Source organism: Nansenia antarctica, assembly GCF_963989245.1.
Source record: "Nansenia antarctica genome assembly, chromosome: 5".
Taxonomy (NCBI): Eukaryota; Metazoa; Chordata; class Actinopteri; order Argentiniformes; family Microstomatidae; genus Nansenia; species Nansenia antarctica.
Genome location: NC_137690.1, coordinates 59915877 through 59987965, shown reverse-complemented (window position 1 = coordinate 59987965; position 72089 = coordinate 59915877). Strand labels below are relative to the sequence as shown.

Genomic DNA, 72089 nt, shown 5'->3' with positions numbered 1-72089 from the left:
TTATTTTTATTTTTATTATTTTTATAAAATTAACACCAATATATTACATATTTACATCAACATGTCTGTATGTCATTCCATATGTACACCATTTCATTTAAACCAAAAAACATAACAATAAACAACTAAAGACTTAAATTGCACTGTTTCAGTAATGCTATATAAAGTTCGTTTTGGCTTGTTTAGGTGTTGGGGTTGTAATTTGTACAACAATTGTAAAATTGTGAAAAAGGTGAGAGGCAAACTTTGCAGACTGTTCAGACGCAAAATGGTAACAATGTCTCAGAAAGACAGAAAGACTTACGACCCATGTTTGAACCAAGCACTGATCACACACTCCCTGATAGCGTGATCTTAAATATGATACGTCTGATGGGTTCATGCACATCGTACCATGCGCAGGACGGGCGCGAGGAAAGGAATAGCTTAGGGTATTGTCCCTTTGTGGGGCTCTTGCCATCTTGCATATTCTTGTATGGCGCCATTTCTCTGTTTCTGTCTCTGATGAAAGAATATAAACGATAAAGAGTTTACTTTACAACTTTTTACTTTGGAATTATTTCTCTTGGCTGTTTACGTGGCATCAGTTCAGACCAAAACAGCACTCTTCACTGAATGTTCTTCATGACCTCATTCCTTGATTGGTGCCGTTTCATCATGGTGATTTAACTCATTTAAGGGTCAAATCTAAATACTGGAGGAGGAGGGGACAGACAGACAGAAAGAGACATCAGACAGGGAGAGAGACAGACAGACAGCTAGAGAGCCAGACAGAAAGACTGACAGAGACATCAGTCAGGCAGACAGACAGACTGGAGGGATAGATGGGTGACAAAGACAGTACATTTAGGGTGGTTTACACACAGAGATAAAATAGTGTTTGTTATCTATGGGTGTACATACATACAGTACATAATAATAATGAATATATTGAACAGTATTTGATATTATATGTTCACATTCCATGTTCATGATATAGGGTCTTCTAGACTTAGAATTAGATGGTAAAAATTTCAGAACAACCATGAAAGAAATCTATGTTTGTCTCAATTCACACCAAAACACTGAAAACCTCCTGTATCCAAATAAACGCGATATATCAACTGTGACATTTCATCTGTTGCCGAGAAACTCAGTCACCTGTCCAGACTCGCGGATGTTGACTAATGTGACATAAAATTAACAATTAAAAATATCACACCCGCCCCAAGCCTTTGCGAAGCATTGTGTTCACAACTCAGTAGACACCCTAATTGCTTTATAGAACAATTGGGTTTAGGTTTTTGTTTTGTGTTGTGTTTTGGAGGTAGGGAGCGCATCGATGCACACTGGAAATTGAGTTATAAATTACTGCCCTGAAACAGACTCACCATGAATACTCAATATTGTTACAGTAGACACACTCACACACATGCACCCACACACACATTACGTACCCTCTCTTTCCAGACCTTGGAGCAGCATTTCATTTAGTCAGAAATTGACTGGTAGACCCTGGAGGAAGAGAGAGTGTGTGTGTGTGTGTGTGTGTGTGTGTGTGTGTGTGTGTGTGTTTGTGTGTGTGTCACTGATGTGTCTATTATAGCCTTAATGGAACAGTGCAGATGGTGTGTGATCTAATGTTCTAGACTAGGTATGGGGGAGGGTGGAGTGTGTATGTGTATGTGTGTGTGTGTGTGTGTGTGTGTGTGTGTTACTCTGCACGCTGTCAGGGGTGTACATTGATAAGGTCAAGCGAAACAACAAAACAAACCACACTCTCTTTCAATAGTGAAACAGAAAGCTTCCACAAAGGAAAGGAGAGAAAGTTGAAAAATGAAAGAAAATAACATATTCATTATATTCTCTTAAAGTGTGTATGTGTGCATGTGTGTGTGTGTGTGTGTGTGTGTGTGTCTGTGTGTGTATGTATGCAGTGAGATATGAGAGCATTATGAATACCACTCTGCCGCTACAGTGAAGCCTGGGACAGCTTCATTACTGGCTGGGTGCAACCAGGAGGTGGGACAGAGATCCAGGACAGGGGGTTGGCAAGGTTTTTGGTTAAAGTGGGCAATGTCATTTGGACAGGGGGGGGGTGACAGCTGCTGTCTTATTTAATGAGCCTTCATCCGTCCCTCCACTTTCAATTTAAAGGGCTGTCCAGCACCCCAGCTCGACTAGAACTCTCCTCTCTCTCTCTCTCTTTCTCTCCTTCTCTCTTTCTCTCTTTTGTTTGCATAGTACACACTTTCACGAACACACACACACACACACACACACACACACACACGCACACACAGAGACAGACAGACAACCAAACAGACAGACACGCACACAGCTGTATTAATTTCCCTTTAATTAATACAGCTCATCTGACAGATGTGTGACAGGGTACTAGTGGTGCTCAGCACTGAATCAGCACACAACACAATATGCACGGCATGCATACAACACATTAGAGGAACATACCTGTATATTTGTAGTTTATTGGTGTGTGTGTGTGTGTGTGTACCTAATTAATAGACATTATCAGTTTGCAATATTAGAAAGTTCTGCAAAATGTACAGACATTCAGTATATTTAAACTGTCAGGATGTCATACTAGATCCACCTTTCCATATGACTTCAGTGCATGCTGCTAATCACAAAATACATTCAGTTATTTTAATAGTGCATACTGTTTAGTAAAAGTATCTACTACATATTAACCATACTACATATTATTAAGAGCCTACTATTTAGTCAAATATATGCAGTAACTGACAACTTTCAACATACTATACCTCTCATACTGAGAAAACATCTGTAGCACAATAACTTGTTTATGGCAATTGGTTAAATTTTGCTACCAATCCTATGGAAAGGTGAATCTAGTATGTCATCCTCGCATTGTAAACTCCAAATGACTACTAAATGTGGTGCCAGTATAAACATTCAGTCACTGCCACTTGTAAGAGAGGAAGTGACCAGCAGCTGTAAGACACATCCTGTCAGCACTTCTGAATCACAACCCAGAACTCTGCCAAACATCCCTTATCCTCACACACGCAGGCTCTGTCCCAATGTTCACTACTACCGAATGTTTACTTGCTACTGTCTACTAAGTATATACTGCACAACAACCATATTACATACTATTTTAGACCATAATTACATACAAAATACATTTTTATTGAAAATGTATGTTTCAGGCAAATCTAGTATGACAAAGGCAAATCTAGTAGGCAATGACATCCTGGCATTTTATACATACCACACTTTTTCTAAATGTTGCATACTGCAAAACGTTGTAACCTTGGATACTGAAAATGCATACTAAATAAGTTGCAGTATGAGCATTCGGACATGGCCACATTACTAACCACCTAAAAACTGAAACACACACAGTCCATCCTTCTCACTGTGGTGAACAAGTCATTAGACTGGGTTGTCAAATATATCAAATAGCAAGTGCTAAGCTTTTCCAGACATGCTGTACTGTATCAAGTCAAGGGGAGTTTGTCCTTCATTAAATTATTTGGGATCTTGTTTTAGACATTTTAAATGTTTAAAACAAACAGTTGCTCTTCATATACGTAGGTGTAGGTACGGTTTTAATTCAAATTATTTTACAATACAGATTTTTACAGTCAAATCTCAACTGCAATACTGTGGAAATTGACTAGATCTATTCCTCGATAAAATGTTGATAGCTTTCACTTCTCTTTAATCCCTTTCTCAGTCTTAAAACTCCCTCTACTGGACTAAAGTGACAGTGCATCCAACAAAATGTAGGTGTTGTGGCATTTATAACGTAGCTTAAACTCATCTAGCGTCTTGCATAACTATTTGGACAGGAAAGCATTTACTTCTTACTACAAAGGTTTGGATTTGAATTAACAATCAATGACGTTAATTACAGATTGTAAGCTTTTCTGAGGGTATTTGTACAAGTCAGCAGTTATATACACTAGCCATATTCAGGACTATAGATCAATCTCAGCACTACAGCATAATCCTTGACAGTCAAACATTGTTATTGACACCTACCCATTTCTAAAGCTAGAGAATTTGAAACTGAACCAGCCAGAGGGCATTGAATATGGGATGCATTTGAAAAGAGTTACAGGACTTGTCCAACTATGGGTGCAAAAAAAAGCAATATGTTGCAAATGGCACAGACCATACCCACAAACCAACCCAAATACAGATGTACACCATAACTTGAGCTTTCTTCCAAAAAATATTTATTCATTCTTAGAATACATCTTTAAATCACATTAAAAGTATTCTTCTGATATTTGTTAAAACTTCGGTCTATAACAATCTCTATGCATCCCTTTCGAACCTTGGTACACAGTTTTATAGTGCAGATAAAAAATAAACATACATAATATTGTTTAAGAATCGTTCCCAGTATTATTGCATTGCAGGTTTACTTACATATACACATTATTTAAAAGAAAAGGAAAACAATGTATGTTCTACATACAGTAGGCACTGGTTAAAGGGCTTAAGACTGAGGTTGTTTAGACAAAATCAATCTCCATAGTAACACTAGTTATTCCCATAATAATGATAACATAAGATTAACACATCATTAACTAAAATGGCTTAATTATTTAAAAAAAGAAAAATATACATTTTTTTTTATACACACAGATAGGGAACACAGATTGTTAACAGGCAGAATAACTGCATAAAAAAGGCTCTTGCATTTCAGCCATTGGCTTATCGTAGTCAGTGTTTAGACAAGCCCCGAGGACTCATCTGTGCGTCATGGCTGGATGTGTTCCTGGTCATGGGGGAACTCTGTCCGGCAGCTGAACTGCTCTCGGTCTCTGGCAGTGGAGTCACACTCAGGGAGGGGGCTACTACTCTGGGACGTCCCGTCATCACGGGATCTCTCGGTCTACGCTGTGACCTAGGCCTGATGACGTTGTGCTGAGGTCGAGGGGTTGGAATGAGACAATGAGCAGAGGGTCATTTGGATTGCACCATTTTGCATCTGCCTCCAATAAACATGAACCTCTTACTCACAATTCAGAGAAACACTTGCACACCATCGACCAAAGAACATGCATTGAGCACATTCTTACACAGGCAAACAGTTCCATTCCCAACTTGGCTAGTCTCACACACACACAGAGCCTTGACCTGCTCACCTCTCGCAGTCAAAGTCACAAGGCTTGCCCATGTCCTCTATGGATAACTCTGGACTTTGAAAGTTGCTGCAGTGCTGGACAGCCTGGGCCACAGAGTAGCCCGTCTGACCCAGAGCACACGCCTCCATCTTGGCCATGCTCAGCTGTGACTGAAGGAAAAGGTGCAAACAGCTGTCCGACAGCAACAGGGGCACCTGGAGAATACTAGGGAGAGAATGCAGAACAGAACATTCAAATAAGGGGGTACCCTTATAAACCTATCAAAAGTAGGCTATAGGAGAACTTACTCAAACTTTGCATTCACTTGTCCAATCAGTACTTCAAGCTAAGAAGGAGGAATGAGTGCCTTAATGAGTATTCAAACAAGGCCCAGGTTAAAGGAGGGTTTGGAGGTAGGAGAGCTGAACATTATCCAAAACAGCCACTAGATGGCATTTGTTTCTATGAAGCCATGAGCACCATTTGACTCTTTTCCAAACAAGGTAGAGAAAGGATGGGGGAGAAGTGTGTGTGTGTGTGTGTGTGTGTGGGGAACAAAGATGAAGTTGAGGACAAAGACACTCACGCTTCGAGAAACACATGCAGGGCCTGCATCCTCTGGGCGATATGGTAAGGGTTGTTCAGACTGAAGAACGGGTTCCAGGGAGGGAGTTTGGGCAACTCCCTGGTGGGGGGTAGAACAAATGTGACAGTCTGATCATTTGGTCTGCATGTCAGCAACCAATCAAAATGTTCTGACTTTTCTTTTGAACCACGGAACTACGTTTCAACGTTGTTGAATATCACAACACAAGTTCGCTAGTCAAGCCAAAATACTGCAACGCATTGGATTCGGTGAGTAATCCCCACTGCTACCTAGTTAACTAGAACAGTACTTTCCATTGTTTGCAGGCTCACAAAACAAGCTGTGTTAGTTGACTAGCGATGTGTCAATGATTTTCAACAACGCAGAAATGTATTCACATTTTTCGAAAGGTCAGATCATGACATCGGATCCCGACATGAGGACCAAAGCTTTAGAACGTGTCACAAATCGTATTTTGAGTACTTAATTGGGATCTAACATTTCCTTTTTGTCCACACACACACACACACACACACACACACACACACACACACACACACACACACACACACACACACAATACTGTTACAAAAGCAGTCACAAATCCAAGTGATCCAAAATAAAAAAAATTAAAAAAAGGGAACACAAACTTGTGCTGTAATGTTAAGGTTGTGGTACGTACATGAGTATAGCGTTTTCCTGCAGACGATGGCGGAGCCAAACAAACTCACTGTACCGCCTTCTCACAGTGGACGTCTTCTTCCTAAAACACATGCTATTGGTCTGGAACCAGGAAGCCAGTAGAAGACAAAAAGGAAGGGTAATAATCATATAACCAGAGGGGCTTTTTGGCTCATGACCACAACATTATGTACCATACACATTACCTCCACGAAATGTATTTAATCGAAAGATGACACAATAATACTGAGCAAACTGATCATCATGTGCTGGCTTAGTAAATAGTCAGTTAGACTGGTGATCAGAAGGTCATGAGTTCAAATCCCACCTAGAAACACCATCACTAGTATCCTTAAGTAAGGTACTCTAGAGAGAATATCCCTGTAATCTCTAATTGTAAGTCACTTTGGATATAAGCATCTGCCAAATGGTTGAAATGTAATGTTGTACTCACATGTAAACAAATCTCATAGTCGACATGTGTATGCCAGAAATCCTCTTTTTTCTGCACCCTGGGATCCCGGACCCAGACACTGACAAATTCCTACGATAGACCAAAAAACAGAGTTCAGCTTTTAACATGGACGGGGAGAAGTAGTGTGTGTGTGTGTGTGTGCATATATTTTCTGCTTGAGAACCAGATGATGTATGCAGGACATTATTCAGCAGAAATTACTTTCCACCTGACCATAATAGCCATTCTGCATGTCTGAGACACAGCACAACATGTCCTAACACTCACCGTTTTCATTAAGCTGTCAATCAAACCATCCATCTTAAGACTGGAATATGAGGGCGAGCGCAGAGATGGAGAAGGGGCAGGAGAGATCATTTTAGGCACCAACATCCTTAATTTACATTTCATGAACAATGGAGAGGAACCAAAGTGGATAACAGTCCTTCCATGACCATAACATATCAGTAAACTTACGTCACCTTACTTGCACAACAGCAACGCCAGAGACCCTCACAGGCACCCACTGCAGAATAAAGCGCACAGGGTGTAGATTTAGTGAGGCACAACATCTGCAATAAACACCACACTGTAAACCGTTTTTTAAACCCTGAGCAACCCTCCTGTGTCACGTTATGGCTGAAAGCCCAACGGGTTTTACAGTACAAGTACAGCACAGGGCAACAGCCTAACCCAATTCAGCATAGTAATGTGTGTGTATAAGAAATTAAAGTTGGATGGTCCGTCTCATTTCTACCGAATGGAATGGATTAGGACCAACACAAACACTTCTGGTTATTGTACTTTGGAGGCACAAGTGAGGAATTGTTTATTGCGGACAGCAAAGCAACAACAGAAGATTTTCCACTCATCTAATTACAGAGAAGCTACCAATTAAGAATTAGGGAGGGGCACCTTTTTGCTAGATATTTGTATTAAGATACACTCAAACTCAGAGTCCTGAAAAGTGTTGATAGTTCAGTGGCTTTGGTTTTGTATTTGAAAACACAATGAGTTTCATTAGCATTAAAAACAAGTTTTAAATCACACAAGGCAAGTTGTACAGTATTAAAAGCCAGATGTAACTCACAAAGAGCCTTTTGACATTTCAGAGAAAGGCATGTGCTCCTCTGCCATTTCCAGTATCTGGGCACAGGATCTAAATCAACACAAGAGCCTGTGTGCTTGAGTCTACCTCGAACCACTGATTGAGAAGGCCCTCAACTCCTGACGCCAACCTTATTGTAGCCATTATGATATTGTTGCCCTTAGTGGCCTGATAACGCCACTACAGGTCAAAAGGCCATCAGTAATGAGCATAACTGATCACCCTCACTTTTGAGTTACCCAATTTTGGAATTGTTATTACCATCATTACCTGTTACATGACAATTACATTTGTACAAACCCGTCCTTTACAGTTTATAGTATAGATTTACTTAGCGCTGGAGTTTCAATATGACCCTAACTAAAAGTGACATCTGCTAATTTAGGACTAAACGTAAAAAGTAAATCGGCAGTGCAGAATTTAGCAGAGATACAACAAAATGCAAGAACTACAGTACTTCAGCGATGTGGTTGTAAGTCATGGTTTACCAGTAGGCTATTTGGATTTGCCTTCAATGGAACAGTATCTGCAATCTGGGTCTGATTTAAATATACCGCCAGAATGAGACACCGCTGCATATAGCATCATGTCAAGTAGTTCCTTATCCTTCCCTATGTATTTTACTTCAAACGAATCTTCTGATCACAATTGATAAACCTCTAATCCGCTGTTTTACACGAAAACCTACCCCACCTGTTCGCTGATCCCACCACTATCGCTTGAGAGAACTAAGAACTAACTATTTACACACCTGTCTAATTAGTGTTTCATTAGCGAACTTGTGGCGCAATGAATTGTTGTCTGCCTCAACGTGTGAACGGGCGGTGCGTCAGCAAACATGGTCGGGTAGGTAGGTAGTCTACAGCGAGTTATAGTTTTATAAATTGCGATTAAAACATTATTTAAAATGAGTATGGAGATAGAGGACCTCGGGTTCACAATGAGGCTTTGCAATCGAGCATCGAGTAACGTTAAGACCAACCGTAGGAGTCGATCCCCTCGGCGGCCAGAGCCTCGACCCTACGTACACATGTGAAAAGCGCTCGGGCTCGGTAGAAAGGTAGAAACGCTCCAACGACAGGGCTTGGTGGGGATACATGTCAGATATACAAACGCCTGTAGAGTCGACTTCGGGAAACCATAGACGCGTCTTTTATAGATTTAACACACCGAATATCAATATATACGTCTGCATTACGTCTAGTCTGAGGCTATGAGAGAGGAAGCTCTAGTCTAGTCCATTAGCTAGTAGGAAATGATTACAAGCCTCAATATAAATTAAAGTGATAAGGGACAGACACGAAGATTAAAAAAAATCAAGATCTGCAGAAATAACGTGAAGTCGTTTAGGTTATACTCGGTTTGTTTTACTGCAGATGTAATGAGTAAACGTTTAAGTCTAAAGTGATAACAAACGCATACCACTTTAAAATGTGCATAATGTACCTGTTATGTCCGTAGATCTGTAGGTTCCCCCAGTTGGCAATTTGTTCGGGTTTAATCCAGGTGCCGCTCGTTCTGCTCGCGCTTCTGCTGTTGTTAACTCCGAATGACGTGCACTTTCTGTTCGCTGAGCTCGTGCACGCGTGCTCTAGAATGGTCTCTTAAAAGTAGTGCACACCCACACATTAAAACAAACAGAGCCTATATAATATACATTACATCACCTATACAATACATGGATTTCTAGGTCGGAAATACGTGATATGTACACTTCCTTCCTCACTGATCACATGGCACTATCACTACTGCTTTAAGCCAAAAAGTGATGGATTGAATAGGTGATGAAATATATGGGGGCTAAGCAAAAGATGTCGCACTTAATTGATTGGATTGTAATTCCCATCAGCTGCTCGAGAAGGGTGGCTGACATTGTTCTGCTTGAATATTCACACTTGTATGAGAACTGTGATCAGTAAGGTTGGAGAAGCTGGAAGAGACAGTATGCAGCTTAGACTGAAATGCAGTGCTGACTATAATATAATGAATTCAATCGTTCCAATTTGCTGATGTGATTAGTCTGAATACTACTACCTAGAAATATGGAATTGTCTGGCCAAAACCCCCAAATCGTAACACTGCATTTATACAGACAAGCTTCCGTTTTTAGATTAAGTCAGTCTGGCTTTATTTAGACGTTAGCATCAATATAATTGTGTATTTCAAGCTTTGGATTAGTTTTAGCTAGATAGGTCATTTGTATTACTGCAGCAGCAGCATCTAATAATAATATTAATAATAACTTTTTTATTTGTATAGCACTTTTCCTGCAAACGTTGCAGCTCAAAGTGCTCCAATCATTATATAGGCTAATCATAATTTAATGATTTAGTCATTTAAAGGCAATATTAAAAAGATGGGTTTTTAGTCTTGACTTGAACATATTTGCTTAGGTTGCATCCCTAATGTAAACTGGCAGTGCATTCCACAATTTGGGTGCATAAAAAGAGAATGTCACCAAATCTCTTCTTTCGTACATGTGGTACACAGAGAAAACCAGCATCAGAAGACCTGAGTGGTGCTGTGCCAGTGAGAGCTTTATAAACAAGCATATCTATCCTTAACACTTACACAGTGGTCTCAAATCAATTACTGTCTAGAATCTAGATAATCTGTCTCTCTACAGCTACTGACTAGATCTGCCTGATTGAACATAGACCCTTAACATGCTTGGAAGATAGATTCGATTTAATGTTATTGTCAGAGGAGGAGTAAATGGAATTCATAAAGAGACCAACAGACTCCTCACCAAGGCGTGACCCAGAATTCCTTTGTTATTCTACAAGAAAGTGTCATCATTCTAGTCCAGGAGAAATACACAGGGCTGAAGCTGTTGGTTACTTATTGACATTAAACAAACAAATGTGCCCACAGGGTCTATAGTGTAAAATTCACTCAAATGCTTCTTACAAATATATAATATATCCATAGTATTCCATGTGGCTTAGTGCACTGCTATCAGACTCTATTCAATGTCAGAGGTTTAAATGTCTGGTCAGATAGAAGCTGTTGCGGTTTGTTGAATTCAGTGAAATAAAGTATGCTCATGCTTGTTTCTGTGTCAATTAATTCAATGCGCATGCCTGTGTGTGGTATGTTGGTCCTTACCAGTGTTGCTGTCTAGCGGACACAATGGCTCTCCTGAAAATGGACGAGTTTCCCAGGCTGGCTCATTTGACACTGTTCAAGAGAACAACGACATCTTATAACATATCACAGATACATATCATATGCACTAGACTGAGTTCACGAGGTACCAGGACACCAGGGGTAAGGTCTGACTAATTAGCAAATTAGCATACAGTACCCAGGAGTAAACACATCTAAGGTCACAAGACTAGACATCTAAGGTCACTATTTACATTTCAAGCCTGCAAACTGCGACACTTTAAATAAATGTGCAATAACACTATTGTGCAATATGACAACCCTAGTCGTCTATCTGTACAGTATAGTATAGTGGATAGTGTACATAGCCTTTATTTATGTAAACCAGCTCCTTCCCTTCTTGTGTTTTTTTTTAAAAGTTTTTTTTCTTCTTCTTTCCTAACACCAGGGGAGCCACCCCTCCTAAATTTCGTTGTTTGGTACCTGTACTGTAGCAATGACCATAAAGACCATTCATTCATTCATTCATTCATTCACTATGCCTCTTCTCCAATCCATTTCCAAAAACCTACTTCCTTTCATTACAACCATAATCAACTTCTCTCTGTCCACATGATCTGTCCCTGCTGCCTTTAAGACAGCCTGAGTCAAGCCTCTTCTCAAGAAACCAACTCTTGACCCGAACTACAGACCGGTAACCCTTCTCTCCTTCTTATCTAAAGCCCTGGAACGTGCCGTATCTAACCAACTGTCTCACTATCTCCTTCAGAACAACCTCCCTGACCAGGGGTGGGCAATTCATTTTCACAATGGGCCACATGAGAAACCGGGACTATTGTGGGGGGCCGGACTAGTAGGCTGAACTTAATTCTGCTCAATATTACTTTTATCGCTTTATAAAAAGCAGTAAATGATATGGTTTTGACTAGCTGCTACTGGTAAGAATACATGTTACGATAAGGCTATGAAAATGTGGAGTAGGTCAAATATAGAAGAGCAAGAGGACTCATTTAAACACAGGGAAGTAAATGCAGCTATAGTTTTGACCTTTTGCAACATCAGTTTGTGCCTATTATTTATTAACATTACATACATCCAACATTACGAGTCACAGTGAAGTATTTCTACCTTCTGAAATGATGGCTAGGACTGGTGATATCAAGCGAAAGGTTCTTTATATACAAATCTGCTGACATACACTTGTGATCACTTTCTTTTTCAATAAAACAAGCTATTAGATATTCACTTTCAATTCAATGTACAATTCACATTTCTCAAAAACAACAAACTGTCAACTTATATGACGTCACATTCTGGAACCTGCAGTTCTTCTTCTTCTTAGCTAATACAGCAGAAATGTACTTCTGTCAATCAATCATATAACATATTTATCAATCTCTTAACTGTGAATCAATCATGTAACATATTAATCAATCTATTTTAACTGTGAATCAATCATGTAACACATTAATCAATCTATTTTAACTGTGAATCAATCATGTAACATATTAATCAATCTATTTTAACTGTCTAACTAACTATAAAGTTACAACACACAGAGCTAAGCATCTGAGTAGAAAAAGCAACAAGTGCTTTTGATATTTTTCAGTTATTTTTTGTGTTCCGTGAGAAAAGCCTGGGCTTGAACAAGTGCACTGAAGTCTGGTTGAATGTCTGAGGTGGAGATGCGAAGGACAGCTGACAGGTGATCATCAGTGAGAGAGGATCTGTATCTGGATTTGTTGAACTTCATCACTGAGAATGTTTGTTCACATGTGTAGGTAGATCCAAAGATAACTAGCATCCTCTGAGCATGCCTCCTCATGTGGGGAAAGTTCTCCTCTTTGAGAGAAGAGTAAAAGTCCAGCAGTGATACTGACTTAAAGTGCTCTGCCAGTAGTGTATCAGACTGCAGGTCAATGACTTCGAGCTGAACGTCGCTGGGTGTATTATCCACACTGCAGGTTAAGGGAGAACAAATCATGTTCATTTCATTCTCAACTGTTTTGAAGTCTTGAAATCGCCTTAAAAACTCACCATGTAGAGCTCCTAACATGGATGAGTACCTGCAGAGGTGATCAGCTGAGAGTGTGACTTGCTTTAGTGTTGGCAAGTGGGTGAGAATGTTGTTCTCAATTTGGCTGGAGAGAAACTGCAACTTTCTCATGAAAGCCTTCACCAAGCTGTACATTTCATGTACAAAAAGGCCCTTGCATTGAAGTTTGGTATTTAGTTCATTCATTAGTGCAGTAACATCTACAGCAAATCCCAAATCTGCCATATAGTCTGCATCTGAGAGCTCTGGGATGTCCTTCCCTTTCTTCTCACAGAACGCTTGAATCTCTGCTCTGAGGTCCCATACTCTTTTAAGCACTTTGCCCAGGCTGAGCCATCTGACAGCTGTGTGGTAGCCTATTAGTCTAGCAGCAAGTCCTCAAAAAAGCCTTTCGTTTTCAAGATACCCCTACCCGAGGTAGAACAAATGACAACAATGATTTTTCTTATCTTTAGGGTCTCCCATTAATGAAATTGATTGTTGTCAAATTTTATTTTTGGGGAAAATATGTTTTTTGGGTTGTTCTTTAGAGCTACCCCAATCCCTGAAAAAGACCCAAATTAGACCAGGCCTAATATGGGGAAGGTGACAAAAAAGCCCATAACTTGAGAATGATCACTCTTTTCCTCTTCAGATTTGCTGAGGTATGAACCAGGTGGTTGTCCTACATCACCAAATAGTCAGACAACTATTTACCTAAATAAATACTGAATTATAGTCCTGTAAACTTAGCTTTAGTTTAGATGGAAATTGTACTTTTTGGTGACAGGAACATAGGACTCCATCACTTTTCTCTCATTTATCAGAAAAACAGAAATCCCTGAAAAATATATCATTACTGAATTGTCTAGGGTGCTATTGAACACTAACCAGTAGTTGTATGGAAATATCTCATACAGTTCTATTGCACCCCCGTCCACCCCAGCAACTCCATCGTAAAGTTTGCAGACGACACCACCGTGGTGGGCTGCATCTCGGGGGGGGACGAGGCGGCGTACAGGGATGAGGTAGAGCAGCTGAGCAAGCTGTGCAAGGTTAACAACCTGCTGCTAAACCAGTCAAAGACCCAGGAAATCATCGTGGACTTCAAGAGGAAAAATCTGAGGTCCAGCCCCTGCTCATCGACGGAGGGAGCGTGGAGAGAGTCTCAGCCCTCCGATTCCTGGGGGTGCACATACAGGATGACCTGTCCTGGAAGAACAACACAGCAGCCATCATCAAGAAGGCACAACAGCGGCTCTTCTTCCTGAGAGTCCTCAGGAAAGACCACATCGGACAGGAGATGCTGGTGGCCTTCTACCACTGCGCAGTGGAGAGCATCCTCACCTACTGCATCTGCAACTGGTTCTCCAGCTGCACAGCCGCAGAGAGGAATGCGCTACAGAGAGTCGTGAGAACGGCCCAGAAGATCACCGGCGCCCCCCTCCCCTCTCTGGAAGAGCTGTACAACACGCTGCCTCAGGAAGGCCTCCAAGATCTCCAGAGACCCATCCCACCCTGGGTACGAACACTTTGCTCGGCTGCCCTCGAACAGGCGGTACAGGACCATGTTCGCAAGGACAAACAGACTGAAGCTCAGCTTCTACCCTAGGGCCATCCAGGCCCTGAACACAGCAAAGACCTAGGTTCTGGGCCCTGGACAGTCTGGACGGATTGATGGCAGCTGCTGGATTGAAAATCAGGTGTAGTGCTGAGGCACAAATGTGTACATTTCAAGCCTGCAAACTGCGACACTTTAAATGAATGTGCAATAACACTATGTGCAATATGACAACCCTAGGGTACATAAGGTTGCAGAGAATAGGAAATGTTAGAATAGGTATAGCATAGCATAGAGTACAGCAATAGGTTAGAATAGGTATAGCAGAGCATAGAGTACAGCACAGTGTTTTATTTGTACAGTATAGCATAGTGGATAGTGTACATAGCCTTTATTTGTGTAAACCAGCTCCTTTCCCTTCTTGTTTTTTTTAGTTGTTTTTTCTTTCCTAGCACCAGGGGAGCCCCCCCTCCCAAATTTCGTTGTTTGGTACCTGTACTATATCAATGACAATAAAGACCATTCATTCATTCATTCATTCATTCATTCATTCATTCATTCAAATGAGATTTCTTTAGACATAGGCCTACCTCTTCTCTGATAGTCAAATTCCGAATGGGGGATAAGTGGCATAATAGCCTATAAGTTAAGAATGCTCACTCTGATGGTCATCATATTTGGAGAGGGAAATACCAGGTGGCTGAACTACATCACCAAATAGTCAGAATAAGAGTAACCCAATAAAATAAAGTTTATTAGTTCTAAATTGCAAGCCTCTAAAACATAGGTGTAAATAGTACAGGTTTTATTAAAACTGGAACCTTAATTCAAAGTACAATTAAATAAAGTCCTCAAACATTAGGGGACACATTTTGACATTCTGCACAGCAGGTGCAGAACTCTGTACAGGGAAGGCCAACAGAGAGGCACTGGCACTTTCCACTCTCTCCACACTTTGCATCTTTGCAATATAAGTGAGTGATGTCTCTCACTTCTGTAGGTGCTGGGGTTTTTGTAAAAAGGACAGGTTGAATGGCCCCATCTCTGATAATCCACCCCTTGCCAATAGGACTCCATAACAGGGGTTTGGGCATGTGGCTGTGACACCATACCGCTGTCTGGAACATTGCTCTCTGCACATGCTGCTGAAATGCATCCTCTGTTGGCGGCAGATTTGCAGAGGCTGTATCTGATGTTGATGCAATGATGAACCTCAGTTCATCCAGGTTTGTGCACATCAATCCATTTTCCATGTTCTTCCTTCCATATAGGAGTAGCGCAAATTCTCTTGCGACTGGCACAGACTCTTCCAAGCTGGCAGAGAGTCCAAAATGGGCCAGATCTTTGAGCTCGCTGAGATGGGTCTTGAGTTTGTTGAATGCTGTTGTCTTTCCTATTCTGTACAAACTACTTGTTGTGTCACAGCCAGTGAGTGCATGACATGCTGGTAGACAGTTAGACATGTCTGGTAGACAGTTAGACATGTCTTTCATGTCCAATTTTCTCAGATATGGTGTTGATGGGGACATATCTCTCTCTCATTCCATGGCCTGTATGCATGTACACCAGAGATGAACCAAACATTTATTTGCTTGCATAATATATGAGCAGTACTTCCACATCTGTGTCATCAGACCTCACAATGATGCAGGAATATGACTCTGCAAGATGTATGGCATGGAGCACCATCCTTGTGTCTGCCTCCTCCTGATCACTGTACAGTGATGTCAAACTGCTGACTCCTGCTGTGCAGATGCTCTTCACCTCCTCCCCTTTGTCAAATCCACTTGCCAAGATGATGGAGTCATCTGAGTGTAGTCTCTGTGGGGCTGCAGTGACAATGTAGTTGCTCACAAACATGCACAGTGCAGTCTTGTTTCCACTACTCCTCAAGTACTTCCTGTAGTTTGGGACATTTGTGTTGCCAGTGATAACATGTGTAGGCCTTCCATCACTTGAATGAATGAATGAATGAATGGTCTTTATTGTCATTAATACAGTACAGGTACCATACAACGAAATTTAGGAGGGGGGGCTCCCCTGGTGCTTGGAAAAAAGACTAAAAACAAGAGGGCCAAGGGTAAAATAAAAAAAGGGAAAAGAGCTGGTTTACATAAATAAAGGCTATGTACACTATCTACTATACTATACTACTATACTATACAATAAAACACTGTGCTGTACTCTATGCTATGCTATAAATATCCTAACTTTTTCCTATATCTGAACCTTATGTACACAAGGGTTGTCATATTGCACATAGTATTTGTTGCACATTCATTAAAGTGTCGCAGTTAGCAGGTTTAGAATGTTCACAGTTGTATTTCAATATTGCACTTATGTTTACAATCTAGTAGCTGCCATCAAATTGTCTAGATTGTCCAGGGCCTAGAACCTAGGTCTTTGCTGTGTTCAGGGCCTGAATGGCCCTAGGGTAGAAGCTGAGCTTCAGTCTATTTGTCCGTGCGAACATGGTCCTGAACCGCCTGCCTGAGCGCAGCCGAACAAAGTGTTCGTTCCCAGGGTGGGATGGGTCCCTGGAGATCTTGGAGGCCTTCCTGAGGCAGCGTGTGTTGTACAGCTCTTCCAGAGAGGGGAGGGGGGCGCCGATGATCTTCTGGGCTGATCTCACGACTCTCTGTAGCGCTTTCCTCTCTGCGGCTGTGCAGCTGGAGAACCACACGCAGATGCAGTAGGTGAGGATGCTCTCCACTGTGCAGCGGTAGAAGGTCACAAGCAGCTCCTGTCTGAGGTGGTATTTCCTGAGGACTCTCAGGAAGTAGAGCCGCTGTTGTGCCTTCTTGATGATGGCTGCTGTGTTGGTCCTCCAGGACAGGTCCTCCTGTATGTGCACCCCCAGGAATCGGAGAGTTGAGACTCTCTCCACGCTCCCTCCATCGACGAGAGAAAGAGAAATCGGACCTTGATGGTCTTTTAATGGCCACACACGGCAGTTTACACTCTGATCACACACATGCAAGTTTTTTAGGTGAACACACACACAAACACAAGCACATGCACTATCTTCGGCGGGTCGCCAGGTGGAAATTGTCCTCTGCCTTTGTAACCCATCCGGGCTGCCATTCCTCCACTGGCAGCCAGGGGCAGCGGTCGCCCTTTTGGCGCGGCTTGAACCGACGCCCGGCGCCCCGGGGACCAAGTAGCGTTCTTCACCGTCGTGGTCAGGGACGGGTGTTCACTTTGGCATGTCTTTCCATGTGGGGTGAAGGAGACCCCTAGTGGACATGGGGGGAACATGCCAACCCCAAGCCACATATATGTGCCACGGCAACCAGGCTTTCACCCTTTTTGGACTCCCATCCAGGTTACTAACCAGGCCCAGCCCTGCTTAGCTTCTGAGATCTGACGAGATCAGGCTTGACAAGGTGGTACGGCCGCACACCGAGCAGGGGCTGGACCTCAGATTATTTCCTCCTGAAGTCCACGATGATTTCCTGGGTCTTTAACTGGTTCAGCAGCAGGTTGTTAACCTTGCACAGCTTGCCCAGCTGCTCCACCTAATCCCTGTACGCCGCCTCGTCCCCCCCCGAGATGCAGCCCACCACGGTGGTGTCGTCTGCAAACTTTATGATGGAGTTGCTGGGGTGGACGGGGGTGAAGTCGTGGGTGTAGAGGTTGTAGAGGATGGGGCTCAGCACGCAGCCCTGGGGGGACCCAGTGCTGAGTCTGAGGGCTGTGGAGGTGTGGGAGCCCACCCGCACCCTCTGGGGGCGGTCAGACAGGAAGTCCTTCTTGCACCTCTCCTTTGCCTCTCCAGGTCTTTGATTGACTGTGGGCCGTCATACCTGTCAAATACCATGACCACATACTGCATTTCTTGTTTTATATTTAGAAGTGACAAGATCTTCTTCAGGATGCATTCTGCTAGCTCACTGAAGGTCTGGAAGGCTGAATCATGGAGGATTTGAAGCATAGCCATGCCATCAATGATGTATGCAGATTTCTCTGTGGTGTCAGACAGCTCTTGTATCACTTCTACTACCGACTCCAGTTTTTTTTTTTTTTTGCAAGGTCTGCTTTTGTGGTTTTTCTCATCGCCCCATCGTCATAGAAGAGATGACAATTCATGACACATCACATTCTCCAATGAGAGAGAGATATGTCCCCATCAACACCATATCTGAGAAAATTGGAAAAGACATGTCTAACTGTCTACCAGCATGTCATGCACTCACTGGCTGTGACACAACAAGTAGTTTGTACAGAATAGGAAAGACAACAGCATTCAACAAACTCAAGACCCATCTCAGCGAGCTCAAAGATCTGGCCCATTATGGACTCTCTGCCAGCTTGGAAGAGTCTTTGCCAGTCGCAAGAGAATTTGCGCTACTCCTATATGGAAAGAAGAAAATGGAAAATGGATTGATGTGCACAAACCTGGATGAACTGAGGTTCATCATTGCATCAACATCAGATACAGCCTCTGCAAATCTGCCGCCAACAGAGGATGCATTTCAGCAGCATGTGCAGAGAGCAATGTTCCAGACAGCGGTATGGTGTCACAGCCACATGCCCAAACCCCTGTTATGGAGTCCTATTGGCAAGGGGTGGATTATCAGAGATGGGGCCATTCAACCTGTCCTTTTTACAAAACCCCCAGCACCTACAGAAGTGAGAGACATCACTCACTTATATTGCAAAGATGCAAAGTGTAGAGAGAGTGGAAAGTGCCAGTGCCTCTCTGTTGGCCTTCCCTGTACAGAGTTCTGCACCAGTGGAGGCTCCTCCATAGAGGTGGAGGAGGCCTGGCCTCCCCAATAATTTGAGAGAAGAGAGAGATTTAAAAAAGCAATAATTATATTTATTTTATTTATTTATTTAACAAAAAACATATTTTAAAAATGTTTATATTAATATTATTTCCGTTTTGTTCATAAATCTGAATGTTTCCATGGCTAAAACCCAATATTGCAATTGTAAAGCACCTACAGGCCAGAATCCCTATCCGTTTGTATTGAGGAGGCCAGGCCTCCTGTCGGAAAGTCCAGGCCTCCTGTCGGAAAGTCCAGGCCTCCTGTCGGAAAGTGGTTTCTCATAGAAGTCAATGTAATGCAATTTTTTTCATGGCAATATGTGATTGGCTAAATCACTGAAAATGGGTGGGCACAGGAGGCCTGGCCTCACCATGCATTGAGTCCAGGGCTGAAAGATTGACATTTTGTTCGTCCAATCACATGAAGCCATTTTGACTTCAGTCAAAGAAACACTCGCGGTGGCTTTAAGTGCTTTGCTTAAAATGACCTCGGAAGTCTGCGAGATTCTGGCGCGATTTATACATCGAATAGGTAGACAACATTTAGGATTTATTGAACAGTTTTATTTTTAATATTAATAATTAATAATTGTATGTAGTATGTTGTGGTGAATGTTGTGAGCCTGAAGGGACAATAGCTGCTGCAGGCGGACCAGAGATTCATGCCAATTGTTTTGTTTATTTGATGACCCATTGTGCAGGTAACTTATTACATATGTTGTTTGAGTTCTATGTTTTGGTGCATTTTGTAAGAGTCCACTCGTGGTGTTGCTAGCATTCGCGATCTAGGGCATGGCTAGTCAGTAACGTCATGTTCAGGGGTGCACATAACTGGTGCGCCAGTGCGCATGCGTCGCCAAAATGCATCCTGCGCGGCAGATCAGCCGCATGAACGCGCTCTTGCGCACCAACAGCTGGAAGCGCTGGGAGAGGAATTTACTTCCTCAAAATCCACCTGCTGACTGCTGACTGCTGCATCACTGCAAGCCCCACTAAGTAACTATTTGCCGTCCCCGACGAGTAATCCATCACAACAGTCGACCGACGACGACCACGGCGACTCCCCTCACGAAAACATTCGGAAAGTATCGTAAATCGTACTTTCATTCCGCGTATCGCGTATCGCACGGTTATCACGCCGCAGCGCCGCCACGTGAAAATTCAGTCCCAAACGACTCGTCGCTAAAAGGAAAAACAACACCAAGGGACTTAACGTTTCTTTTCTCTGAAGCTTTCAAACGTTCAGACGTTTGTTTTACAGCTTCATTATCGCACATAGACCCCTGATCCAGGGAATATGGTTGGGAATTCTATTAGAAAAAGAAAAAAAAAGACTTTGTTGCACAATCAAAATAATGAGCTATTTAAAGTGATAGCCTACAACATCCTCTACCATGGTTGAAATTGAGGACAGTATTAACAGCAGTCAAGAGAGCAGTGATGAAGATGATTAAGCTTGTAGCATAAATAAATGCTTAGGCTGTAACTTTTTGTTGAAAAGTTGATTTCAGTGTTTACAGAACAGAGCAGTGCTTAAAGAGATGTCAGTTGATTGCATTGTGTTTAAAGGAGTCTGACAGACTTTCATGCTTAAAGAGCAGTCATTTGATTTTGCATTTGTTTATTTTGTTTTGCACACAATAATTTGTTCGTTCATCTTTATTTATGAATAAATGTCGTTTTGCTACTATAAGTTATCCATGTATCCCTTTTGTATCCATCCTGTGGGACGGGTCGTGACTCGCGAGCTCGGGGAGCACCAAGCAGCATCCCTAGGTGCTCCTCTGAGCACTGGCCCCAAAAAGTTATGTGCACCCCTGGTCATGTTGCATTCCACATGTAGTACCTTTTTCCGCCACACGCGTGTATGAGTGCTGTTCTGCAGGATAAATATTAGAAATGGATTAAGTATTGTTCTGAATTTACATTTACATTTTTGGCATTTAGCAGACGCCTTATTCCAAAGCGACTTACTTGTATGTTGTGTGTCTGATTGACAGTGTTTGAGTGCTTTTGACATGTCATTGATTGTATGTAGTATGTTGTGGTGAATGTTGTGAGCCTGAGCAGAAGGGACAATAGCTGCTGCAGGCGGACCAGAGATTCATGCCAATTGTTTTGTTTATTTGATGACCCATTGTGCAGGCAATAAAAGCTGCTTCATCCACCATCCTGAGAGTGTCCCAATCCCTTCAGTACCGCCAAACACAAATTAATATTTTTTAACAAAGACAGATAAGAAGCAAGCAAGAAGCGAGCAAGCGGAAACAAATTTGGCCTCCTCAATTCTGGAAGTCACCAGCCTCCACTGTTCTGCACCTGCTGTGCAGAATGTCAAAATGTGTCCCCTAATGTTTGAGGACTTTATTTAATTTTTTTTTTAAATAAACATTATTTATTCACAAAATGCGGCTGATATTCTGTCTGCGCCTATCAGCATTCATTAAAAATCCTCCAATACAATAACATTTTTTATCTGTGTGTGTGTGTGTGTGTGTGTAAAACTCACTGTTAAAATACATAGGGGAGAACGCGGGGCGCCGGTCAATTGCAAGTCTATGCCAGGACGAATACTTTTCGCGTACACGTGAGCTGTAGCAGCGCTCCAATTGGCTGTCTCTATTTCTTGGCCAGGGCGCACAAATGTGCGTCCTCCTGAATCTCCGGTTGTATTGCAGACAATGCATTATGCTGAGGACTCCCGACTTCCGGTTTTCCGGACTTCGGGCTTCCGGAGTATTTTAAATGAACATTCGTAATGTCTGTCTCTGATGTTCATGGTCAATTAAATCAGCCTATTTTGTGCAACTAATAATGTTCCCGCTAATGGGTTAACCAAGCAGCCTCGCACCTAACGTGCAAGCACCTATCTTCGAACTATTCATAGCAATATGCGCGGGGCAAGGCGGAGGTACGGGTAAACACGGCTCATGTTCTGTCATCAAAGGTAAGGGTTGGTTTTCTTTAACTCAGCTGATGCATTGTTGTGTTTCTGACATGGTCTGGTTGTGTTTCTGACATGGTCTGGTTGTGTTACAGACATGGTCTGGTTGTGTTTCTGACATTGTCTGGTTGTGTTACAGACATGGTCTGGTTGTGTTTCTGACATGGTCTGGTTGTGATACAGACATGGTCTGGTTGTGTTTCTGACATGGTCTGGTTGTGATACAGACATGGTCTGGTTGTGTTTCTGACATGGTCTGGTTGTGTTTCTGACATGGTCTGGTTGTGTTTCTGACATGGTCTGGTTGTGTTTCTGACATGGTCTGGTTGTGATACATCATTGAATGTGTTGACCTGCTGTGATGTGTTGACCACCATCACTCTCCATCATCATCCATCATGTGTCTATGAAATAGATAGTACTGTACTACTGACTGCAGCATTCATCTCTGCTCATTGATGTAGCCATGTCACACAGACACATAGTACACATATTCATCTGCTACCTTTATTAACCTGAGTGTAGCTGTGAGGCCTGTACTAGCCTTGTTGACTAGACTTCCTCCTTGTCTGACACTGGGTATTGGACCGTACCGACGTCCATAGACCGGTCACTCTTCCACCTCAGTGTCTGTAGTTGACAGGGTAACTTCTCCATGGCCCACACGGTCATTTTAAGGGTGAAAGTTGAAATTATACAATGGTTGTAACGCCAGTGCGTGTTTTATGCGCGTGCACGCGGAAAAAAAATCGTGCGCGCGCGAAAGAGGACCCCCCCCGCCACACTGCTGTGCCCCACCCAAAAATGTTTGCACCAGCCGCCACTGCTTTGAATTAAGGTTCCAGTTTTAATAAAACCTGTACTATTTACACCTATGTTTTAGAGGCTTGCAATTTAGAACTAATAAACTTTATTTTATTGGGTTACTCTTATTCGGACTATTTGGTGATGTAGTTCAGCCACCTGGTATTTCCCTCTCCAAATATGATGACCATCAGAGTGAGCATTCTTAACTTATAGGCTATTATGCCACTTATCCCCCATTCGGAATTTGACTGTATCAGAGAAGAGGTAGGCCTATGTCTAAAGAAATCTCATTTGCAATAGAACTTTATGAGATATTTCCATACAACTACTGGTTAGTGTTCAATAGCACCCTAGACAATTCAGTAATTATATATTTTTCAGGGATTTCTGTTTTTCTGATAAATGAGAGAAAGGTGATGGAGTCCTATGTTCCTGTCACCAAAAAGTACAATTTCCGTCTAAACTAAAGCTAAGTTTACAGGACTATAATTCAGTATTTATTTAGGTAAATAGTTGTCTGACTATTTGGTGATGTAGGACAACCACCTGGTTCATACCTCAGCAAATCTGAAGAGGAAAAGAGTGATCATTCTCAAGTTATGGGCTTTTTTGTCACCTTCCCCATATTCGGCCTGGTCTATTTTGGGTCTTTTTCAGGGATTGGGGTAGCTCTAAAGAACAACCCAAAAAACATATTTTCCCCAAAAATAAAATTTGACAACAATCAATTTCATTAATGGGAGACCCTAAAGATAAGAAAAATCATTGTTGTCATTTGTTCTACCTCGGGTAGGGGTATCTCAAAATCTGAGGGCCCTTCCTGCTAGACTATTATGTCACGATGTTCAGTCTCATGCTCCTCCAAAAGTGCAACAAACTGTCTGTGATTCAATGCCCTTGCCCTGATAAAGTTAACTATTTTAGTTACAACATCAATAACATGGTACATTTTTAGCCCTGTAAAAATACAAATTTCTGTTCAGGGTCCATTTCACTCACTTTGTCTTGCATTCGCTTCAAAAGTCCAACATTTTCCCCCGTCAGATTTGGACACCCGTCTGTTGTAACACCTGCCAATTTGTCCCGTTTCAGTCCCAGCTTATCCAAGCATTCATTTACCTCCGTGAACAAATCACTCCCTGTTGTCGTCCCTTTCATTGACTGCATTGCTGCCAGCTCCTCCGTAATCTTAAAGTCCTTCGTTATCCCACGTACAAAGACGAGTAACTGGACATCGCAGCTCTCATCCAAAGCCAATGAGAAAAAGTCAAAATTGTCCGCTTTGTTTTGCAGCTGAAGTTCCAGATTTCCCGCGATTTCCTCGATCCTTCTTGTTACGGTTCGCCTGGAGAGAGACACATTCTCAAATGCCTCTTTTTTCTCTGGGCATATTAGCGCCGCAGAGTCCACCAAACACTCTTTGATGAATTCCCCCTCAGAAAATGGCTTACTGTTTTTTGCTATTTTGTGGGATATCACAAAACTTGTCTTGACCGCTCCATCCCTGGATGTGTACAGTTTGGTAAAAAGTCCTTGTTGGGTATGCAGCTTAGCTAGCAACGCACCAGATGCCCGTTCCCGCTCTACGTCAGTCGTTCTTATATTTGGCTGCATGTTGAGTCTCGTAGTGGCGATTTAAATTGTAGTCCTTAAACACAGCGATCTGTAATCCATAAACTGTCATCACAAAAAAGGCTTTTATTCTGAAATATTGTTTTCAGACTTTTATTCAGATTTGTTTTTTCTTCTGACTTTTATTCTGAAATTATTATTTTTTTCAGACTTTTATTCTGACATTATTTTTTTCTGACTTTTATTCTGAAATACATTTTTTCAGACTTTTATTCTGAAAAAGAAGTTTCAGACTTTTCCAGTTGAACATAAACTAAACTATTTAAATGCTGCTATTGTTTGCGAAAGATACTTACATCCCACCATTTTTTTTCAGAGGATGCAAATGTATATTTATAATGTAGCATAGGCTGCGAGACCAGCAGAAAAACTAGATCTATAATTCTAACTGGATAGTACTTCGTTTCCAATCATAGTTAGCTAGATTACTTACTTAGCTAGCTTACCTTTACTTATCAAATGTACATTTTGTGATATAAACGCAGTGCACACACACCGACAATGCATGTCTAGCATAGGCACAGCACATCACCATAATAGCGATTTTTTTTGTTATGCTTGTTGTAAATAAAAGTTATATGATGCATTGAAATGACATTAAACTAAGATAATAAGATGGTTATCATCATTTTTCAAATCTTTATTAATAAGTTATTACAGAAACAGTAAGTGACATTTTCCGAGAGCGAAATCTGTTGTTGTATTTAAAAATGGCGGTTAAGGGTGAACTCTGAACATGGGATGACGATGTTGTGACGATTTCCATTGACCAATCAACGGTCTGCAGCGTCACACGTCACACACAGCCTGGCAAAAATGACCTCTCGCTACCCCTCTGAAACGAGAACTAAAACGGCCTGGCTCGGCCCGGCTCGGCCCTGCTCGGTTGGCAGTGGAGAAAGCAAAACAAACCGGTACGGCACGGGTCGGCACGGTAGTGAAAAAGCGCCATAACATAGTCACGCACGCACATACGTAAATTGAAAATAAAATTGTCGCCTTCAAAATAAAAGCAATGCAATTGTACTGGACACATTGCCTACACTTATTTATTTGTTATTTCTATTATTATGAAAAGCTTTTTTTTTTACCTCACACAGGGCCGACCAGGGACAGCCATAGGGCCGCACAATGCCCAGGTCTGTCCTTGACCCTCACCAATCTGGCTTTAAGGCTGGGCACTCTACTGACACTGCTCTCCTTGGTGTCACGGAGGCCCTCCACTCTGCTCAAGCTTCCTCCCTCTCCTCTGTTCTCACTCTCCTGGACCTGTCGGCTGCTTTCGACACAGTAAACCACCCAATCCTTTTCTCCACCCTCTCAGAACTGGGCATCTCTGGCTCTGCACTCTCCTGGATTGCATCCTACCTGGCTGGTCGCTCTTACCAGGTGATGTGGAGAGGATTGCTGTCCTCCAAACGAGCCCTCACCACTGGGGACCCCAGGGCTTCGTCCTAGGGCTCGGTTTCTCTTACCACTGCTATGCAGACGACACTCAACTCTTTCTGTTCTTTCCCCCTTCTGACTCACAGGTGGCAACATGTGTCTGCATTTCTGCTTGGATGTCAGTCCACTACCTGAAGCTCAACCTTAACAGGACTGAGCTACTCTTCCTCCCTGGAAAAGCCTGCCCTCTCCAAGACTTCTACATCACAGTAGAGAACTGTACAGTGACCTTCTCCCAGACAGCCAAGAACCTTGGGGTGATCCTCTACAACCACTTATCCTGTGCAGCGAACATCACAGCGACAGCACACGACTGCAGATTCTCCCTCGACAACATCAGAAGGATACATCCATTTCTCACCAGAGAAGCAACTCAACTCTTGGTCCAGACACTGGTCATCTCCCGCCTTGACTACTGCAACGCACTCTTCGCCGGGCTCCCCGCCTCCTCCATCAGACCTCTGCAGCTCATCCAGAATGCTGCCGCCCATCTGGCATTCAACCTCCCCAAATTCTCTCATGTTACCTTTCTCCTTCGCACCCTTCACTCAATCCCAGTACCAGCTTGCATCAGATTCAAGACTCTGGTGCTCGTTTACCGGGCGGAAGGGAACTGCCCCCTCCTACATGCAAGCCGCCAAATACCTGCCCGTTCACTCCGCTCTTCCAGCTCTGCTGGCCAACTGGCACCACCACCTCTACAGGGATGCAGCAGTCGCGCTACCCGGTCACAACTTTTCACTGTCCTGGCTGGTGGAACGAGCAGTTACTCCCTGTCTTCTGCCGTAAACTGAAGACCCATCTCTTCTGGATACACCTTAAGTGTCCCTCCTGAAACCTCCCCGTGATGGTTATAAATCTGTTATAAAATAAAATATGATGATCACATAATACAAAGCTTTCCAGGATTCTAGAAACATCATTTTACAAGACTTGATTATTAATTAAGAACTTGATTAACTTGATTAAGAACTTGATTAAGAACACTGTTATTGCAATATGTTTCTGTTATGTCACTGTGGCACTGTGTCCTCCTTATCACTCAAGATCAGATTATCTTTGATTGTCTGAAAGTTGCCAATTAATTGGATTCCAAGCAATGCTTTGTCAGCTGAGCAGAGTGCAGAGTGAGAAACCTGATCAATAGAGTATGATGATCTGGACCCCATCTCAGACAGACACTTTTATCCAGAGGACTTACTGTAAGTACATGTACCAAGTATGTGAAACCACTACTTCACAATCATTGCAAGTAAGTATAGGTGCTACTAGCAGCCACAGTGCTAGAGAAGTATGCCACACACACACACACACACACACACACACACACACACACACACACACACACACACACACACACACACCGATTCTTCCTCCCTCAGTCAGTCAGTGTCTAAACTGTATGACAAGCATGCCCTAACATCATTGGGATATTTCATTACTTAGGGTAACACTTCTTTCTTCCACACAATTGAAATAGTTGAATTACTTCCTGTGGGTTTAACCCTTAAAGTACTGGTGGTTGGCTGCTAAGCTTGTCACTGTATTGTAAATATAGGAGTTTGATAGTTCTGTCGGAGATGTTTGTGATGAAACCGAACAGGATATAGCAATGAAATGCAACCAGAGGCTTTGCATTAGAGGCTGACATCTTCTGTTATGTGTGAAAATTAGCTGATGAACTTAAATAAGCTTCTCTCATTGCTCTCTTTCTCAACTCCCTCCCTTCTCTGTCGTTCTCAATCTTTTGACAGCAGTTCTGTCACGAAGGCAAAGTCAATAGCTCAGTAAAGTGGGTAGAGTTAGAGGTTAGGTGATTTCGCAATATAATATTGTAGGTGAGATTCGTCTCTTTTCAGCAGTAGGCCTATCATTAGATCCATTCTTTATTATTAGGATTTAAAAGCTATCGAAGTAAAAAAGTTAAAAGCTATCGAAATTCATGTATTGTTTTTTAAGCTAATTCAATTATACCACGGTTCGATGAAAACAAGCATTGGATTGGCCGAGAGGTGTTCACGTTATTTAATAGAGCTTGCGCCTCTTGCGATAATATCATGGTTAAATCACCTATACTTTTGGGATCTAGCCTATATTTTTCAGCGCAGCGCAGAAACCACCACAATCTATCTATATAAGTAGGCTACTTTTTTTTTTACTTGTCACAAACTTCGGATTTGTCACAAACTTCGGATTTGTTGTGGAAACGTTAAAGTAATAATGGTATTGAGGCCGTGATTTATGAATACAGTGAATACATACACAGTTAATTGTTTCCAAACTTGTTTGTTGTGATTTTGCACAAGACTTTGCCTGGGGCTGTTATTGAGGTAACCCCCTGTCATGAGGGGTTGTTGCTGTGGAAACATCCCTATTGCCAGGGAATGTTGCTATAAAAAACACTCTGAAGAGTATGACGGGTCCAAAGTCCATCTCCAAATGTTCTAATTCCAGTCATGGGACCACTCTCCTCGGAGCGGCAACAATAACTATGCCAGCTGGCTAACATGGATGTAGCCCTGAGTGTCATGACAACAGTTACCCAATGTACTCATCCCTAATCCTGACCTAAAGCATTACGTCGGATACCATACAATGCTGACCTTAGATTGACATCCAATATCAACTTCATTCTACTCCATCCAAACTCGGATCCAGGAAAGGCTAATACGCCTGGGCTCTCTGGTATCCTACAGATTAATACATTCTGATCTATTAAATTGTGAAATGTGTCCTGTGTATAATATAAACCCCTAAAAAAAAAGTTCGGAAACGCTTTTTGTTGTTGATTATTCTTCCCCTTTAATAATACCAATTGGTATTGTATTTTATATCATTGGAAAGCCTGATTAGTCACCTTTACAACGAGGTACAACTTGTAAGGATCATGCATTCGTGGAATGAGCAACACAGCTAAACGTGTGGGTAGCGCCCCAAAAATATTTGCCAAAATCCCCTATATTCTTCTGTTGGTATTCACTCTCGTTTTGAGTTGCTTGGTGGATTGGATGATTGCACTCTCCCACAGTAATAAGGAAAAAACAACACATATTGGCCATTTTTACACTTTATTAATTGTACATTGTCAGGGACCTCAGTGGTGTGTGGAAGATCCATATGCAGTCACAACAGCTTGGCACCTCCTCCTCATGCTGGTCACCAGCCTGGTCACACACTGCTGTGGGACGGCATCCCATACCTCAACTATAGGATTTGCCGCAAGTCAGCCAACATGGTTGCATTGGTCACTCTGGCACGTACAGCACGCCCAAGCTGACCCCACAAGTGTTCAATTGGGTTGAGGTCTGGACTCACGGCAGGCCATTCCACCCTCTCCACTCCCAAATACTGGAGGTGCTCTGTGATGATCCTGGCTCTGTGGGGGCGAGCGTTGTCATCATGGAGGATGGAGTTAGGTCCCAGATTCTGGAGATATGGGATCGCCACTGTCAATTAGGTGCCAGTCACACACCTGTGACTGACATACACCTGCCAGCACTTGAAGCTCAAAACGAGAGTGAATACCAACAGAAGAGGGGATTTGCAGGGGATTTTGGCAAAACATTTTGGGCCGCTACCCACACGTTTAGCTGTGTTACTCATTCCACGAATGTATGATCCTTACAAGTTGTACCTCATTATAAAGGTGACCAATCAGGCTTTCCAATGATATAAAATACAATTGGTATTATTAAAGGGGAGGAATAATCAACAAGAAAAGCATTTCCGAACTTTTTTTGAGAGAGAGAGAGAGAGAGAACTAGCCGAGAGGATGTTGAAGTAAAATCTGGGGTCAGTCATCAACATGGGAGATGCATATAAAACAAATGTCAAGCCAAATAGTGACCCTTTCCTTTGATGGTAAAATACCGTAAAATCAAAAGGTGACATTCCGTACTTTTGCTAAAACCTAAATTGCTAGAGTAGGCCATGATCAGACCAAAATGTACTTTTTAGACGAACTTTCCAAAGACAAACAGAGGGCACTTTATTATGTCATGCTCCTTTCCTGACATGGGACTCCTGAGCCAACAGGTAATCGACTTGTTGACTGTTGGCACTGATCAGCAGAAAGCCTTCCTTCATATGAAAGGTGGCAAAAGAAGCGTTGCAGTATGTAGTCACCAATGTAACGAGAGGTCAGGGTCCATGTCACTTTCATAGTGAAAACACACAAGAGACCAGACAGAGAGGGTAAAATGAAGCATATAAACCTTTATTGAACAGCTCAGAAAGAAAAACATATTGTACAAAGTGAATATACAGCAAAAGACATGCTGTTCAAGTGGAGATTCAATGTCAGAAAAGTAAATTAAAAAGACATTAAGCAAAAAAATTGACCAAATCCATTAGTAAAATAAACTGCAGACCCAGTTACTGCATGAAGAGTATACCTGACATTTTGTCATCATTCACCCCAACCCTCCTAATCTATCCCTTTTCCAAAACAGCCATCACATCCTACCACTAAAATATATACAAAAAGCACAGCCTTCCTCCTGACTGCTCTGCACTAACACTAGGATTAAAGATATGTAAATAACATGGGGGGGGCGGTGGGAAGAGACGCACTGAAAACAGTCCTTATACGAGAACAGTCCGGAGGCAGGAACAGGGCCACGGGGACATTTGCTACTGTGACTCATCCTCAGGACAGGAGTGCCAGGTGAGCCTCTCCTCATAAAAGGAGATGACCACCTGAGGACAGCGAGTGTTTGCTTCACGGGCCGGAACCAGATCAGCCTCGTCTGAGCTCTTCCTGTAGAGCAGAGGGAGAAAAAGAATAGCTCAGGACTCATACTAATTATAGACCTTTAGTAGCAAGTTTGATAAACTTCCATCATGTCAGTCATGCTCTCATTTCCATGGCAACCCAAAGCTTACAAACTAGCAAGGACCGAAGCGTATTTATTTAAGACATTTCTGAAAATGTCCCTAATAAAAAGGCAGATTCACATAAGTGTAAACAAAAGTTGGAAGTGCATTATGACAAGTACGGTAGTAAGGAGGACTTCAAAAGGCAGGGAAATCTGCGCTCTGTGTCTAATGTTATCTATCTGACGTTACATGTTTTGTGCATGATAGTGGTGCATTTTAACATTTCATGTCGCATTTCCCCCCTTTGATGGCATATGACGCTATTGCACTTATTAAACTAAAACTGCGCTCCGTGTCTACTAACGTTATCTACCTAATGTTACATATCTTACGGCTGATTTGGGCATGATAGTCATGCATTTTGACATATTTCCATGTCGTATTTCCCCCCTTTGATGGCATATGACACCCGAATTTAACTAAAGCCACAAAGTTGTTGCACGGTTGTCCTATATCAGTGTAGACTGGCACGGTAGGAGCACAGTTGATAGCCTACAGAGCACTGTTATTCTGTCATGGTCTGATAATGAAGCAATGTTCTTTGTTATTTGATGACTTGATTTGACGTGTTTGATCGATTGATAGTGTAAAACTTAAATTGTGAATGAATCACTAACGTCAATGTTTTTCTATGACACTACTGATGACCCATCAGGGTCTTGAAGGGTTGTCCCATCTATTTTCATTGGGAAAGATTTCAACCACTACCTACGCCTTGTGGCTCTGTTCAGAGGCCTTGGCACCAAAGTGAGCAGCACTCCAAAACGAGCCGTAGGGAAGGGAATCGGGAATGGGCCTTAAAAGCCGTCCTAAAACCCCCCTAGCAGCCATAACTCTCCCCCTAGCCAGCCGGGGTTCGAACTAACGATCTGCCGACCTTGCGATCATTAGACGTAATCTAATAACTGTTAATCATGAACACCCCCAATTTCAAGTATTGCCATGTAGAGTTGGGTTCCAAACAAAGTTGGGTTTCAAAGCGACTACAAAAAGCAATACGAGTGAATGTGTGATTTGAGTGGGGACAACAAGTACAAGGTCGGCATTTGTGCATGTGAGACTCACCATTTCATTAAGAACATCAGTTCACCACTGCTGTCCGTTGCGCCGATGATCCTCTCTGGGTCCAGGTTCCTGGCAAAGCCCCGTGGCTTTTCAATCTGAAACAGACAACACAATAAATAAATGACCATTTACCACAACACAGATCAGCTCTCTGGGAACCTGCATACTTTACCTTTTTATGTGAACTGTAAGTAGGCTACACCAGGTCACATGAACCAGCAATGGCTCATAACGCAGGATCCCCATCTCCCGTTTGTGTAGCAGGACACTAGACTGTTGCAGGGCCTTACACCCAATTAATGTAACCCCCCCCCCCCCCCCCCGGTCTCAGGGTGGACACCGAGACCCCATTTAAACCTTGCATTAAAACATTGTGTATCCAGATACTGTCCATATTGTGATTGTGTCTACATGAAAGGACAGGTGTAAATGGAAAAGGCTATCTAAGTGGGTACAATCATTGCATGCACATACACTTGATAACCACAGCTGCACACCCACCGTATCCTTCTTCTTCTTAGCCTTGTTTTCCTCGGTCTCTGGCTCCTCAGTGGAGGACTTCCTTTTGTTGGAATCAGGCTTCTCCACTACATTCTTCTGCGATTCAAGGAACGCCGAAATCAGCTCCGGACAGTCAAGGTTCTCCTCCGGCTCCCATGTGTTATCAGTCCTGAAATATAAAAAAAAATAAATGATCACCAAGCCAATAATTCACATTTAATTCTACAAACATAGCCCCATACCAGGGAAGCACTTCCAGGTTGTACTCACTCTGTAAAACCTTTCCATTTTAGAAAGAATTCCACCTTCCCGTTGACAATGCGCTGATCCATCACCTTCTCGACAACAAACTCCTCTGGTGGCTCCTGGGTCTCCTTCTTCCCCTTTCCATTCACCTTCTTACCCATGGTAGGCTGCAAAGCAAGAGGAGATTTCATCTTTTGAAAGAGATGAGTGATTTTAAAAGCTTGATGTGATCCATCAAATGCTCAAAGGCTATCCTGGTCATCAATAAAACCGTTACATTTTTCATGTGAAACTTTGGTGACAGCCTATAAAGCCTAGCTAACATTAGGTATGTCCTAGGTGGAAAGTTTACACTGCCTAATAATACCTCCACCCGAAACATTGTGTAGATAAGACCCATCGTTATCGTTTCATTCGTTTGTTTTGGTCAACTTTATTTTACTGGCCGTTTGTTGCTAAGCAACGATCGTGGATAATTAACTATGGTTTCCCTCGCAAACGCCGCAGATTCATTGCGAATCGGTGCATCATCTGGGTGATGAGCTCGAGGCCTCATACTTTTCTATCTGGTATTCTTATTGCACGGTGACGAACAATGCTATCAATCTAATTAACTCGCAGAACAACTTGTATACTACTGCAATTTTAAATAGTACAATGTTTGCGTAACATTTGATATGGCAACGTTTAGTCGTATCGTGTTGAGTGCATTGTTCTCACTGATCTGGTAGCTAACCAGCAAGCCAAACGTTGTCTCACTCTAATCTAAAACACGATAGCTTCATTAGCTTGCTAGCTAGCCAACAATGAATGGCCGGTCGACTTTGTGGATATGAAAAGTCCCGCTAATATCGTTACGTTGAAAGTTTCACCAAATCAACTAGCTAGTCACCTACACAATTGAGTGCATAGAAAACATTACATTCCAAAACGACTCAATTCATTGCAAAAAACAACCGCGGTTTAAGCAGCTAGTTAGCCAGAATAGCGAGAGGGTTGCATAATGGCCTACCTAGCCAAGCTATGGGTGGCTAGCGACACCGTGTGCAAAAGCAAACAGCTAGCTACTAGCTAACAAAGACGAAAGAATAAACATCAGCAACTAAATCGAAAACATTTGGAAGTTGCATTTCAAGGGACCCACCTTATAAAATCGGTTGCAGGAGGCAGATACAAGCTTGGTGTCCAGATGTAGAGGAAGAGATGACTTCTCTGCCGCGTGTAATGCTGTATATATGCTGCTGCGTGCGCGCCAAAACGGGGAACCCCTCCTCCCTCTTCCTCTTGTTTTTTAATAGATTCTACGGGTGCCGACGAGGTACAAACGCTCCATGATGTTGTTCTTCGTTCCTGCAGCTGGATCATAGACGCGTTTGTCTTTATATATGAGCTGGATACCTCGTAGTTGGGAAATCAGATTGACCTCACCACAACATCTAATGTTCTAGCCGGATAGAACTATTATTTCCTCTATATATATATATATATATATATATATATATATATATATATATACATATATATATATATATATATACATACATATATATATACATACATTTTCATGTAAATATATATATACAGTACAGGCCAAAAGTTTGGACACACCTTCTCATTCAATGCGTTTCCTTTATTTTCATGACTATTTGGTACATTGTAGATTCTCACTGAAGGCATCAAAACTATGAATGAACACATAGGAATTATGTATTTAACAATAAAGTGTGAAATAACTCTAAATATGTCTTATATTTTAGATTCCTCAATATAATAGCAAAGGGTGGCAAAGGGTGGCTACTTTGAGGAATCTAAAATATAAGACATATTTAGAGTTATTTCACACTTTTTTGTTAAGTACATCATTCCACATGTGTTCATTCATAGTTTTGATGCCTTCAGTGAGAATCTACAATGTAAATAGTCATGAAAATAAAGGAAACACATTGAATGAGAAGGTGTGTCCAAACTTTTGGCCTGTACTGTATATCAAATAGACTGAAGCTCAGCTTCTACCCTAGGGCCATTCAGGCCCTGAACACAGCAAAGACCTAGGTTCTAGGCCCTGGACAATCTAGACAACTTGATGGCAGCTACTAGATTGTAAACATAAGTGCAATATTGAAATATAACTGTGAACATTTCAAACCTGCTAACTGCGACACTTTAAATGAATGTGCAACAATACTATGTGCAATAGGACAACCCTTGCGTACATAAGGTTCAGATATAGGAAAAGTTAGGATCTTTATAGCATAGCATAGAGTACAGCACAGTGTTTTATTGATTGTATAGTATAGTAGTATAGTATAGTAGATAGTGTACATAGCCTTTATTTATGTAAACCAGCTCTTTCCCCTTTTTTATTTTACCCTTGGCCCTCTTGTTTTTAGTCTTTTTCCAAGCACCAGGGGAGCCCCCCCAACTAAATTTCGTTGTATGGTACCTGTACTGTATTAATGACAATAAAGACCATTAATTCATTCATTCATATTGTTATTAACAAACAATGGAGTAAAACAAGTGTATATGATCGGTTCTGAAGGGGTAAGACAGTTGAATTAGATCATGGCATTGTACATTATATTTAAGAATAATAATACAGTGCCCTCTGTAGAAATTGTTTTTTTTCTTCTTTTGGCGATATAGTCCAAAAGCGTTTATTTGACATCAAACAATTACTATTAGGTTAAAGTGGAGATTCTCAGCTAGAAGATATTGTACACAGTATGTATTTACAATCACCATTTAAACATGACAACACTAGTATTAATACCCCCTATTTCAGGGCATCAAAAGTAATGGGACATTGGCTTGACAGGTGTTTCTGGTTAGGCAAATGTGTTGTGTCAAATAATGTGTGCAGGCATAACAGAACTGTCAATGTTGCCTTTGGAGTCTGCTATCGGTGTGTCAACACGAGGACCAAAGAGATGTCAATGAAAGTCATGGGGAAGCCACTATTAGGCTGAAATATCAGAATAGCCAACATCTTTGTCTTACCAAAAACAACAGTTTGGTAAATAATTAAAAAGACAGACAACATTGGTGAGCTCAGCAGTTGCAAACAGCTTGGTAGGCCAAGGAAGACTTCTACAGTGGATGAATGCTCACCATAATTTAGAAAACCCCTAAAACAACTGTCCAGCAGATTAGGAACATTCTCCAGGAAGTAGGCGTGAATGTGTCAGAGACAACCATCTACAGACACCAGCCGAACTACAGAGGCTTCACTGCCAGGGGTGCAAACCGGTGATGGCCCAAAAAGGTGAAAACAAAGAAAATGATCAATGCACGGCTAACCTTTTTTTTGGCGGGGGGCAGCGCTAATGGTGGTCTATGATGCGCATGTAAATAGCAGCAGCCCTGACTTTAACACCCGCATAATTACTTTGAAAACAGTTTACTGTGACTGTGTTCTCCACGCTGTCTGGAATTGTACCTAGCTGGCTGAAGCTAAAAGTTATTTCAACAGCGGTGGAGTTTAGCAGACAGGAAGATTTGTTAGCTCGCTCATCATGTGACTTGGATGAGACTTAGACCCCCCCCCCAAAAAAATATATTTAGCAGATCTACACAATTCACATGGATGACCTATTTTGAGGTAAAAACGGCTAATTTAGCAGAAAGGTGACAAGTTTGCACCCCTGCACTGCAGGCTGCAGAGAGCTCTGTGTCACATTGATATACAAATTCCAGATTGTCCCTTTAAAGTGAAATAATATGTCACACAGACTGTGAAATGTCAGCAAAATGTGTTTATGTTTGTGGATGTAAACCAACATTTGTGCAACCAAAAAGCTTGTGGGGCAGATAAATCATCTCTGTGGATGTGTGCAGTTCTGTGGTCCTCTAGGGTTCTCTTGCTTTTTCATTATCTGCCTCTGCCAAAAGTGTTCATGCTTGTATGTTGGGGTGCTAAGGCAGTAGGCTACATTTCCTTACAAACTAGTCATTACAATAGTTAGGCTAATTAGCCGATGACAAGCAACACTAATAACAAGTGGAGGTCTGACCAATTGTGACCAAACTCAGTGAGCTCTCCCATATAGAGGTAAGAAACAAAGGGAGGATGCATGTATTTGAACAGGGCCCTGAAGTGGAAGAGTCGACAGCAAACACTGGACCCCCATAGCATTTGAGAACAAAAACAGAGGCATATAAGTTTTTACTTTTATTTGAACCATGTCACCAATAACATCATTAGTGCTCTCAGAAAAACAAGTTTCATACTCAGTTTTCAGCATCCTTTTTCAAAATAACACAATCAATCTCAGCTGAGCAAAGAAAGAATATACATGGTCAAACCCAAAAATTAAATAAGAAATTGTAAAAAAGAAACAAAACATTAAAAAGGAAAATAACTCAGGACTCATGTACTCTTACACACATAAAACCTTTGTGTGCATGCAAGTGCACACAACACACACACACACACACACACACACACACGTTCACACAGAGTCACATACAAACTAAAAGTGCCTAACAAAAAAGAAAACAAGAAAAGAAAAAAGCAACTGTTCAATGTATCATAGAAGGGCGTCCCAAGGTGTTTATTCAAAGAAAACAACAACTGCATAGATCTTTCATCCATTCCAAAGTTATTCTTTAACTCCAACTGACTTTCTATTAGAACTCTGTATAACTGTTTTGTCTATTTTTTCCACAATACATCTTCTCCAATCTCTCATTGAGCAAATCAGAAATAATACATACATACATTGATACACACAAGCATTCCATATTTTCTAACAGAAAAAGTGGTGGGTGACCATTATTTCACTGAGAGGTGGTTGGGTCCATGTTGGCCACACCCACATTGACCAACAGAGAAGCATTTGCAGCAACTTGAGTGGCCTCGTTTCCCCCATGCAACGAAAGAAATGCATCTCCCCAAACTGCCAAACCATCCAAACAAATGAGTTGTGAGGTAGAATGAAAGCCATCTGACTCAAAACCCTGAAACTGTTTAAAAATAGGAGAAGTATGTTGAAAATGAAACAAATAAATCATTTTGAATGAGTTTTTTTTTTTTACATATAGCAATATGTACATCAGTTTCACTGATACGCATAACTATTAACATATTTTGGGAAATTAAATTAAGGCCTTTTGAATAGTATCATTGACATACACTGGGAATACAAATATTTTTGAGTAATTATTTTAATGTAATACCTCAGAATTAGGGACTAAGAGAGAACAAAGTATTTAGAACCATCAGAGGGTTAAACATTGAGTCAATAGTCAACACAAACTTCTGATACTGCCATAAGTCAACAATTGAGTTTTAAAAGATAGGAACAGCAATATGACGAGGTGCAGGATCACAGCATTAAAACGTTGGGTTGGGCGGTACTACATTTTTGACACCGTTAAACCGTCCCAAAATTTCGCTGCGCCATACGGTATTACCGCAGGATTCAAAATCACATTGTAGGGCTTTGAGGGAGTCGCCAACTTCAGATGATGAATTTGTGACAGCGGCTGGTTAAAGGTGGACCAAAGCCCTCGCTCTGGCAATTTGGTGTGAGCTTGTTTTCTCAGCCACTTTTTGCTGTGTGTTCGAGAACTAACCAATGCCTGTTGCGCTTGTTGTTCATGAAGCGGATGTTACACAGAGCCCTGATATCATACCTGGGGGAATGTTCATAAATTCCAGTAAAACACAGGCTTCGCTTATCCCGTCCAAATGTGCCACACAGACGTCGGGGGGGAATTTATAAATTAGAGGTCACCAAATAATACTAGTCCCGTGCGAATAGGGCTTATGGCGGGACAAATTTGACAATTTTGTCTATGTATGGGAAACACTCACTCCAGTACAAAGCACAGTGCGCAGAATGTGATTACGGCAGACGAGTGCTGTGAATTGCGTATCCTTCTCCTGAGGAGTTTGACAGCATATTTGTTTGACAAATGACATTGTTTACAAAAAAAAGATTCTGTCATCACTTCCATAGCGTCTTCAACCACACAATAGAGTGTTTGCTGGACAAACACTCTATTTTCAAATACCGCGGTATACAGTATTACCGCCCAACCCTATTACAACGTGATAGCTGTGTGACAAAGCATGGAGAGTTATTCTGCTTCAATTATGCCATTATCTCTGTCTTCTCTGTTGTCCCACACCAGAATATCAACACACACAACCCACAGCCGAACCAGCCGTCTCTGCCAGCACCACCAGCACCAGGATGACCAACACCACTGGGTCACAGGGAAGTACTGATCACCCGCCTGACACCAAAATGCACACTACACAAACCATGCACACCTCCCTTCTCTCACTCCTGTATCTTTTCAGGCACATGTCATATCCAGCTCTGACACCTACCCAGGCTTCCAGACCCAGGAGCAGAGACCGGCGGGAACCACCACGTCACCCCAGCACCAACCCCAGGTTCCAACTCAGCGACCCCAAACCCCCTGTTCCGGGCCCCCCCCCCCCAACTCCAGGCCCCCAGCTACAGGCCCAGTCCCCTACCCGCCAACCCCCAACCCCCAGCCCGGAACAAGCTGAGAAGAGCCAGGGAGCTTTTTCCCTGGATAAGCTGTGTACAGGTTTTTCGCCTCTGCTTGCCTGCCATGCGCCGAGCTCTCTGGGCCTCTCCTCAGGGGCCTCCGGTCGGCCTGCGTGCTCGATCTGCTCCGCCGCTGGGGCGCCTGGTCCGGCTAGCCTCGTGAAGGGCTACAGGAGTCTGAGCCTGGTGGGCTGGGCCGGATGCGCCGGTGGTGGGGCGGGTCGGGTGAGTCGGGTGTGTGGGGTCCCTCGGGGGAGGGAGGTGGGGGAGCCACGGCTTTGCACTGGTGGGCAAACTGGATAGTAGTCGCTCTACAACTAGAGGGCTGCAGGGGAATTTTTTTCCCGGATGCACAGCGAACAGGTTTTTTACCCCTGCCTCCTACCGACACTGGAACCTGGACACTGAACACTGAACACTGAACATTACACTACACTGGACAATACACTGAACACTGAGCACTTTAGTTAGTTTAATGTTGGTTGTTGTTGAATGTAATGTCTTAAATGTCTGATTGTTTGATTAATTGATTGTATATACGGTGTTGTGTTTTTATAAAAACCAATAAAAAACACCTTCTCTGTTGTCCCGCTATTTCATGGTTGCTCCATACCGTGGAGTCTACCTTTAAATAATTAATCATTTGTCAAACTTACGTTGTAGGAGCTACACATAATGATACTGCAACCTGAAATTCTCTGGCTAAGAATATATTTCCCCTCAGAAATGCTTTAATGGTAAATTACCATTAAATTAAATTACAAACTTAAATGGTAAATTACTATTGAAGCATTTCTGAGGGGAAATATATTCTTAGCCAGATTATTTCAAGTTGCAGTACCATTTGTGTAGCTGCTACAAGGTAGGTTATAGTATATAATGGTCTACACCCTTTCATGTATGTTGTAAAAGAGTCCAGTGTTCGAGCTACATTTGTTTTTCCAGGTAAACTTCCATCACACATATTTTTTGCAATATTTGTATTTACAGATGTGTTTGTGTGGTTTTGTAGCAAGTTTCTGCCTTCTCAGGCTCTCTTGGTTGGAGAGTCCAGACAAGAACAAAGACAAAGATCCGGAAACAGTTTCATGACCAGCCATCACCAAGCCAGGAAGTTCCCAAAAATGCAAAACCCAAGTCCCTAAAAAACCCAACCTTCTAGTCCCAGCAGCCTTCGCTGCATCACGGCTTCTTCTCCTTCTTCCTTTTGTCTGTTTTACCTCCTGCCGTAGTAGCAACAACTGACCTTCTTAAAGGCTGTACTACCACCCTTCCGTTGGCCCCGCACTGCAGGGTGTATCTTTCTGGGGTCAGAGGTCGTCCAGAGCTGTCTCTCAGCCTGGCAAGGACATCCCTGGACAGCTGGTCGATCTGCTGCCCTGCAGCACCCAGTGCCTTGGCTGTATGTTGTCTCTCCCTGAGAAGCCGGTCCCTCTGGGCCTGCAGCCTCTCCACCTCCCCCTGGAGCCCTGTGATGACATCCAGCTTGCGTTTGCGGCAATTCTGCGCTGCCAGCTTGTTCTTGCCACGCCTCCGAATGTCCCTCTGGGCCTGCAGCCTCTCCACCTCCCCCTGGAGCCCTGTGATGACATCCAGCTTGCGTTTGCGGCAATTCTGCGCTGCCAGCTTGTTCTTGCCACGCCTCCGAATGTCCCTCAGCAAGGTCACCTGAGCAGAGGAGAGACCGTGCCCTTCAAGAAGCTCCGGGAACTCCTCCACAGGCATGCTGACAATTTCCGGCGCCGAGAACGGGATATGCAACGCCCGGGCTCGCAGCTCGTCGCCAGAAGACGAAGACACATCAGATGAGCCTGGGGAATAAAGTGAATATATTAGGGATGCACCGAAATGAACATTCTTGGCCGAAGCCCAAACCGAACTTAAGGAAACACTTGGCCGAATATCGAAATACGTACCGGCAGTTTTTTCATTTATTTTGCCAATTTTTGGACCAATGCATAAATTCAATAAATATAGCTTTTTATTCATGCTTGTATGCTTATTCATGTAAAAGTATAATGATCAAATTAACGTGTTTGAAATTGTATATACTTTGTTACGTAATATTTCCTCATTTCATGAAAGATGTAAACATTGTGACAGTGGCTGGTGAAAGGGGGAACATGTCACCAATCAAAATGTTCAGACTTTTATTTAGAAAAACGGAAATACATTCAAAATCACATTACACTCACTAGTTAAGCCAAAATATTGCAATACATTGGATTCGGTGAGTAATCCTCACTGCTACCTAGTTAACTATAACACTACTTTACATTGTTAGCAGGCTTACAAAACAAGCTATGTTAGTTGACTAGCGAGTGGGTCATTGATTTTCAGCAACACTCAAGTCGCGAAAATGAAAGTCTTAATGTCGGAATGTGCCTCTCATTGTCGTTCAGAGAACAGATGCTAGTGTCGACATGTTTGCTGTAATTATATGACTTGGCAGTAGTCATCACCCAATGCTCATCTCGTTCACAGAACAGCATGATTTGCTTGCACTGTTTGATCGTGTCATAAAAAAAACTTCTTGCTAAACATTTGGTCTTTTCAGACCTAATGGACGAACACCGAATGTGCTTTTTTTGCCCGAATAATTTCGATGGTCGAACATTCGGTGCATCCTAGAATATATCTTGTGCTACTTTTCAATACAACAGACACAAAGAGAAAATGCAAAACTGGAAATCCAGCAATTTACCTGGGGAGGCGGGACCGTGAGAGTCAGAGTCGAGGTCCTCCAGGGCCTGAGCGTCTATGCCCTCCAAACTTTCCATCAGCTGATGGTCGATGGTGTCCAGGCCCTCCCAGACCCGCAGGTTGATCTGATCGAACACCGCCTCATCTAGTGCACCGTGGGACGTCACATTCCGAGTTCCGTTGCCGACAGCAGTGAAAGGGAGTGCAGCCAGCCCTGTCATTGTTCCCGGTGGTGAGTCAGAATGGGAAGAGTTTGTGGACTCGAGTCGGAGTCCTCGTTGCTGTGACATGCTTCACCCCTTTGTGAGACCATGTCAAAGGCTCCACTTCCTGTTACCATGGCATCTCTTAGACTCACATCCTGGCTGATGGCATTGGAGATGCCCGTGTCCAGGTCAGACAACTGCTGAGGGACCAATGGATCTAAATCCTGCTGAAGACAGAAGCATGCACTCATTTTCCAATAATAATAATAACAATAATACACACAGGTCTATTAGGATGGTAGGGTTTTTTCAGAAACTAATACATTTTGCTTTTTTGTGATTACATGTTGTAACTTGAACTGTGTCAGTGTTCGTAAAAATAAATAAATAATCATTTGTAATGATATCATATCAGGGTACACATGGTATACAACTTACATCAAATTCAGAGACAGGAAGGGACAGGAAATGGCTCCAGTGTTGTTCAATGTCGATGGTGGGAGAAGGGGGTTCATTAGGACCAGACAGAGAGGATGATGGCAGAGCAGCACTGCTACCAAGCAGACCCTGTAATGCACAGCACAGGTAATGAACAAAGCATACACAATTACCTACTTAAAGGGATGGTTCGCTATTTTGAACTTCATTTTTAAAACTACTCTGAGAGTAAGTATTTGGCTGTTCGAGATGAAGGTGTGAATCCTCAACCAACTGCTCAGTTGTGAGGATGTTGTTTAGTAGACCAACAAACTGTACTGTAGCAAGAGTCAGTAAGCTGCGCGTGCTGTTAAATTTCGGAAGAGTATACAATAATAATATTAAATATAATATGTGTTAATAATAATATGTTCTTATATATATATATATATATTTCATATTATTATTATATATTTTATTAACAACAACAATTTTTTATTTTATTAACAACAAAAAAGCAAAGGGTGGCTACTTTGAGGAATCTAAAATATAAGACATATTTAGAGTTATTTCACACTTTTTTGTTAAGTACATCATTCCACATGTGTTCATTCATAGTTTTGATGCCTTCAGTGAGAATCTACAATGTAAATAGTCATGAAAATAAAGGAAACACATTGAATGAGAAGGTGTGTCCAAACTTTTGGCCTGTACTGTATATCAAATAGACTGAAGCTCAGCTTCTACCCTAGGGCCATTCAGGCCCTGAACACAGCAAAGACCTAGGTTCTAGGCCCTGGACAATCTAGACAACTTGATGGCAGCTACTAGATTGTAAACATAAGTGCAATATTGAAATATAACTGTGAACATTTCAAACCTGCTAACTGCGACACTTTAAATGAATGTGCAACAATACTATGTGCAATAGGACAACCCTTGTGTACATAAGGTTCAGATATAGGAAAAGTTAGGATCTTTATAGCATAGCATAGCGTACAGCACAGTGTTTTATTGCATAGTATAGTAGATAGTGTACATAGCCTTTATTTATGTAAACCAGCTCTTTCCCCTTTTTTATTTTACTATTGGCCCTCTTGTTTTTAGTCTTTTTCCAAGCACCAGGGGAGCCCCCCTCCTAAATTTCATTGTATGGTACCTGTACTGTATTAATGACAATAAAGACCATTCATTCATTCATTCATTCATATTGTTATTAACAAACAATGGAGTAAAACAAGTGTATATGATCGGTTCTGAAGGGGTAAGACAGTTGAATTAGATCATGGCATTGTACATTATATTTAAGAATAATAATACAGTGCCCTCTGTAGAAATTGATTTTTTTCTTCTTTTGGCTTTATAGTCCAAAAGTGTTTATTTGACATCAAACAATGACTATTAGGTTAAAGTGGAGATTCTCAGCTAGAAGAGATTGTACACAGTATGTATTTACAATCACCATTTAAAAATGACAACACTAGTATTAATACCCCCTATTTCAGGGCATCAAAAGTAATGGGACATTGGCTTGACAGGTGTTTCTGGTTAGGCAAATGTGTTGTGTCAAATAATGTGTGCAGGCATAACAGAACTGTCAATGTTGCCTTTGGAGTCTGCTATCGGTGTGTCAACACGAGGACCAAAGAGATGTCAATGAAGGTCATGGAAGCCACTATTAGGCTGAAATATCAGAATAGCCAACATCTGTGTCTCACCAAAAACAACAGTTTGGTAAATAATTAAAAAGACAGACAACATTGGTGAGCTCAGCAGTTGCAAACAGCTGGGTAGGCCAAGGAAGACTTCTACAGTGGATGAATGCTCACCCTAAAACAACTGTCCAGCAGATTAGGAACATTCTCCAGGAGGTAGGCGTGAATGTGTCAGAGACAACCATCTACAGACACCAGCCGAACTACAGAGGCTTCACTGCCAGGGGTGCAAACCGGTGATGGCCCAAAAAGGTGAAAACAAAGAAAATGATCAATGCACGGCTAACCTTTTTTTTGGCGGGGGGCAGCGCTAATGGTGGTCTATGATGCGCATGTAAATAGCAGCAGCCCTGACTTTAACACCCGCATAATTACTTTGAAAACAGTTTACTGTGACTGTGTTCTCCACGCTGTCTGGAATTGTACCTAGCTGGCTGAAGCTAAAAGTTATTTCAACAGCGGTGGAGTTTAGCAGACAGGAAGATTAGTTAGCTCGCTCATCATGTGACTTGGATGAGACTTAGACCCCCCCCCCAAAAAATAATAATATATTTAGCAGATCTACACAATTCACATGGATGACCTATTTTGAGGTAAAAACGGCTAATTTAGCAGAAAGGTGACAAGTTTGCACCCCTGCACTGCAGGCTGCAGAGAGCTCTGTGTCACACTGATATACAAATTCCAGATTGTCCCTTTAAAGTGAAATACTATGTCACACAGACTGTGAAATGTCAGCAAAATGTGTTTATGTTTGTGGATGTACATCAACATTTGTGCATCCAAAAAGCTTGTGGGGCAGATAAATCATCTCTGTGGATGTGTGCAGTTCTGTGGTCCTCTAGGGTTCTCTTGCTTTTTCATTATCTGCCTCTGCCAAAAGTGTTCATGCTTGTATGTTGGGGTGCTAAGGCAGTAGGCTACATTTCCTTACAAACTAGTCATTACAATAGTTAGGCTAATTAGCCGATGACAAGCAACACTAATAACAAGTGGAGGTCTGACCAATTGTGACCAAACTCAGTGAGCTCTCCCATATAGAGGTAAGAAACAAAGGGAGGATGCATGTATTTGAACAGGGCCCTGAAGTGGAAGAGTCGACAGCAAACACTGGACCCCCATAGCATTTGAGAACAAAAACAGAAGCATATAAGTTTTTACTTTTATTTTAACCATGTCACCAATAACATCATTAGTGCTCTCAGAAAAACTAGTTTCATACTCAGTTTTCAGCATCCTTATTCAAAATAACACAATCAATCTCAGCTGAGCAAAGAAAGAATATACATGGTCAAACCCAAAAATTAAATAAGAAATTGTAAAAAAAGAAACAAAACATTAAAAAGGAAAATAACTCAGGACTCATGTACTCTTACACACATAAAACCTTTGTGTGCATGCAAGTGCACACAACACACACACACACACACACACACACACACGTTCACACAGAGTCACATACAAACTAAAAGTGCCTAACAAAAAAGAAAACAAGAAAAGAAAAAAGCAACTGTTCAATGTATCATAGAAGGGCGTCCCAAGGTGTTTATTCAAAGAAAACAACAACTGCATAGATCTTTCATCCATTCCAAAGTTATTCTTTAACTCCAACTGACTTTCTATTAGAACTCTGTATAACTGTTTTGTCTTTTTTTTCCACAATACATCTTCTCCAATCTCTCATTGAGCAAATCAGAAATAATACATACATACATTGATACACACAAGCATTCCATATTTTCTAACAGAAAAAGTGGTGGGTGACCATTATTTCACTGAGAGGTGGTTGGGTCCATGTTGGCACCACATCGACCAACAGAGAAGCATTTGCAGCAACTTGAGTGGCCTTGTTTCCCCCATGCAACGAAAGAAATGCATCTCCCCAAACTGCCAAACTGCCAAACCAATGAGCTGTGAGGTAGAATGAAAGCCATCTGACTCAAAACCCTGAAACTGTTTAAAAATAGGAGAAGTATGTTGAAAATGAAACAAATAAATCATTTTGAATGAGATTTTTTTTTTTTTTATACATATAGCAATATGTACATCAGTTTCACTGATACGCATAACTATTAACATATTTTGGGAAATTAAATTAAGGCCTTTTGAATAGTATCATTGACATACACTGGGAATACAAATATTTTTGAGTAATTATTTTAATGTAATACCTCAGAATTAGGGACTAAGAGAGAACAAAGTATTTAGAACCATCAGAGGGTTAAACATTGAGTCAATAGTCAACACAAACTTCTGATACTGCCATAAGTCAACAATTGAGTTTTAAAAGATAGGAACGGCAATATGACGAGGTGCAGGATCACAGCATTAAAACGTTGGGTTGGGCGGTACTACATTTTTGACACCGTTAAACCGTCCCAAAATGTCACTGCGCCATACGGTATTACCGCAGGATTCAGAATCACATTGTAGGGCTTTGAGGGAGTCGCCAACTTCAAATGATGAATTTGTGACAGCGGCTGGTTAAAGGTGGACCAAAGCCCTCGCTCTGGCAATTTGGTGTGAGCTTGTTTTCTCAGCCACTTTCTGCTGTGTGTTCGAGAACTAACCAACGCCTGTTGCGCTTGTTGTTCATGAAGCGGATGTTACACAGGGCCCTGATATCATACCTGGGGGAATGTTCATAAATTCCAGTAAAACACAGGCTTCGCTTATCCCGTCCAAATGTGCCACACAGACGTCGGGGGGGAATTTATAAATTAGAGGTCACCAAATAATACTAGTGCCGTGCGAATAGGGCTTATGGCGGGACAAATTAGACAATTTTGTCTATGTATGGGAAACACTCACTCTAGTACAAAGCACAGTGCGCAGAACGTGATTACGGCAGACGAGTGCTGTGAATTGCGTATCCTTCTCCTGAGGAGTTTGACAGCATATTTGTTTGACAAATGACATTGTTTACAAAAAAAGATTCTGTCATCACTTCCATAGCGTCTTCAACCACACAGACAGTGTTGCTGGACAAACACTCTATTTTCAAATACCGCGGTATACAGTATTACCGCCCAACCCTATTACAACGTGATAGCTGTGTGACAAAGCACGGAGAGTTATTCTGCTTCAATTATGCCATTATCTCTGTCTTCTCTGTTGTCCCGCTATTTCATGGTTGCTCCATACCGTGGAGTCTACCTTTAAATAATTAATCATTTGTCAAACTTACGTTGTAGGAGCTACACATAATGATACTGCAACCTGAAATTCTCTGGCTAAGAATATATTTCCCCTCAGAAATGCTTTAATGGTAAATTACCATTAAATTAAATTACAAACTTAAATGGTAAATTACTATTGAAGCATTTCTGAGGGGAAATATATTCTTAGCCAGATTATTTCAAGTTGCAGTACCATTTGTGTAGCTGCTACAAGGTAGGTTGTAGTATATAATGGTCTACACCCTTTCATGTATGTTGTAAAAGAGTCCAGTGTTCGAGCTACATTTGTTTTTCCAGGTAAACTTCCATCACACATATTTTTGCAATATTTGTATTTACAGATGTGTTTGTGTGGTTTTGTAGCAAGTTTCTGCCTTCTCAGGCTCTCTTGGTTGGAGAGTCCAGACAAGAACAAAGACAAAGATCCGGAAACAGTTTCATGACCAGCCATCACCAAGCCAGGAAGTTCCCAAAAATGCAAAACCCAAACACCTAAAAAACCCCAACCTTCTAGTCCCAGCAGCCTTCGCTGCATCACGGCTTCTTCTCCTTCTTCCTTTTGTCTGTTTTACCTCCTGCCGTAGTAGCAACAACTGACCTTCTTAAAGGCTGTACTACCACCCTTCCGTTGGCCCCGCACTGCAGGGTGTATCTTTCTGGGGTCAGAGGTCGTCCAGAGCTGTCTCTCAGCCTGGCAAGGACATCCCTGGACAGCTGGTCGATCTGCTGCCCTGCAGCACCCAGTGCCTTGGCTGTATGTTGTCTCTCCCTGAGAAGCCGGTCCCTCTGGGCCTGCAGCCTCTCCACCTCCCCCTGGAGCCCTGTGATGACATCCAGCTTGCGTTTGCGGCAATTCTGCGCTGCCAGCTTGTTCTTGCCACGCCTCCGAATGTCCCTCAGCAAGGTCACCTGAGCAGAGGAGAGACCGTGCCCTTCAAGAAGCTCCAGGAACTCCTCCACAGGCATGCTGACAATTTCCGGCGCCGAGAACGGGATATGCAACGCCCGGGCTCGCAGCTCGTCGCGGCTGAGCTCCTGCTCTTCATCCTCCCCCTCATCCTCCTCTTCCTCGCTAAGAGGCTCTTGTTTGATGGCTTTGTGGGAAAGTGTCTGTGAGAAATCTGGAGAGGAGTAGCTGTGGTCATGCCATACACTTTCACTCAGATCCACGGGGGACCATGTCGTGGCATAGTCAGAAATGCCCTTAGAGGGGAGGGAGTCAACCTCACTGCTGTAGCCCGTAGCTCCGCCCTCATCCTCGCAGAACGAACCAGAAGACGAAGACACATCAGATGAGCCTGGGGAATAAAGTGAATATATTAGGGATGCACCGAAATGAACATTCTTGGCCGAAGCCAAAACCGAACTTAAGGAAACACTTGGCCGAATACCGAAATACGTACCGGCAGTTTTTTCATTTATTTTGCCAATTTTTGGACCAATGCATAAATTCAATAAATATAGCTTTTTATTCATGCTTGTATGCTTATTCATGTAAAAATGATAATGATCAAATTAACGTGTTTGAAATTGTATAATATACTTTGTTACGTAATATTTCCTCATTTCATGAAAGATGTAAAAATTGTGACAGTGGCTGGTGAAAGGGGGAACATGTCACCAATCAAAATGTTCAGACTTTTATTTAGAAAAACGGAAATACATTCAAAATCACATTACACTCACTAGTTAAGCCAAAATATTGCAATACATTGGATTCGGTGAGTAATCCCCACTGCTACCTAGTTAACTATAACACTACTTTACATTGTTAGCAGGCTTACAAAACAAGCTATGTTAGTTGACTAGCGAGTGGGTCATTGATTTTCAGCAACACTCAAGTCGCGAAAATGAAAGTCTTAATGTCGGAATGTGCCTCTCATTGTCGTTCAGAGAACAGATGCTGTCGACATGTTTGCTGTAATTATATGACTTGGCAGTAGTCATCACCCAATGCTCATCTCGTTCACAGAACAGCATGATTTGCTTGCACTGTTTGATCGTGTCATAAAAAAAACTTCTTGCTAAACATTTGGTCCTTTCAGACCTAATGGACGAACACCGAATGTGCTTTTTTTGCCCGAATAATTTCGATGGTCGAACATTCGGTGCATCCTAGAATATATCGTGTGCTACTTTTCAATACAACAGACACAAAGAGAAAATGCAAAACTGGAAATCCAGCAATTTACCTGGGGAGGCGGGGCCTTGAGAGCTGCTCTCTAGAGAGAGACCAGAGTCAGAGTCGAGGTCCTCCAGGGCCTGAGCGTCTATGCCCTCCAAACTTTCCATCAGCTGATGGTCGATGTTGTCCAGGCCCTCCCAGCCCAGCAGGTTGATCTGATCGAACACTGCCTCATCTAGTGCACCGTGGGACGTCACGTTCCGAGTTCCGTTGCCGACAGCAGTGAAAGGGAGTGCAGCCAGCCCTGTCATTGTTCCCGGTGGTGAGTCAGAATGGGAAGAGTTTGTGGACTCGAGTCGGAGGAGGGGTCCTCGTTGCTGTGACATAGCTTCACCCCTTTGTGAGACCATGTCAAAGGCTCCACTTCCTGTTACCATGGCATCTCTTAGACTCACATCCTGGCTGATGGCATTGGAGATGCCCGTGTCCAGGTCAGACAACTGCTGAGGGACCAATGGATCTAAATCCTGCTGAAGACAGAAGCATGCACTCATTTTCCAATAATAATAATAACAATAATACACACAGGTCTATTAGGATGGTAGGGTTTTTTCAGAAACTAATACATTTTGCTTTTTTTGTGATTAAATGTTGTAACTTGAACTGTGTCAGTGTTCGTAAAAAAATGTAAATAATCATTTGTAATATGATATCAGGGTACACATGGTATACAACTTACATCAAATTCAGAGACAGGAAGGGACAGGAAATGGCTCCAGTGCTGTTCAATGTCGATGGTGGGAGGAGGGGGTTCATTAGGACCAGACAGAGAGGATGATGGCAGAGCAGCACTGCTACCAAGCAGACCCTGTAATGCACAGCACAGGTAATGAACAAAGCATACACAATTACCTACTTAAAGGGATGGTTCGCTATTTTGAACTTCATTTTTAAAACTACCCTGAGAGTAAGTATTTGGCTGTTCGAGATGAAGGTGTGAATCCTCAACCAACTGCTCAGTTGTGAGTAGGGCTGGGTTAAAAAAAATCGATTTCCCGATTCTGAATCGATCTTCATTAAATGAGCGATTTATCGATTCATAAGTCCCGAGATCGATCTTTCATGTTTTTTTTTTGTCAGACCTCGTGGCCAGATCTCGCGATACAAGAATTTATCACGCAACGCACGTGAGGTCTCAACACTAAAATGTAAAAACATGGCGATGGCACGGACACTCAAGTCACCACCCGGCTTAAAGTCAGATGTCTGGGTGCATTTTGGATTTAAACAATTTGACGATAGAGATGAGCTGGACAAAAGCAAAGTCATATGTAAGCTGTGCGCAGTGGAAGTTAAATTTAGTGGAAACACCACAAATCTACGGAACCACTTATTGAGGCATCACCCTGACGTGAAACACGGAACAGCGGAGCCGAAACAGACCTCGCTGATAAAGACGTTTGGTTGCAAATTGCAATCAAATTCTCCCCGTGCCCAACAAATTACAGAGGCTGTAGCACATTTTATTTGCAAGGATATACGCCCGTACAGCGTTGTTGAAAATGCTGGCTTTCGAAAACTCGTCACTGTATTAGAACCACGCTACGTGTTACCGACACGCAAACAGTTGAGTGAAGTGATAGTCCCAGACATGTACGCGCAGGTGAAAAGTGATATCGCAACTTCACTTCAGCAAGCAGAGAGAGTTGCCATAACGTGTGACAGCTGGACATCCAGAGCAATGGATTCGTACCTGACAATCACTTGCCACTATATCAATGATGACTGGAGTCTCACGTCTCATGTTCTTCAGACTAGGGCAGTTGAAACCAGCCACACTGCAAGTAATCTAGCTGACCTGTTGTCCGAGGCGATACAAGATTGGGAGCTTACAAACAAAGATCCAGTCACAACGGACAATGCTGCAAATATGGTCCGCGCTGTGCATTTGATGGAGCGATTGCACATTGGCTGTTTTGCGCACACGCTCAATTTAGCTTCACAAGCAGCTCTCAAAATCACAGCTGTCGCGCGCTTGCTTGGCCGCGTGAGGCGTATCACGTCATTTTTCCATCGCAGTACTACGGCAAACCACACGCTCAAAGAGAAACAACGGATGCTGGAGCTGCCTGCTCATAAGCTTGTGATTGACGTGGTGACCCGGTGGAACAGCGCTCTGGACATGCTGGAACGCTTCCTGGAGCAGCAACCAGCCATCTCAGCAACTCTGATGTCACCTGAAGTGCGCAGGAACGAAAGCGATCTCTGCACTCTGACAGAGGCTGACATAACGGTCGCAGAAGATGTGGTGAAAGCTCTTGGGCCGATGAAGGCAGCCACACTGGTGATGTCTGAAGAGAACTCCCCGACTGTCTCCGTTATTGCGCCTCTCCAGGCACAGCTACTGGAGAAGATGAGCAGTGACCCCCACGACTCCACAGTGATTAAGGACCTCAAGACTGCTATATACAACAACTTCAATTCAAGGTATGCTCAGGCCTACTTAACGTCACTGTGTGTTAGGGATGGACGGTTTTTCCCGGGGTTTCTAAAATTAGAAACGTTTTTTTATCAAAACCGTCTGAAACCGGATTATTATTATATTTTTTTTTTTTTTAGAAGAATAAAATAGAATAAGAATAAAACTGGAACATGTCACATGTTTGTCGTGTGTGAAAATAAAAATGATACAGTCTGAATCTGCCGCACAATGAGTGAGAGGTTTGGTCAGTTGTGAAGAATAACTGAGGATTAATATCTAATTGGGATTATATTTAAGGGTAACGAATCACTCTATGGGAAAGATAGTTGCCTTCAGTTATTGGTAGATAGTAAAGGTTTTTTACAATTACTCGCTTACATTTAATAAGATCATTTTCGCTGCTCTCTGTAAAGCGCATTGGGTCACTTTTGTGAGAAATGCGCTATAGAAATAAAATGTGATTTGATATCAATCAATCAATCAAACTTTATTTATGTTCTATAGCACAAATCATGCATTGAATGTAACTCCAAGTGCAGTATTTACTAAACCACAATATAATAAAACAAGAGCTATACGGATCAAGAGTGTACTTTGTGCACAGCGCCACTGTGTGTCACAAGTTCACCTTCAGAGCGGGTGTTCAGCGCAGCAGGCAAAATTGTAAGTCCGTTCCGAGCGCAGCTGAATCCTGAAAAGGTGAACATGCTCGTGTTTCTTGCGAAGAACCTCGATTAACGGACTATTTAATAGCCTTTAATAGCTTTTATGCTCATTTTTTGTTACTGCCAGTTTTTGTTATTTAGTTATTAGCCATAGGTTGTGAATTAGAATTAGAATGAATGTGATCAGTGATATCTTTGCACAATTGTTTTACCTGCTTGCACTCAATTTGCACTTGTTTGTATTTATATTTATAGATGTTTTTGTTTACGTTTTCTATTCTATTGTATATTCTATGTTGTTCAAAGAATAAAACTGGAACATGTCACATGTTTGTCGTGTGTGAAAATAACAATGATACAGTCTGAATCTGCCGCGCAATGAGTGAGAGGTTTGGTCAGTTGTGAAGAATAACTGAGGATTAATATCTAATTGGGATTATATTTAAGGGTAACGAATCACTCTATGGGAAAGATAGTTGCCTTCAGTTATTGGTAGATAGGAAAGTTTTTTTACAATTACTCGCTTACATTTAATAAGATAATTTTCGCTGCTCTCTGTAAAGCGCATTGGGTCACTTTTGTGAGAAATGCGCTATAGAAATAAAATGTGATTTGATTTGATATCAATCAATCAATCAAACTTTATTTATGTTCTATAGCACAAATCATGCATTGAATGTAACTCCAAGTGCAGTATTTACTAAACCACAATATAATAAAACAAGAGCTATACGGATCAAGAGTGTTTGTGCACAGCGCCACTGTGTGTGAAGGCGCTACTGAAAGTGATGACAGAACGCATGTCTCAGAAGATACGCGGTCACTTAGTGACGCAAAGGTAGTTCTGTATTTATCTCTATCTGTATTAGTACATTTATTTTGAAAGCTCTATTTTGACAGCTCTACCATGGGCACTTTTATTTTGATGGGGCATTCTTTGTTGATTGACTTACGACAGTTCAGGACGAGTCAGTCTCGCGGCATGTGGTTTTTATGAAAAGCTTTAAGTATGTTCACTGCATAATTCTAAGTCTAATATTTCAGTGATTATTGAGCAGTATTCAAATATTTAAATACATTGAGCAGCAGCTGAAACTTTGTCTAAGAACCAAGATATTGAGAAAGCAGTTCATTCAATGAAGACGCTGTTCCAAGAGATGATCTTCCATGCAGGCGTGCACCCTGGATCAGCGGAGCTGGTGTGTTAAGTGTTCATGTGTTTTCATGTATGGTGTAGCTTACAAAAGTCTGCCTTTCCACTTATATTTGTGAAACTAAGTAGCCTAAATGTGTTGCGACTGTGCTTACGGTGTTTTAATGGTGTTCGACATGAGTGTCAGTGTTTCCTCTACATGCATTTCATCGTGGCGGACCGCCACGATGGAATTTCCTCCGCCACCATTCAGATTTCTCAACCCCAAAAAAAAAAAGAAGATTTAGGCCGCTTTTCAGACCTTCACAGCGCTAGACACACCCACAAGCGCTGAAACTGGACCAGTCCGTGTGTGTCGCGAGTATTGAACTTGAGGCTGCGTTCGTAAATTCGCTCTGAGAGCCCCGGAGCGCACACTGGGTTCAACGTCATAAAGGGACCAAGTCATGTATGTAACATCAGCATTAGATCCTCGCTTCAAGGCCCTGCCCTTCTTATCTGATGAGGTCCGAGACGACACATTCGATAGATTGATGACTGAAGCTGCTGGCCTGGAGCAAGCAGAGGCATCTAATGTAAGTTGACATGTAGAAATAACTTATTGTTACTGTATACTACAGTATTTTAATAATCATTTATCAATTATTAATCAATTATGTTTCTTCCTGACTATTTTCATCTTTCCAACAGCAAGAATCTGATGGTGATGGAGCTGAGGATGAGGAGGCTGCGCAGCAGGAAGACAACACCCTTTGTCCTCCTGTTAAAGTGGCTTATGCCCCTTCTCCATCAAAGAGGTCAAAGGAATCCTCTGCACTGATGTCTCTCCTTGGATCAGCCTACACCCCAAAAGCCATAGTAGTACCACAGAAATCTCTGGCTGAGAAGGCAAAGGAAGAAGTGAAAAGATACAGGGAAGTAAAACCTGTTCCACTCTCTGAAAACCCCCTGGCCTGGTGGAAGGTGCATGCAGGGGAGTATCCCCTTTTGGCACGCCAAGCAAAGCGGTCTCTGTGTGTCCCTGGGACCAGTGTCGCTTCTGAGAGAGTTTTCTCAACCGCTGGTGATATCGTTACTGCACAGAGAAGCTGCCTCACTCCGCAACATGTAGATCAGCTCCTTTTTTTGCAGAAGAATCTTTCAATCTCCAAAAAGTGAGAAAGCAGTAATGAAGGGCTTTAGTTTCATGGACATTATGGTTTACAATGTGTGTTTTTGTTCCCCAAAATACCCTCATCTATTGCACTATTTTCGTTTGAGTTTTGCACATTTTTATTTTGTATATATAAACCCCTCAAAAAACGTTCGGAAACGCTTTTTTTGTTGATTATTACCGGTAGGCTATGTTTGTAGCCCCTTTATTTACATCGGCTGCAGTAAAGCACATTAAAAAGCACTTTTTGTAGTTGCAAAATGTTGGTCAATGATGTTCATATGTTCCAATAAAATGTGTTCCAATAAAAAGTACATTCATGTAACTGCTTTGGAGTCAATTCATTGATATGTTTAACAATGTTACATGTTATAGGGTTCCTTGAACCATTTATAGCATTAATTCTGAGAATCTCTTTCATATTCAAGCAAAAAATGTATATTTTAACTAGATCGAATCGAATCGAATCGAATCGTGAATCGAATCGTGAGCTGGTGAATCGGAATCGAATCGTTTTGGGAAATCAGTGGCGATACCCAGCCCTAGTTGTGAGGATGTTGTTTAGTAGACCAACAAACTGTACTGTAGCAAGAGTCAGTAAGCTGCGCGTGCTGGAAAACCTTGTCAGTGAATAGAATAACGATTTCAGGGGCTCCTGTATTTTGCTATAAAATATTATGTTACTTACAGATATTTGGGGGGGGTTTAATAAACTTTGTTTTACAGGAAAGCCTGATATGTATGTACTTTACTAAATGTATGTGCATAGTTGCTTGTTCTATCCCAAATGGGAATTTCACATGTTCAGTGCACAGCACATTGATGGTGATCTGCTGTTGATTATACACTATGCTATGGCACCTCCACTAGATTGCACAAGTTACTGTATATTTTATTCACGAAAACACACAAAAGTGCACTGTGAAAACATACTTTTAGTTTTTTGTTGCCAAACTGTTTTTCTGAATTATTTTTATTATAAAAAGGGATACTCTGATCTGTGTACCTCTTGTTCTAGTGTGGAGCTGTGAGCCAGCTGAGTCGGACGAGTACCGGTAGGTTCCCCTCTGCCTTCATCCTCACCACCATCCTCACTCTGATCCTGTGTCAATGGGGCTGGTTTGACAGCCCCAACCTCCTAATGAAGGAGGAAAGAAAGAACATATGTAAGGAAGAAAGAAAGACATGACAAAGACAAAAAAAGAGACTTGTTCGTCACCGCCATTTAATGACTTGAGCCAACCTTACTGTTACAGGACCAGCATTAACCACAGCTGTTATGAGCGTTTTGACAACTGTGGTTGTGACTGTTCATGGCTCATACATGAACTCATGGTCTGCGCGCGCACATGTGTGTGTATGTGTGTGTGTGTGTGTGTGTGTGTGTGATAGCAAGCATAAGCAGAATATAGGCCTAAGCCTACAACAGCAGGTGTGTGTGTGAGAGAAACAGTGTTACATATTTCCCAACAACTGCAAGGGTAGTCTGATCATGGGGGGTAAGCTAGCTCACCATCCCATAAGATCCTCAAAAGTTATGAGGAGCCACTTGTTTCAACATGAAATAAGTACACTGTCCAAGCCAGAGACCACTTATTCTTTGCATCCCTATTGGTGGGGAGATTTAGAAATTCTATTCAGCCACTTACGGTTTCACATGATTTTACATCAGGCGGACCAGAGAGTGTGCAGTATTTGCATTTGCGTTAAGGCTGGAGGCAAGAGAATGACAAATTTAACTTGGTCCCAGTATCCAAAGCACTGCCAAGCTCTGTTTGGACTTGTAGGCCTAGATTTCTTAGAAGCTACAAATGAACAGACAAAAACATTTGTCGTCAGTAGGCAAATGAAAGCATCAGACAACATGGTTTACACTAAGACACCATTTAGTCCACTATACATGCCCCGAAGGGCCCCGGAGGACCACTGCTAGTGTGACTAACAGGGTGGATACTAGATTACCTTCTCCCCCTTTTCTTAAGCCCCACAGCTGGTCATCTTTACTGAAGTGGACGGGTAAGATTACAGATTCAATGACATGAACTCGCCTCAGGGAATCACATCCACCCACCAGCTGTTTCACTCCTGAACCAGAAAAACTGGAACAGTTCGGAACTTGAAAAAGACTAGTGTTAGACAGTAAGACAGGTTGATGGGAGCGGGAATCTGAAAACATTGTTCACTAAAATGGTGGTTATGATGACTAAATAGTGGTTTTCAAGCCGTTGTGACAGTTGTGCTGAGGCCATTGGATCAAAACAATTATACACAAGGAAGAAATGCATTGGCTGGGTCGAGAGCAAAGCAATAGGCTACTAAAGTAGTTATAGTAGCCTAGTTAGTAGAACCTGAGACTAATCACGAGGGGGGCTTGTCATCTTCTGCCGAGATCATTGAATAATCAGCACTGAAGTGATGTTGTGATGAGTGAAGAACATGGTGGATGAGGACATCAGGGGGTGTCCAGTCCAGTCAGCTAGCTGTCATAATGTCAAAACAATCCTCATACATCTAAAGCGAAAGTGAAGGCATTCTAATCCAGTGACATTTGCAAACTAACAATGGAACATCAGTTCAGAACTCAACATGGAGAAGAAGTGAGCTTGGAGCTAGCCAAGTTTGCTAACTAGCCAAACACTAGCCACAAGTCTACAGCCACAGCCTTTTTTTGTATGTCTTAAGTAGAAGCTAGTTACTAGAATTAGAATAGTACTAAGGCCACCAGTATCCACCACTAGCTTTTTTTTACGGTACGGTTCAACATCAACCGACAAGTTTGTTAACTTTGCCAGCTTAGATAGATAGATGCTAGCTTGCTTTGCGGGCCACCACCACTCGCCTCTTTGGGTATCTCGCAGGCTCCAGTGCCGAGGTAAGGCCCCGGCTCACTGGGTGGTGGAGCTGGAGTCTGGCGCTCCCCCTCCTCCCGTCTGTCGGCCTCATCCCCTCCCGGGCTCTCGGACGGTAACCCCGCGCTGACGTTACCGTGGCTCGTGCTGCTGTTCGATGGCTGCTCCCCGAATTCCGAACTGTCAGGCACTTGGTGCACGAGCCACGCGCTCAGCTGTGTGGGGAACCGGCCGGGCGAGCCCAGAGCTCGCACCTCTTCTAACAGCCGGCGGCTGGCGAAGAAATAGTCCAACTCGGGACATTTGGGGTGCACGCTGTACCCGTCCCAAGTGTCTCTCAGACTGTGGAAGGGGGTCTGGACGTAGCCCGAACTGGGTCCGGCGGTGATCTCCAGCAGAGGAGAGGAGAAGTAGCCGCTCAAGTAGCTGTCGACGTCCACGCGACCGCCGATCAAACTGAGTAAGATCGTAAACTGGATCAACCCCTCTGTGAAGTATTTCTTCACGTTTTGCATCTTCTAAACACTTTGGGGATAGTACACGAAGGAGAAACACTGGTGCCACAGTTTCCCTTTCCCCCCCAACAAAGAAAACTGCCAAACAAAAGAGCACGCGTTCCCTTCCCTTCCCTTCCCCTGTCAGACAAAGAGGTCCGCCCGTACCGGCGAAATCGTTGAGGCACTACCGGCTTCAGATAACTTCCTGACAGAAACAAGCCCCCATCCGAGGAAACTGTAATCAATCGCATATACCGAAACCGTTGAACCCAGAGGACACTTTGATGTATCAAAATTCTCCTGTCGTTGTTGTTATTGTTGAGCAGAATATGTCATTTTATTTCCCGGATCGGTTATTTCACTCCCTGCGTGGTGCGCCTAGAGGAGGAGACTTCAGGAGGGGTATTTGCATAACTCGCACAATCGAATCCCTTCGCAACATGTCCCGATTGGACAAAAAGAAAATCCATTATATTGTGTGAACCAATCGTAGGACTACACCGGTCATTGAGTGCATGCGAAATATCGACCTACTAAGCACCAGTCCCAACTAAAACGTACTATCCTATCCAAGAGAAATGTAACGTGCTCACTCACAGAAGGCTTGAAACATAGGCGTCGTTTAAGTATAGGCTGGCCTATTAGGCCTACCTTGGCCTAATTCCTCCCTCCCTGCCCAAAAGCAAGGTTGCAATTACGAAAACCGAATATAATAAATGGACATGCTCTCTCTCCCTATAATACATGTCATATTAATTAAGAAATATCACCCTGTTTCTATGGTCGTCTGAAACGTCAAGTATGAATGAATGATTTGAATGAATGAATGGTCTTTATTGTCATTGATATAGTACAGGTACCAAACAACGAAATTTGGGAGGGGGGGCTCCCCTGGTGCTAGGAAAAAAAAACTAAAAACAAGAAGGGAAAAGAGCTGGTTTACATAAATAAAGGCTATGTACACTATCCACTATACTATACTATACAAATAAAACACTGTGCTGTACTCTATGCTATGCTATACCTATTCTAATATTTCCTATCTCTGAACCTTATGTACCCGAGGGTTGTCATATTGCACATAGTGTTATTGCACATTCATTTAAAGTGTCGCAGTTTGCAGGTTTGTTGTGTTGCACTTGATTTCAATCTAGTAGCTGCCATCAAATTGTCTAGATTGTCCAGGGCCTAGAACCTAGGTCTTTGCTGTGTTCAGGGCCTGAATGGCCCTGGGATAGAAGCTGAGCTTCAGTCTACGAGCTACCTCGAGCTACTGTTCGAGGGCAGCCGAGCAAAGTGTTCGTACCCTGGGTGGGATGGGTCTCTGGAGATCTTGGAGGCCTTCCTGAGGCAGCGTGTGTTGTACAGCTCTTCCAGAGAGCGGAGGGGGGCGCCGGTGATCCTCTCGGCCGATCTCACGACTCTCTGTAGCGCATTCCTCTCTGCGGCTGTGCAGCTGGAGAACCAGATGCAGATGCAGTAGGTGAGGATGCTCTCCACTGCGCAGCGGTAGAAGGTCACCAGCATCTCCTGTCCGATGTGGTCTTTCCTGAGGACTCTCAGGAAGTAGAGCCGCTGTTGTGCTTTCTTGATGATGGCTGCTGTTGTAGACTATTGGATCAGCACAACTAGACTGTCATACACCTGGAGTCAATCTGTGAACAATTTTAGGGTAAATTGCAGTACTCCAGGCCTAAAGTAATAGGCAAGGCAAGTTTATTTGTATAGCACATTTCATACAACAGGGGCAATTCAAAGTGCTTTACATAGCATTAAAAGAAATAGAGAAAAAGAAGGATAGTAATACAAATAAAAATAGAAATAAAAATGGCAAGAATAGATACATATAGATACATGTATATAGAAAACGAATAGATTAACATTTAACAACATAATAAGACAATTAATAAAATGATATAAATAAACGTGTAGTTACTGTAACTGTATTCAAGCACTGCTCTTCCCGATACATATGGCGTATGAGATTGCAGGTACTGGTCTGTATTTAATTTACATTTTATGATGTAATAATATGTGTGTTACACATATCTAACCCTGAAAATGGACAGGCTATATCTAAAACAGTTGCAAATAGATCGCTTAATAGGACTAGGTGTTACAATCCCTAAAGATTCAGCACGCAACTTACCTGGAACTTACCTGGAGTGGGTGTGAAGATGACCTCTTGGGTGGGGTTGGATTCGGTGAAGATCACTTGTCACCAGTATGTATGACACATCGTCAGTTGTATGCCCCCGCCTCATAAGGTTTTTCGGCATTTATTACAAGACACCCTCGGCTGAGGCAGGCCCACCACAGGCTTATCAGACCCGGGTGTGTGTCATATGGTGACATTATGTGGTCATTTGGCAGCCCATACTGTCTCCTTTCATTTCAGCCACAGACAGTGACTGCTCCTTTCGGCGACAGCGGCAAGTTCTTTAATTGCCTTCCGATGGGCCTGCCCTCAGATGCCTACTTCCTTCAGGAGCCTTGTGATGGAACTGGCTACAAAGCCCCTGCATCCCACCTCCACTGGACACACCTTCACATTCCAGCTTTGCTCCTCTGCTTCAGCTGCCAGGTTGGCATATTGCATCCTTTTCCTTTCGTATACCTCATCGATGGCATCCTCCCAAGGAACTGTCAACTCAACGATGAGGACACGCCGGCAGGAGTTGGACCAAAGGACCAGATCTGGGCGCAGGTTGGTCATTGCAATGTGGGAAAGCAATGTGGGAAAGTGAGCCTCCGGCTTAGGTCGACATGCATTTCCCAATCCCTGGCTGCATTCAGTGGACCTGTGTCTGGAAGTGAGGAGTTAGTCCGATTTTTCTCTCCTTCCCGGATGAAGGATGTTGGGTGTGGGAAAGTGGTTTGGGCATTTAGGGGCATGGAGTTGGTTGTTACTCTCTTGTACTCAAGTGCTGAGGCCAGGCATTTCAGTACTTGGTTGTGGTGCCAGTTGTATCTCCCTTGAGTTAGGCTAGTCTTAGTTAGGCTGCACATTGGAGACAGGCCGGATCATCTCCAAACCACAGATGTAGGTTTGTTGGAGAGGGAAGGACATCCTATGTGGCTCTGATGATGAAACTTGTTAGAGCCTGTTAGAATCCCTGTTCCGTATCTCACTCCATGTGATTTTTCTCCTCTCTACGCCATCCCACCTCATCCAGCGGCATTGCTGGGCTTGGGAGACTGCTCTGGCACACCTGTCTGCTTCTTCCTGGTGGTACACCTTCTCCACCACCAGTTGCCGGCGTTCAGTTGGAGTGGCTTTTTGCCATGTGGGTGTTGTTGCTCCCAATCCGAGGCCCCCTCTGCCATGCTGGACGTGGCCCACTATGTCCTGGTGTCTGAGGGCGGCCTTTGTCTCTGCTACTGCTACAGCTGGCTTCCATTTCCTCCCTGTTGCTAGGGTGGGGGCAGCACCTCTTACGAAAGGATCCCAGGACTCCGTGAGTGTCATGTCCAGCCTTGTTTTGGCACATTTGTACTCCTCCACCAGGCTTGAGATTGGCAGAGAGAGGGCTCCGTTCCCATACAGCCCAACGCTGCTGAGGCAGCTTGGTAGCCCAAGCCACTTCCTCAGTTGTGCATTCACCAGTCTCTCCAGCCTCTTAGCGTGGGATAGATTGACCTCGTAAATAGAGAGATGAAGTCTTCAACCCCCTGGTATGACGTGCTGGTAATAGAAGTACACATTTATACAGGAGATGCTCCATTAAGGCTTTGTACAATCAATTATTTCACTTAAATATTAATTATTATTTGTTTGTAAACATTTGAAGGGTACAAGCTCAATTTAATCGTAAGAAGTAAGAAACTGCATAATATACTATTGAGCACTATTGAGAATTATTAACTTTTTTAGATGATCATCAGGTGGAGTTGGCCACGATCGAACACAGACAATACGGACAATACTTTTGTACAGCTTAGGTAGGCCTATTTTAACAACCCTGTATAAGCTGTATGAGCATCCTCACCAACTTTATCACAGTGTGGTACGGCAATTGCACTGTGTCCAACCAGAAGGCCCTGCAAAGGTTGGTGAAAACCGCCTAGCGTATCATTATCACCAAACCCTACCATCGAGTCCCTCCAAGCAGCCCGGTGTTGGCGGAGGGCAGCAAGCATCATCAAGGACCCCTCGCACCCCAACCACGGACCGTTTGAACTCTACCATCTTAAGAGACTCAGAAAGTACAGGATCCTTAGGTCCCGTACCAGCAGGCTACAGAGCAGCTTCTTTCACAGAGCTGTCACTCTGATAAACAATCCCCCCCTCCACACACCCCACTGAACTATCCCCCCCCCCACACATGGGGTACTTTGACAATGACTCTCAGTATCCCCACCCTGTACAATGACTCTCAGTGCACTTCTGGTTAGATGCTAAACTGCATTTCGTTGTCTGGTACTTCTACTCTGCAATGGCAATAAAGTTGAATCTAATCTAATCTAATCCAACCTAAGGCCTGTTGGCAGTTCCCCCAAGGGAGTTAACTTGTTGCGGTTAGAGCGGCCAGTTGGGGAGCTGGAGGTTGGGGGGTTTAATCTCCACTTATGGCAACCTGCTCTACCCCGCTGTTAGCTGGTGTTAGAAGAGGGATTGTGACCATGATCTGCCATCAGAGAGGCGTGTCTATGTGAGGGATGTGACGAACTTGGTATAGTAAAGCCTGAACGGAGAGGATAGTATAACAACACTGTATAAGGCCAGTTGGCAGCACTGCCAAGGAAATTAATTCTCTTGGTGTTGCGGTTAGTGCGGCTGGTTGGGGAGCTGGAGGTTGTGGGTTCAATCTCCGGTTAGGGCAAGCTGCTCTAACCTGCTGTCGATAGTATCCTCTGCTGATGTCAACTCCTGCAGGTATCTGAAGTCAAAATCTACACTATTGAGACAACTGTCAAAATGGCGACATGAAAATCGAATTTCAGGTTCAAGAGGAGGCAAGTGGGCGTGGTAGTCAGAAGGAGATATTGGCTGTGTTTGAGAATGTTGGTTTTGAGCAGTTGCTGACTTGCGCTGATTAGCACCTTTTCAATACCTTTTGCATGATGGGGACACCGCTGGACTGGCCATACAATCTTTCTGCCCGCTGGCAGATGGGCCGCGCTAGTTTTCGGCCGGTCGGGCCGCCTTGACCCCCCCCCCCCCCCCCCCAAAATAAAATAAAATAACTAGGCGGCCCAAAATAGCGCGGCATCAACTAGCGCTGAATCAAGCGGCGGCCCCCGTTTATACTAACACATGGGCTGGCCCAATCACACACCTGCTGTCCATCGGCCCACTCTGATCCCTCGGCCGACAACCCAAGTACAGTGTCATGTCCGTAGATAAGATAGTGAAAGGGGGTGCCCAGAAAATTAGGGAGAAAAAAAGTAAGAAGCTAGCAGAGGATTGATTGATTGATTGAAAACTTTATTAGAAGATTTGCAGGAGTAGGTACATGAAAGTACATATTACATACAAGGTCAACTAACAGGATAAAAACCCAAGAAAGCCACTGGCTTATTTCAATTGGGGTCCTTGATTCTCAATTCATCGTTACATGTAAGACAGACAAACAAAACGAGTACTATCTACAGGATGCCTCAAAATGTCAGAAACTGACAGATATGTTCTCTGCATCGACTGTGGGGGCTAGGCCTACTACAGCTGCGGCTGCCACAGCAAAATCTTTACCGCTAACTAATGTTAGCAGTAGCACTGATGTGCCGTTAGCAATTGAGGAGGAGACAGATGACACAGCTAGAGAGGTAAGCAATGTTGTTACTTGGTTTTACAAAAGCAAAGTTATGTTAGTCGCTTGCATTGGCCAGATTAAGGGAGCAGCAGCAGAGAATGTCTTATGACTTATGCTAACCCGTACAGGCAGCATGATTGCATTGCGCTTCACCAGGACTTGGCTGGAATTCATGCACACACAGTGATCTCTCTCGTGGTGTAACGTTAGTGCTGCTTGGCTGTGGACTCTATAGCTAACGTTAGATGGGGGTGTTCTGCATTTTGTGACTTTCTATTTTGTTGCTAGCTAGCAAGTTGAGGTATCACTGTCACTGACATAAATGCAATACCAACAATGGGTGTTAATAATACTTTTTATTTGAAAATAAAAATATTTTTAAAAAAATCTACACAGCCTACACAGCCTAGTTCAGAACTAATGAATGCTTTTTATTGCATGGAGAAATAAAACTCATGCAGTCTGCAACCCAATAATGTTGTCTTGCAACCTTCCATTTGAAATGACTGGGCTTCTGGTGTAACATAATGCAATCATGCAGCCTGTGTGTACATGTAAATGAGAACTTTGCTGATTTTGACAACTAGTTAGTTTACTTCTCTGTCCATGTCTTGTTGAACCAGGTTGAGCTGCTGCTGCCCTCCCCAGAAAAGCAGAGTGTCAGGGAAAGAGAGGAAAAGGAGAGAGAAAAAGATGAAACAGAGGAAACAGAGTGCCACGTTCAGGACTTCAATTACTTTGCCTGTCCTGAGCCTTCCATGCTAGATCACTTTTTAGATTACCACCCTCAGCAGAGAACCAAAAATACAGCGGCACAAAAGTATTTCACATGTGCAGATGGCACCAGGCTGAATATTGCGAAGAACAGCATACATTGTTTTGTTTTGTCTGTATGGCATTTGGCAATAGTACTGACCCCAGAAAATGTATTACTGGAATGACAGGATGGAGACGTGCGCAACAGAATGTGGAGGAGCATGAAAAGAGTGCTACACACCGAAAGTGTGCTGAAGCCTATTTTCTAAGAAGTAGAAAAGGAGATATCCAGAGCAAGTTTGCTGGCAGTCAGATGTCTGCTCATAGGCAGCAAGTAAGAAAGAAACGCCAGGTTTTGGAGTGTGTTGTGGATGTGGTGAAGGTGATAGGCAAGAGGGGCTTGAGCTACATAGGGGGTTTTACAAATGGTATATTCAACAGACTGCCAGCATGTTGATCGGCGGTGTCGGACCGATTGTGTTGGGCCGGTCTGAGCCACATGGCAGGGCCTAATTTTTGTCCCAGTCCAGCCCTGGATGGGGATAACATTTGTCCGACTTGGTCAAAAAAGTAGACTGTGGTAGAATATGAATCATTATAGTATTTGAGAGACCTATTGATTGATTGCCATGTTTTCAAGCCTTGCAGTCAGAATTTCACTACATTGTCCAACTTGAGACTGCACATATGCACTGCTCCCAGCTATACTGTATGATGACCTTGCCTGGTTTCTAGTCGGTTTGGCTCTTAAACTCAAATTCAGCCATTTGTTTGAGTAATGGTACACACCTAGAGAGAATAAAGATGATTAGTTTTGTCATGCTCACTCACTACACCAGATTAATTTGTCTAACATTTAGTATAATATTTATCTTCACTATTACAAGCATAACAGTATATTATTCGGACTGAGAACACTTCCTGTTTTAGAACAACAGTACTTGGTAGCTAGCCAACGTTAGCTACAGGGCCGGACTGCCGATTAGACAACTAGGCAACTGCCCAGGGCGGAAAAAGACATAGGGCGGCAAGCAGCACGAGCTATATAAAAATAATACACAGTACATGCTATGATGATGCTAGGATAGCTGTAAAAATCATAGATTTCTAGAATAATTTAGCAGACACTCTTATCTTAATAGCCTATAGGTGTTAGAATTAAACAGATCCGGTTCTTTTGTCGACTGCACCAAGAAAGAGGAGAGAAGTTCTCTAATGCACACTTGGTATATTTATTGAAAATCACACAGGGTACAGAGATCAGATGGACCTAACTCCTGAGGCGGTCCCAGGAGACAAGGTAGTTCACTTCAGATTTTACATGATATTATATAGTTTAGGAAGCACAGAGTCCTTCCACCTTTTGGCCACTATGATGTAACACCTAATGGCCTTGATTATAATGAGCTAAAACTATGAATTGAGTGGTGTCTTGTGTTTGACGTGAGAGCTAAGAAAGGAGTATTCTGCTGCACCTGGTTTGGAGGCTAAACCAGACAGTCCCAGACAGACAGTAACTCCTTAAAACCTTATAATTGGTCTTGTGTAGGGTACCATACTGATAACGTGCCTATTAAAACAGGAAAACTGATAAGATATCTAACTAACTGGTGCTAGGAGAAATGAACAATAAAACCTTAGAAAAATATATATCCTAACATAGGCCTATAGAATATCGAGGACGAGGAGGATGATGCAGTGCCATGATAATTGTGTGTCGACAATTAATGATGATGGCACTGTGCGCATCTGTAAGCACTTTCTCCAGTTCTGCAAACTGCTCGACTCGACTACAGGGGCTGGCATTACCGAGCTGCTGCTTCAAAAGCTCCAGGATCAGGGCTTCGACATACAGACATGATAGGGCAGATATACTGCATGACAACGGTGCCAACTTGAAGGGGAAGCACAATGGAGTAAAGAAGAGGGTGTGTGATGTCAACCCAAGAGCCTTTTCCATCCCCTGCAGTGCTCAATCCCTTAACCTGGCCCTCTCCAACACAGCATCATGCTGCCTATAGACACAGACAAATTCTTTGGAACAATCCAAGAACTGTATGCATTTTTCTCATCTTCAACTTGCTGGGCTGTTGTCAAATAACACATCAAAGGTGGCCTGACAGTGAAAGCTCTGTGTGAGACAAGATGGGAGAGCCGTGTGGAGGCAGTGAAGCCCCTCCGATACCAGCTAGGGGAGGTATTTGATGCCCTCTCCTCCTTCGCCAGTAACACCAGCCTGACAAGCACATGCAGGGTGAAGACATTGTTGGGCACCAACATCTTCGTGGAAAAAACGTGTTTAAAATGTGTATGTGCCATTGTCATCTGGTATGATATTCTATTTGAAGTCAACATGACAAGCAGGCATGCAGTGGCTCAGCGCAGGCTTTGCAGGCGCATTGGTGAGTGCCAAGGAGTTGGCAGAGAAACTCAAGATCGATTCCTGCTTCGCGACCACCCCGACCCTGCATCAGGAAGAGACAATTCTCTCACGAGGGGAGAGATGAACCTGTGACTGACCCTGCGCAACGCTTTAAGGTTGTTTAAGGTTAGATCCTGGACTGTGCCATCTAGCCAGTGGCCGAGAGATTCATCCTACTGGAGGAGCGCAGCAATATTTCCATCATCCTCTACAGTATTGACTTTGCATTGGCTTTGAGCAGGCGGCTGTAAAAACTGGTCAAGCCACTTGACATGCTCCAGTATACCACCACCAATGCAGTTACCACACTGTACCCAAACACAGGTCTGCATCTGAGGATTCTCCTCACCCTGCCAGTGACAGTAGCGGCTTTTCAAAACTAAATAGATTAAGAACTACCTGCGCACATCCATGACACAACGACGACTGAACTAACTGGCCACCATCTCAATTGAACATGACTTGCTCAGGAGATTAATCTGCATGATACCATTCACCAGTTTGCTATGAGGAAAGCCCATAAGATCAATTTGGAATAAAGGTAGGCCTATATCATATTCAAATGTTTCCAGGATTGTTATTCTAGTCAGTATTTTTAAAATGTGCAAAAAAAAGGAACTCATTTTGAACATGGTCTCATCACTTTACCGTTGTAAAAGTCTGAATGGTCGCTCGCTCTTCAAAAGTCAAGAGTTATAACAATCACATTCTATTACGTTCATGCCTTCCAGTAACTAATTAAACTGACCTGCTATGCAAACTAATGACGAGTTGATAACATCACAATTTCACTTATGACATGGCTACAGTATTGTTTGTTACAGTAGTTTGTTTATTTGTTTTAACGTGTGGGCATTTTGAATGTATCTCTTTTGTGTAGTAGCTAAAGTTGTGTAAATCCTAGCATAACTGGTAGTAATGGGAGGGATTAAAAATGTAAAATAATTGGTATTGGCAGATGTTAATGAGCGATTGTGTGTTAGGTTGTACTTGGCAATTTTTTTTATTTTTTTTTACAGATTCAGACTCAGGAAAGATCCTTCTACTTTCAGATAACACTCAATGAACACAGACATAATATTGACGATCTATACTTTGGTGATGTTAATTTCATTTGCTTAAGATAAACTTCACTGGACTGCAAGTTTTCAGTGGGCTGCAACTTTAAATTAAATTATTACGGGATCCCGGATGCATGTATAATCATACAGAAATACATAAATATTTCTGTCTTTGAGGATGAGGATATCATCCTCAAACACATTTTTACGGTTATTATCACTGAATAAATGCCTGATGTTAAATTTGAACGCAGGACAACACTGGGGGCATTATGTAAAACAAAGGCAAAGAATAGAAAAACATGTATTCAGTTGAAAATGAAATATGTACCCTTTCCCAGCTCAGTTTACTCTAACCATGTTTACAGTCATTTCCTGGGGGGTATTCCATCAACGTCGCTAAAGGACATTCCAGGCTTATTTTGAAGTCTCTCGCGAGACTTATGAAAATAAGCCTGGAATTTCCTTTAGTGACGTTGATGGAATACCCCCATGGTAATTTCACGCTTCTGTTGTCTGTGTAAACTGCATGATGATCAGTGATTCACTTTATTATTTGGCAGATTGACTTTATTATTTAGCAAAACTCTTTCAGGCAGGCATTTAGAGCATACAAAGAATCCAGTCAAGCATAAATTAATAAACTGTTTCAAGATGCTCTGTCCTGCTTGAACGGCTGTGAATTTTTTGCGGTACCATAACGCCTCCTACAGTCGCTTGGAAAAATAGCTTTGAGTTCCAGGCATGGACCTCAACCTAGTAAGGTATAGCCAACACGTAGGCATATGCCTACTGATTTGGAAAACACAGCTCAGTGTTTCAATATACATATTTTGATATAAATAACCACATTTCACATGCAAGGTGTTATGGCTCAGACTTGTTCTGATGATCTCCGTGTGCACAATATTTCGGCTATTGTGGCCTCTTTGCACCCCCTGCTGGTGAATAATGGTAATTTATTTTGAATGGAAACATGTTTCCCCCCGATCCGAGTAGTCCTGATATTCTATTATGCCTCCCAAGTGGTCCCCCAAACAGTAGGGGCTGAGTAAGTCCCAATCCAGCCACAACCTACCAGTGGGGACCCGATCTGACATTTGCATACACGTGCAAGGCATGTAAGGCATAATTCATGGGATATGTTATGAACCGGCAATGGATCGTTTTCATCTTTAAACGATCCCTCAGCATAGCACTGAGAAGGGCCAGCTCTGTCGAAAGTTATTTCGCCTGAGCGTAGTCTGTTTTATTAGCTTAACTAGGCATACAGAGGCTCAATATTTGTTTAGTTAGTATGCCTATTAGGATATGCATTTAATGATATTATGATTACATGATAGCATACAGACATTGATTTATTTAACTTTCATTGATTAGGACTATATATAACAAGCTTATTGTAACCGTCTAAGCCATGTCACCATGCTGCTAAAACTGTTGAGCAAAGGTTTAGGAATTTCTGCTTAGAATAGGCCTATAGGCTATAAAGAAGGGGGAAAAAAAATCGTATATGAATATTATTCGTATTTTTCTGTTTCTGCTGATTGTTGTAGTAGTCTAAAGTCATTTAAAAACCCCAGACACTACTTAACTTACGCACTCCCCATTATAAAGAAGGCTGAGGCGGAGATGACCAAATAGGGCAAGTAATACCCGTGCAATGCGCGCACGGATCGCCTCTTCGATTTTTCATTGGTGCAATACAGTTGACCTCACCGAGGGGCTGGGACACATCATCATATTATGGAAATAACGGTTACATATCTTTCTCTGATTGGTTCAACTGTGTTATCGGAACGCCCTGCTATTGAATATTATGTGACCCACTTCGGTGCGCGCATAATACTGGCAAGATCATGAAATAACCCCATTTGTGTCGCTTAATCATTATCAATAGGCTACATACATTGGCGTATTAGTTGTAATGTATTTATTGAAGATGTACTCAATTGAATCTATACATTGTAAACATGCAAACAAAATATGTATAGCCATATGTGGTGCAGAAAAGCAGTCTATTTCAAAATTATAAACGGCCTACAGGCGAGTCGTGCAAACCAAATTATCAAGATGTAGAATACAAAAAACAACAGTACAATACACAATTAGCAAACAAAAAAATAGATACGTGATTGGCCTACAATTCCACACGTTATAGCCCTATACCTAGCATAACCTATTGCATGGATTGATAACAAAAATAATACATAAATCAAAAGTGTCTGTAGGCCTATTACATTGACATTTTCCCCACAACATATAGGCTAGGCGTAGCTAGGTTACAATATTAGGCTAATAACGTTACCATTCGAATTAAATTATATTTGAAACGAATCATAAATAGAACCTATTTTATGGTAATCTATTTGGTGATAGCCATATAGACTAAACACCACAATGACATTATGCAGATGTAGCCCACAAATAAACAAACGCAAAAACAAAATGTAGAGTAAAAATCTTCAATGTCCATTAGTCCAAGTGACATTTAAGATCTGTCAATACAGAACATGGCATTGCCAGCTTTACAACTTGACTGAGTCCCGAGTGCGTAATGAATGGCACGATCAAATTTAAATTCCTCAAATTGTGGCACTTTGGAATCCTGTGAAGAATGGTCCGTGCTAGTTGATCTAACGCCAACATGCAGGCACTTGATTAATCCGCAAGTATTTTCATAAGAATGCGAAACACATTTAAATCAACTTTGAGACGTTTTGGACAGATTTATTGGGGGAAAGCTCTTAAATCATAGCGGGAGCTCCTAGTGGAGGAAAGCTGATTGGTCCGCAAGCCGGTGACGTCCCTGAGACTGACATTCTATCAATGAGCATGCGCAGAACTCGTACATTGTCGCAAGGAATCGTGGGATCTCAAAAGCAACAAATTGTTGAGAGGAAGTAGAATTCAGTGCGTCTTTGCAGTTCTTGGTGATTCAGTCAATTTTCAGAATATTTCAGGCCAGGCCAAAGTCGTGCGCCCACTGTAGAAAATACGCATAGTTTGTTTAATTCAGGGACATTATAGTAAAATAAACAGAAAGATCCATGAAATGTGATCTTTTTGTTTGGTTTATAAGTCAGGTCGGCCTAATAAACAAATTGACATACACTTTATATGACAATTTGTTTATTAGGCCTACTTGAAATATGGAATGACTGAAATGCACTGTGCTAGCCTATGTCTAATCCTACTTTTAAAGAGAGAAACTAAATGAAGACAAACACATACAAACAAATAACCAAATACAAAAAAGTATTATGTACATTTTTAACTGCCATTGACAAAGTACCTAAATCAATTGTACCTGAATTGCAGCCTGTGGCTGTGATATTGCATTATGGAAATCATAATAGAAAAATATTCTCTGTCTTCTGCAATTGTCCAAATAAAAATAGGCTATCTTTAATTCCACAAGCCACAATTTTAGATTATTTAGGCTATCCATTTGTTTAAATTTATCATTAGTGTTGCACTCGTAAAAATAAATCT

At 42.4% G+C, this 72089-nt stretch overlaps 3 protein-coding genes and 1 pseudogene across 9 annotated transcripts; all 4 read right to left on the bottom strand.

Moving 5' to 3' along the window:
• Positions 1–4280: 4280 nt before the first annotated feature.
• On the bottom strand, positions 4281–9478 carry snx10a (sorting nexin 10a). Of its 4 annotated transcripts, none has more exons than XM_080531159.1 (8): positions 9381–9478; positions 7309–7352; positions 7115–7154; positions 6827–6916; positions 6374–6474; positions 5692–5790; positions 5127–5330; positions 4281–4905 (listed from the first exon to the last, which is right to left on the bottom strand). In XM_080531159.1, exons 3-8 carry the CDS (start codon positions 7145–7147, stop codon positions 4857–4859), a joined length of 576 nt encoding a protein of 191 aa, XP_080387285.1. In that variant the 5' UTR covers positions 7148–7154; positions 7309–7352; positions 9381–9478; the 3' UTR covers positions 4281–4856. The 4 variants fall into 4 exon arrangements, with proteins under 4 accessions (XP_080387285.1, XP_080387286.1, XP_080387287.1 ...); XM_080531160.1 differs by having other exon boundaries at positions 7314–7352; XM_080531161.1 differs by having other exon boundaries at positions 7304–7352; positions 9381–9472.
• A 20958-nt stretch (positions 9479–30436) lies between these two features.
• LOC308158665 (chromobox protein homolog 3-like) lies at positions 30437–34207 on the bottom strand. 3 transcript variants are annotated; one of them, XM_080532350.1, is made up of 5 exons: positions 34076–34207; positions 32956–33122; positions 32686–32854; positions 32185–32279; positions 30437–31000 (listed from the first exon to the last, which is right to left on the bottom strand). In XM_080532350.1, the coding sequence occupies exons 2-5, from the start codon at positions 33120–33122 to the stop codon at positions 30874–30876; spliced, it is 558 nt and encodes a 185-aa protein (XP_080388476.1). In that variant the 5' UTR covers positions 34076–34207; the 3' UTR covers positions 30437–30873. The 3 variants fall into 3 exon arrangements, with proteins under 3 accessions (XP_080388476.1, XP_080388477.1, XP_080388478.1); XM_080532351.1 differs by having other exon boundaries at positions 32956–33098; XM_080532352.1 differs by lacking the exon at positions 34076–34207 and adding an exon at positions 33828–33874 and having other exon boundaries at positions 32956–33098.
• Positions 34208–40640: 6433 nt separating this feature from the next.
• LOC308158186 lies at positions 40641–47704 on the bottom strand (annotated as a pseudogene). Its single transcript has 5 exons — positions 47687–47704; positions 42806–42934; positions 42163–42591; positions 41025–41269; positions 40641–40913 (listed from the first exon to the last, which is right to left on the bottom strand). The product of its transcript is annotated as an uncharacterized misc_RNA (transcript).
• Positions 47705–47962: 258 nt separating this feature from the next.
• Positions 47963–58661, bottom strand: nfe2l3 (nfe2 like bZIP transcription factor 3). Its single transcript, XM_080531781.1, has 5 exons — positions 58096–58661; positions 56263–56394; positions 50543–50671; positions 49871–50330; positions 47963–48976 (listed from the first exon to the last, which is right to left on the bottom strand). Exons 1-5 carry the CDS (start codon positions 58618–58620, stop codon positions 48213–48215), a joined length of 2010 nt encoding a protein of 669 aa, XP_080387907.1. The 5' UTR covers positions 58621–58661; the 3' UTR covers positions 47963–48212.
• Positions 58662–72089: the final 13428 nt, after the last annotated feature.

Coding starts and splice junctions, on each gene's coding strand:
- nfe2l3 (XM_080531781.1), bottom strand. CDS start 58,620: ATGCAAAACGTGAAGAAATACTTCACAGAGGGGTTGATCCAGTTTACG. Junction 50,672..56,262: donor GCTCCACACTAGAACAAGAG/GTACACAGATCA, acceptor TGTGCATTACAG/GGTCTGCTTGGTAGCAGTGC. Junction 50,331..50,542: donor TTCCTGTCTCTGAATTTGAT/GTAAGTTGTATA, acceptor TGTCTTCAGCAG/GATTTAGATCCATTGGTCCC.
- LOC308158665 (XM_080532350.1), bottom strand. CDS start 33,122: ATGAAATCTCCTCTTGCTTTGCAGCCTACCATGGGTAAGAAGGTGAAT. Junction 32,280..32,685: donor CTAAGAAGAAGAAGGATACG/GTGGGTGTGCAG, acceptor TGTCTGTTTCAG/ATTGAAAAGCCACGGGGCTT. Junction 31,001..32,184: donor CTGATGTTCTTAATGAAATG/GTGAGTCTCACA, acceptor TCTGCTCTACAG/GAAGAGCTCAGACGAGGCTG.
- snx10a (XM_080531158.1), bottom strand. Junction 6,475..6,826: donor ACTATGAGATTTGTTTACAT/GTGAGTACAACA, acceptor TCCTGGTTCCAG/ACCAATAGCATGTGTTTTAG. Junction 5,331..5,691: donor CTGCATGTGTTTCTCGAAGC/GTGAGTGTCTTT, acceptor TTCTCTCCCTAG/TATTCTCCAGGTGCCCCTGT.